At 35.0% G+C, this 72,089-nt stretch overlaps 1 protein-coding gene, 1 long non-coding RNA gene and 1 pseudogene across 6 annotated transcripts; all 3 read right to left on the bottom strand.

The window, feature by feature from the left end:
* Positions 1 to 2,455, bottom strand: part of LOC105165021 (transcription factor MAMYB-like) — a 6,125-nt pseudogene extending 3,670 nt beyond the window's left edge.
* Positions 2,456 to 31,258: 28,803 nt separating this feature from the next.
* On the bottom strand, positions 31,259 to 53,840 carry LOC105164531 (Man1-Src1p-carboxy-terminal domain protein). Of its 5 annotated transcripts, none has more exons than XR_002287348.2 (11): positions 53,563 to 53,840; positions 47,188 to 47,315; positions 47,003 to 47,074; positions 46,723 to 46,868; positions 46,503 to 46,617; positions 46,339 to 46,419; positions 36,006 to 36,140; positions 34,923 to 35,010; positions 33,344 to 33,413; positions 32,436 to 32,546; positions 31,259 to 31,771 (listed from the first exon to the last, which is right to left on the bottom strand). XR_002287348.2 is itself a non-coding variant. In XM_020695042.2 (11 exons), the coding sequence occupies exons 1-10, from the start codon at positions 53,804 to 53,806 to the stop codon at positions 31,767 to 31,769; spliced, it is 1,125 nt and encodes a 374-aa protein (XP_020550701.1). In that variant the 5' UTR covers positions 53,807 to 53,840; the 3' UTR covers positions 31,259 to 31,458; positions 31,729 to 31,766. The 5 variants fall into 5 exon arrangements, 4 of the variants coding, with proteins under 4 accessions (XP_020550701.1, XP_011081484.1, XP_088737155.1 ...); XM_020695042.2 differs by lacking the exon at positions 33,344 to 33,413 and having other exon boundaries at positions 31,259 to 31,458; positions 31,729 to 31,771; XM_011083182.3 differs by lacking the exon at positions 33,344 to 33,413.
* LOC148787704 (uncharacterized) lies at positions 39,487 to 46,325 on the bottom strand. Its single transcript, XR_016065704.1, has 4 exons — positions 42,783 to 46,325; positions 42,627 to 42,696; positions 39,660 to 39,721; positions 39,487 to 39,546 (listed from the first exon to the last, which is right to left on the bottom strand). It is a non-coding gene; the product is annotated as an uncharacterized LOC148787704 (long non-coding RNA).
* Positions 53,841 to 72,089: the final 18,249 nt, after the last annotated feature.

Genomic DNA, 72,089 nt, shown 5'->3' with positions numbered 1-72,089 from the left:
TACTAACCTTTCTCTCACAGCACCTAGTCATTCCCCAGTGTCTGCGTCCCCTCAACCTTCGCTTGAGTCATCTGATTCCAGCCTTGCTAATACAATACCCCTTAGGTGCTCTTCTCGAGTTGCATAATGTCCCTCATGGTTGAAAGATTTTATATGCTCTGCCCATGACCCTCATACATTCCATTCCCCTACACCTTCATATATGTCGTTCGTAGCATCTTTGTCGGTTTTGCAGGAACCCAAGTCTTTTTCTGAGGCTTTCCAACACAAGGAGTGGCGTGATGCTATGGATGCTAAGATAAAGGCGTTGGAACAAAATCAGACTTGAACTATCACCTCTTTGCCTTCTGGTAAAAGTGCAATCGATTGCAAGTGGGTGTTCAAGACCAAGCTACGAGCAGATGGGTCTATGGAGAGGTATAAAGCGCGGTTGGTGGCTAAGGGGTTCAATCAGATCGAGGGAGTGGATTACACCGACAGTTTCTCTCCCGTTGCCAAGAATGTCACGGTTCGCATTTTTCTTGTAGTTGCTGCTTCTCGTGACTGGCCACTTGAGCAGCTGGACATTAACAACGCCTTTCTTCACGGCTACTTGGAGGAGGATATACATATGATTCCACCTGACGGATACTCTGTTGATTCTGGACTGGTTTGCAAAATTCCAGCGCTCTTTGTATGGTTTGAAGCAGGCCTCCCGCCAATGGAATGTTGAATTCACCAACAAGATCAAGGCCTACGGTTTTCTTCAATCTGCCCACGATCATTGCTTATTCGTTAAGGAAACAGCTTCAGGTCCAATGGCGTTGCTGGTTTATGTCGACGACATACTCATCACCGGTCCCTCTGTATTTGATTTCCAGCAAATTAAACAACATCTTCATGAGCTATTCACTATTAAGGACATTGGTACAGCTCATTACTTCCTTGATCTCGAAATTTCCCGCAACTCCAGCGGTCTTTTTGTGGCTCAGAACAAGTACGTGATGGATATCATACGGGATAGCGGCTTGTGTCAAGCTAAATCCGCAACCATACCACTTCCTCATGGATTGAAACTTATGGCTTCATCTGGTGCTTTACTCTCCAATCCTGATACATATCGACGCCTTGTCAGTCGCCTACTTTACTTAGGCTTTACTCGTCCTGATATCTCCCATTCGGTGCAGCAACTTAGCCAATTTCTAACTCGCTCCTGCGACGCTCATTAGAAGGCCGCACTGCATGTTGTCCGTTATCTGAAGGGATGTCCTTCCAAAGGACTCTTCTTTCCTTCTCGAAATTCCTTGGCATTGAGAGCATACTGTGATGCCGATTGGGCGACATGCCCTGACTCTAGACGATCACTGACTGGATTCTGTATTTTCTTGGGTAATGCCTTGGTTTCTTGGAAGACCAAAAAACAGTCTACGGTCTCTCGTTCCACGGTTGAAGCGGAGTATCGCAGCTTGGTTGCGACTGTTTGCGAGCTGCGTTGGTTGTCCTATATTCTACGTGATCTCTCTGTGCCGGTCATTCTTCCTATCGACCTCTTCTGCAAGAACAAAGCTGCGCTCCACGTTCTCGTGAATCCTGTCTTCCACGAGCGCACGAAGCACATCGAGTTGGACTGTCATTTGGTCTGTGATGCCTACAAGGAAGGCTTCATTTCACCTTCCTTTGTTCCTAGCTCCTTTCAGCTCGCTGACGTTTTCACAAAGGTTTTGCCCCTTAAATCTTTTTCTCTAATCATGTCCAAGTTGGGCCTTGCTCACTTCTCTCGTAGTCCATTGTGGGGGGGCTAATGAAGTATTGCTGCAACTAGCAACTCAATTGCAACAGTCACAGCACTCACACTCTGTAGATATTGAAGACAATGAAGATGTTGAACTAATTGATGCTGGATGAAATGAAAAGTCACACTCCACTGTCATGCTTTAGTTTCTGTTTATTGTGTAGATTGCTAACATGTACTTGACTCATTTATTCCTCTTGGCATTGGGCCACGTCATTGCCCAGTTGGTTAGTTGGTTAGGCATCCATTATATCAGTTCGCTATGTATATAATCTGGAAGTTATCTTCACTCTGTTCAGTAACAATTTTACAGAGAAATTGAGTTTTCATCCATGGATTTCATTCACCTCCTTTGCTGGTATTTTTTTTTTCTGCAAATCTCACACTTTCCTTAAGAGGCGAGCCGAGGCCAACACGGATATCCCCAGCAGTGAGAGAAGGAGGAGCAAAGGGGCCGAGAAGAAGGGAAAAGGAAAGCCATAAAAGGAGGGATTTAAGGGGTTCGAAATTAAAAACAAGGCAAGAGAGAAAATGAGAAGGGAAAAAGAGAGAAATGAAAAGGGTGGGCTTGCGGAGAGAAGAGAAGAAGGACGAGGAAGGGTGCTCGGGATCTGAGGGTTAAGGCGAATGCTTGGATTGGAAGAGGAATCTTGGCCTGCTCTCAAATTCATCTAAGAATTCCATGCTTCAAAGCTTGAACCCTTTCACACACAGTCAGCATCTGTGGAAATTTTATCTACTATCATCATATTTTACACACACTGGCAAATGGGGGTGCGGGAGTTACTTCGACATAGATATTTATGTTTGAATATCTTTCGGAAGCAATTTATTTTGTACCAGTTTATTAAAAAAATGCATTCGTGATTTTTAAAATTTTATAATTTTAATCTAGATTGTACGTATGTATTTTTTATTATTATTTGATCTTTATTGTGCGTATAAAAAAATATTATCATCACATGATACGTAGATAAATAGGAGATAAAAATCAACATTTTGTGCATAAAATTATTATTATTATATTTTAGATTTAAGAGCTAATTTCTTTTATTCTTTAAAGGAGTTTCCACTTTTTATTTTTTTGAGTGAAAAATTGAATTTCATAAACATGGAACTAGGAAAAGTCAAAATCTGTCGAGGGAATATTAGCGAGACCCTCGGCATGAGCCAAGGCACGACTTGCAAGAGTGCTTGCAGCCTTATTGTCAACTTTTCTGACTAAATTAAACGGCCAATCAGTAAGCAAAAATAAACTCTTGATGTTAGCTATTTAGACTTGAGTTTGACGAGCAGGTTCGCACTATCCCCCTTACGTAGGACATCTTGGCAGCCACGCACCATATCCAATCTCACTCTTTCCCTGCAGCGAAGGTCTCTCCAAGCTCCCCGAGTTACTGGTTGAGATAAATCGGGAAAAATCTAGAGATCCTTTGTGATAATAGGAATATTCAAAAAACCCCCTATGAAAATTAAAGTATCAAATACTCCTTCTGTGATATAAAAGAAAGTTCAAAAAACCACCTCCGTACAAAATTTGGGCCACAAGCGCTTTGACTGCGATTTTCCTATGAAAGTACCTTTTTTTTTTATTTTTTACATTTTTGTCCTTCTCTCACATTTAATATATATAATATTATATATATTTAAAAATAAAATATTATTTTTATAATAATTATTTAATTAAAATATTTATATATTTTTATTAAATAAAATATTATTTTATATAATAATTATTTAAGTATTTATAAAATATTAATTTAATTAAATTATATAGAAAAAAGGCAACGGCGACATCTTCGTCACTGCCGCTGCTAAAGACGAGAGCGCGGTCGTCGCCCTCACTGCGACGCGATCGCCCATGCAACGAGGGCGACCGCGTTGCCCTCCTCTTCTGGGAATACCAAGAAAGTCACATCCAACGATTGGACGATGAACTTTCATGAGAAGAGCGAAAGTGTAGGAAGAACACAGTATACAAGGAGAAAAATGGAAGTGAAGGGGTAAATCCCAACATTGAAATATGCCACTCGCTGAAGGAACTTCATTCTAGGATTTGCACATAGACCATTATTGCGAGAACGAAGAACTTGATTCAGTCGATTTGTTAAGTTTATTGGGGCTGCTCCTCTGAATGCATCTCTCTTAGTAACGCAATATACTGATCTCCAATCTTTGTTGTGCATTTTGTAACCAGTGACAACATCTTCAATAACAGAACCGTATATCCCAGATCTAGGCGACCGGCGTCACCCAAATGGACGGTGGGGGGAGAAAAAGTGGGGGAGTTGGAGGCTAGAGGGGTGGGGGCAAAGCAGGTGGGGGGTGGGGGAAGAACAGGGCGGGGTGGGGAAGAAGATGGAGATGGAGGGAGATAGGGAGGCGGGGCGGGGGGGGGGGGGGGTGTTATAATTATTATTTTGAATTTTTTTTATAAATTATAATTATATATATTATAAATATATTTTACTAGTTATACATTATATATATTATAAATTAAAATAATTATATATCAATAGGCCTAATTTGATCAGTTGACTAAAACGGGTATTTTAGTCATTGTTTCTAAAAAATAGGCTCAAATTGATTAGGGGGCGGTATGATTATTTATTCATAGCATAAGGGTAATTTTTTATATTAAAAGTTTCATTTGGGGGATTTTTGATATTTTGATTTATCGTAGGGATCAATGGATTTAAACAGAGACAAATCTATGCAAAAGTCATGCAAAGCATTCCACCCCCTACCTCCTTTCCGTCTTCAACGTAGCACCATTGGAATTTACTTTGATTCTACTCGAAGGTGGCTTCATCCATCTCAAAGAAGAAGTTGATGCAACAGAAGCGCGGGAATGAAGCCGAGCATTCAAGAAACCATTCAAATATGTCAAGGCAAATGCAACGATTTGGTAAGGAGCCAGATGTTCATTGTTGATGACATGAGTATTCATCTAAAACCAAATTGACCAAGCATTAGTAAGAAACAAGGCGATATCATGGTCATCAACTTGCTTCCTAATGAAAAGCATGGAAGATTAGACAGTTCCCAAATTTGTCTAGAAACTGAGTAAGTAACAATAACACGGATAACATCCTCAGAACCCGCTTCACATAGAAAACACACGTCAGGAATGCCAGGATCATGCGAGCCATATTACTTTTGGGGAGGGGGGGGGGGGATAGGGCTAGTCCCAGGTTTGTCTTGAAGTTGGCAGGACAAGTCTTAGGTCAACCCCTAGCCGCCCCATACCTCCCCATTGTCGTCCTTATTAGTGTGACCTCATATTGCATAAAATGAATTAACTTAATAACAAGACAAAAAAATTAAATAGTTTTTATTTATATCTGAACATAATACATTCCTCGATATGTTACAAATTACTTTATAGTTCAATCAATGTTATTAAAACTGAATTGAACCGGCCGGTTCAATAGGCTCACCTAGGAATAGGTATTTTTTTAGTCCAATTATGACATAAAAACCACTTGCAAAAAAATCGGTGCAGCCCGACCAAAATCAGTGAACCAATGGACCCTTTTAACCGCCATTTTGGCGTCAACAAAATTGAAGTGCAAAGAGTTTCTATGTCCTTACACATAGAGGATGGTGAAAAGTTTTAAGGCCATATCCAAAGTGCCATGACTGAAACTTGAGGGGCTCGGGAAGCCATGTCAAATCATACTTTTCAATCAAAAATAAAATATTGGGTAGACGAGAAAGAAGGAAGGTTCCGACACAAATATAAAATGCTTTTTAGGGTATTGGAAGACTATTTTTTCATGTTTTTTTTATCTTTTATTAATTCTTGAACCTTTTTTAATTGAGCCCTAAATTAAGTTTGCTTCTTTGGTGAAATGCCTAAAATTATTTTTCGACTTTGTGGTTGCATGTTCACAGTGTAAATACTAATCAATTTTGTGAAAGAATGATAGAAAAATTAATTATTGATGATTGAATATTAATTGAATGAAATTATAGATCGACTTGATGTTAATTGGTGCAGTAGTTTTGACTACTTCTATTTAATTATTTATGTATTCAGTCAATATTAATTTTCAGACTATGCACTTGTTTTGTTGAATTGGATTGTATAATAATTTTAAATTTATTTTTATTTTTCTCTTCTTTTAATTCAGTTAAATTATATATAATATTTTGATATGCTAGAAAGGATCTAGGTCAATCAATTTTTTTCAATTTGATTTGGCCGACCAAATCAGTGACCTAGTGACTGTATAATTTAATTAATTTAATTTCAAAACATTGAGTTCAATTTTGTTAAAAGTCCAACCTTCCAAATGAGAAAATGGAGGTGCTATATATACAAGTAGTCGATGAAAGGCAAGTAGTGGCTCATTACAGTCTTATCCCTTATCTCATTACATGATGCTAAATATGATAGCTTCATGCGATTGTCTTGTCTATTCCTTAGATGTTTCCTTCGAGTCAACCTCTTCTTCTACTAAAGTCGTAGGTTAAATGGTTGGTCAAGTAGTTTTAGAGGATATAGGGGAGAAATGCTCCTTGACCCCAAGTCTTGTTGTCGTGTGATTGATGTAGATGTTTGTGGTGTTGTCTTAAGTATGAACAAATTTCTCTATCTTGAATAGAAATATACTTCTTCTCCCCCCGTAGAGTTTATTCTTCCATCTCGTCAAAGTAGGACCAATCATCCTCCTTCCCGTTTCTTCACCGCATACTTTCTGTACATCTCTTCAGGATCACTCTTCCTTCTCATCGTTTATTAGTTGAAATTATTAGGAGTTCCAGGATTTGTCACTCAACTATTTTTTCATGTTTTTTCATGGGTTTCCTCAATTATCTTTAGAGGCTTTCCACAATCTGTTCTTTCATAGAAAAAGGTTTTGAATGATTCATTATTCTTCTTTTATCGCTTGAAGTGGGTGTAAGTTTCTCCAGCGGGTGTACATCTTCTCGTGGTCTTTGGAAAGACAAGTCGGTATATATTCAAGATGTTGGGTGGGGCTGATAGGAGTGCATTGCATTATAATTTCAAGTAGTATTTTGATACTTTTGAAACTAAAATACTCCTAATCAAGTATCATATTGCAACATTAGATCATAATGGATTGATGGAATGAAAAAGGGAGAAAGAAGCCAAAATCAACAACCTAACAGACCAAAATGATGAGTTAGGCGTGCCCACGCCTAAACCTGCGGGAATGCGGCTGAAAAAGGAAAGTCCAAGAAACGAAAACTTGAAAAGATTTGAAGCGCTTGGGATACCTTTTGCTGATTGGAAGCTATCTTTGTTGGAAGAACCTCTTTAGAACATTAGTTTTATTTCCTTAGGACTCTTAGTTTTATTAGAAATCTACCTTTTTTAGTTCTAATAGGATTATGCAACCAATTAGTATAAATAAGTGATGTAATCTACCATATGAACAACTTTGAATCCTTGGATCTTTCATTCTCTGCTTTTCTTCTATAATATTTCTTTTTTCTCTTTATGTATTCTCTCGTTAGCATGCTAGGCTAGATCTTTTAATTTCAGTTAAAGATTTGGTGAATGCTTAACTCCAATGGGTTGTGACATCTAATATATGCTTTCTACTTTCATTCATATTTGTGTTTGTGTTATTATCTGTGCTTTTATTACAAATAATCTGATTTGTGAATGATAGGACCCATTGTTCATTGTCAAGAATATTTGCTAGCCAATTGAACTTGCAAATCTGTAAGAGTTTGTCTAGTTCAATAACTAGTGGTAACGCAACATAGCTGATTATGTTGTAGGCAATGCACAATTTAATTTAAATAAATTCTCATAGGAATTTATTGGTTAGAATTGGGTCTTTCTAGTTCTTAATATTATTGGTAAATTAAATTTTGAGAACGTTCCCAAGGTTGTTCACTGATTAAGGATTTAGTCAACCGACGTTTCTTGACTATCAATAAGGTAAGAAAATATTAGGTTGTTAGGTTATACCAATAATCATAATCAATTTATCTATCATGAATGATTGTCATCTTTGCATCTATGATCAACCGTGGATTGAGCTTGATCCTATCTTTAACTGGAATATTTTTCTCACATCTACTCGCTCTTTATGATCTCATTATATATATAATAAAATAATAATAAAAATAAAATAAAATTATCATTATTTTTAGATTAATTAATAAAAATCACTAAATTTCGACATAAATTTATAAGTAATAAAATAGATTGCATAATGCATAGTATGTATCTTGGTATAAATATAAAATTTAGAAATAGATAAAAAAAAATCATGACTGAATTACTTGTCAGTTTAAAAAAAGTATAACACAATACAAATATTTATTAAAATATAACATAAAATTTATATGTGCCATATTAATTAATAGTTTTAATTATAAAAAATATTATAATTTTTAAACATGATAATGATTCACCTATTTTTCTTGTGTTATATGTTGATGGCATGCTTATCACTACTCCTAGTCTTCATCTCATTAATTGCTGACAAAAAGATCTTTCTAAAACTTTTGAAATGAAAAACAAAGATCCTTGGAATGAACATCTCTAGAGACAGAGATAAATCCACTATCCTTTTAAACCAAAAATCTTACATTCAATCAATTTTAAAGAAATACTTTATGGATAAGTCCAAAACCACTGCTATACCCCTTGCAGCCCATTTTCAACTTTGCAAAGATCAAAGCCCCAAAACTGAGAGTGAAAAACAAAAAATGGAAAAGATACCATAGTCTAATGTTATTGGGTTTATTATGTTTCTCATGGTATGTACTAGACCAGACATTGTATATGCTATTAGTTGTCTAAGTAGATACGTGTCAAATCCCGGCCCTCCTCAGGGAGACTCTAAAATGGTTACTTAGATACTTGCATGGTTCTGAAAGTATTGGCATTACTTTTTTCAAAATTTCTGAAGATATTAAGCTTGTTGGGTACATAGATTCTAATTACGCAAACGATAAGGATAGCAGATGATCTACAACTTCATATGTGTTTACACTTTGTGGCTCGTGCATAAGTTGGAAATTCCAGCTTCAACATATAGTTGCATCATCTACTACAGAGGCTGAGTATATTGCTACTGCTGAAGCCTTTAAAGAGGCAATTTGGCTTGATAGTCTAATAAAAGAAATAGGTTTCCTTAAAAACAAACTCATAGTTTTTTCTGATAGTCAATCCTCCATTCAACTATGTAAAACTCCAGTGTTCCACGATAGAACTAAGCACATAGATATTAGATACCACTTTATTAGGGATATTATAGGAAAGGAAGTCATAAAATTGAAAAAAATCAAATCTGAAGAAAATCCAGCATATATGGGTACTAAAAGTTTACCTATAGAATAATTCATCACTTGTCTGAAAATCTTAAATCTGTATTAAAACCCATTCTACTAACACATACTCTGTCAGAAATCCTTTTCTAAATTGCAAGTACACCCAAGGCATATTTCTGGTCATGATGATATTCCAGATCCAAAAAACTCCGGACCTTGCTCCCTTAATGGGTCTTGTCCAAGGTGGAGTGTCTTAAAATTTGTGGCCTAATGACCCATCAAAATGGAAGGCCCACTTGGAAGCCCACAAACTTAGCCGAGCCATTGGGGCCCCACACCCTAAACCCGACCCACCACCTGACCCGACCCATGGTATTACCTATTTATTGCTAACCCTGATAACTTCTCTCTCATTTTTTTGCCCTCTTCTCTTTCGCCGCCTGCCTCTCTCTGATTCTCTCCCGTCTGCTTCTCTTGCCTTGTTCCACCACCGTGAATACCGGTGGCTTTCCAAAGCCAAGACAATGGCTTTTGGAAAGCCACCCTTGCCTTACCTTTCCACCGATCCTCCACCCCCTTTAAAAGGAGGCTTGGCCTTCGGCTTGAAAACAACCTGGTTCATTTTTCTTGAGTCTTTCATCCTCTTCCCTTTCCTTCTCCTAAAGTTCTCTGTGAACTAGTGGTGGGTCGGTGACCGATTGTGTGGATCTCTGTGATCTCAAAGTTGAGGTGTTGTTGAGGTATCGTGGTGGTGCAACTGCGGGTCGGTTTTGCTTGTTTGGGTGCGGTGTCTAGTGACCGTGTTCCCTATTGTTTGGATTTGGCTTTTCTGAGCTGTTTCATCCACATACTGTTATTCTTTATTCTTTCATATTATTATTATTATTTGTGATTTGTAATATTGGAACTGTAATTATTTTAAAGAGTTTCGTACTCCATTTCTGTAATAGTTGATATGCTATTTTGTCAAAAGAATTACCACGAAGGTGGTCTCTTCCACCCTACAAGCTTCAATGTATAAATCTAAACATTTATGTTCATCACACATAAGAGTAATTAGTTAGTCCTTGACTACTTCTTATTGTATATTGTAATCTTTCTAATGTATCTACTAATGACATTGTAATAGTCATTATATGTATATATTGATTAGTTCATTTAATAATCTATTAATATATATAAGAATTATGCATAAATTTAACACTTATTAAAATTTAAGAGAATCATAACTGATCAAATTATACTTATTATTGTTCTTTGTATTTCTTTTGTTATGCAATATTTATGTAGTTATCATAAATTTATCAAGGTTCTTTTGTACGTCAAATAAATTATTTTTTTTAGAAGCAAAGTAACTAACTAATAATTATTAAGTTGAAGTCCTTATAAAACGACATTAAATTCTACAAATATATTAGCAAGCAAAAAAATAGTGTTTCATTTAATAATCAAAGTATATTAATTACCACAAATGCATGCCATAACTCCTCCATTGTTAAAGTTGTACCATACTCAATATTAATACATAATTACCAATTATTAGCATAATAATATGGTTAAGTGGTGTGTATATCTATTTAGTGTATAAATAGAAATTTATTTGACATGATAAATTCTTGAAGGTAAGTGAAAATTTTGAACGATAGAAATTATGGGGTTAAAAGAAATAAATTGTAAAAATAAAGGAAAATATGTAGAGCCTTAATATTATATATATAGATATAGAAGAATTACATACTATATATATACACACACGACACAACAAAAGACATCACCATTTTCAATATAATATTATAATATATAATACTCATACATATAGATATACACCACTTCCATACATATATATATATATGCATAGACACTTTCATATATATATACATATATAGAAAAATATCAGCAAAAAGAAGAGTGCAGAATTCAGATTTTAAAAAAAAAGAAAAAGAAAAAGAAAAAGAGAGGAGTGAGCCAGTGGAGAGGCGTATAAAAACACCTAGTTGTCTCTATTCTTCCTTTAGAAAAAAGAACACTCCATCTTGTTTAGTTATTGTCTGAATTTCATGGAAAAATAAGATATAAGATAAATCTAAAGAAAGCAAACCAATTAAGTTGGAAGAAAAACAGCAGAAAATAATTTGTTCGATCAACCTCAGTAAATTGTAATTATCTTGAGATACAGGTCCAAATTTAGTGATTCTTGCTTCTATGAAAACACTAGGATGTCTACTAAAACTTTGTAGTTTTTGACCAGAAGCTGATTCCATCGTTTTAATGGGTAAACGTAACAAAATATTCTGTTGCTCCGTGTCTGTAGGAAATCAGATAAAATGTGTTTAAAACCTTGTAACTTGAGTTATATTGGTTTAATTCGCATGAATTTTCCTTAAAATGAAACTAGACACATAGAAGTTTATATTTTGAAAATATTGTGATTGGAAGAGTATATAATTTTTTAGATAATTTTAAAATAGTAGATTTGAATCTGTTGTAGTTTAAACTAGCTCGTAATAAAACTTAAACAACTAATTATATATAAATCCAATTGGTATGATTATTATTGTAAATGAAACTAGAGACAAATACGAATATGTTATGTATTAATGGCACTTTTATCAATTGCATTTTTGTCTGAGAAAATTTATAAGTTGGAACAGAGATTCGGTCAAGGGAAAATCAAGTAGATAACAAAGAGATATTTTAATAAAATTAACTCCTATGATTTAAAATACAACTCACACACCATTGGAAGGCTTATTATGACTAGTTATTGTACTCCACTTTTGAAAGTTAGTGATTATAATTAAAGTTATGATTTAACTAGGGAGTAACATTCATACTATGAAGATTACATATTCAGTGGCGGTAAGGGTAATTTTTAAAAATACTAGTACTAATTTTAATATATCAAGATATATATTGATGGAAATATAATCGACTCTACTTTATATAGAAGAAAACAGAATAAATATCCGAATTTTGTAGAGAGAGATATTTAAGGATTAGTGAGAAGTGTACAAATATGATTTAGTGCTTTATGAAGAAACTACAAAATTATCGATTCATTGATTATCCATTTTATAGTTCATTATAGGACACGAGAACAACATTCAACACCCAAAACATTATTCTACTATGTAAATAGTTGGGGAAAGTGAGGTAAGTATAGTTAAACGAATCTATATATATATATATATATATATATGCATCTACTTGTCTATTTGTGATTGATCACAAACTGTGTGCTCATGATGATGAGATATGTGCTATGATGATATAAATGTAATATGAGAAAGATGAATATACAACTAGGTACTATGGCGCAAAGGATACCAGGGTATCTCAGGCAGCAGGGGATATCCTGTGTTGAAGGTTACATAGTGGGGTGGTGTAGAGGTACCAGGTTTGGTATGATATCCTGTGCTGGGATTGCTAGGCCAATATGGGAATATCACATATGATAGGTATCCTGTGCCGGCAGTTACATGATATTGATTGAGAGGATTAAAGTTGGCAGAACCATTGAATATGATCCAATTAGGCTAAGTAAAGCCCAAAGAAACTAATTAATAGTTAATAAAATTAAACTTCAGTGATGTATAAATCATGTCGTGGGTGGTGCTTGATTCTGATATTGGCTTCGCTTGATTATTGGCATTATTACTTCGTGATTCATGAAATGGTGTGATAAGCATCAATTGATTGGTATTATTGAAATTGCAACCTTGTGATTATAAAAAGAATACTGATTGATTGTGGTCATGGAATGAAATTGGATTTATGTTATACGTGCCTATATGTGTATATACATATAAACTAATCAGCTAATACTTACTGAATTGGCAACTCATCAATTTGCCATGTAGTTTTTTTTCAGGAGATAGAAAGCAATAACTCATCTAGTTAGATTGTAAGTCAGCTGCCAACTTTATAGGTGGCTCAGCAGTGCCATCCAAAGTCGGGAGCTATAGTTATATGGAGACAAGAATATTAAATTACGAATGAATTAGTGTATTATATTCTGTAATAGGTAGAAACTCTAATGAAGTATGTAATTCGCTTGAGGTGTTTGTCAAATATTGACTTTATTAGTTATCTTATCGAAATAAATATGATTTTGTTAGGGTAATTAAATGTGATTACAAAGGGGGTGCCACATTTGGGTGGTATCAGAGCAGGTCTATATTTATAGGGTTATAGGTTGATTTTGAGATATGTCTAACGATTAAATTATATAATGTAGGATGGTTTCTCATGATACACATTTTAACCCAGTAGCTAGTAAAGAAGAGATGGTAGAGTCAATAGAGGTTTCTATTGCACCCGCAAACATGGGTGGAGGTAGAATAGGTGGAGAGGATGTTGGTGTTGATGCTCTAAATGCTTTCGGTGGTGCTACAGCAACCAGATTACCACCAGATTATGCACAAATTTTACAAATGGCTTTTCAGGCTCAAGCACAGTTTTTTGCACAAGCACATGCACCCGCTCCAGCTGCAGCACAAGTAGTCCGTACAATTCACTGCAACAATGAGAGAATTAGGAAAATAGGAGCTACTGAGTGTGAAGGTACTTTAGACACAAAGGTTGCTAAGAGATGGTGGAAAAAGACTGAGGATGTAATGAAGCTGATAAGTTGTACTTTAGAAAACCGACTTAAGTATGTCGTTTCCTTATTCACTAGTGATGCCTTAATTTGGTCGAGATCAATAAACAGAGCATTTTAGCCACAAGATATAACTTGGCTAAAATTCAAAAAACAATTGACGATAAATATAGACTTAGGATGTATCGAGATAGGAAAAAGATAGAGTTTTTAAACCCAGTTCAAGGGGATGATCAACGGTGGCAAAATATGAGCTTCATTTTGTTGATCAGCAAAGTATGCACCAGAAGCAGTAGCGACACAGGAGGATCGTTGTTATCGGTTTGAATAAGACTTACGACTTGAGATTAAGAGGGGTCTTGCAATTTTAATTTCAAATTTCAAAATCCTTGTCGAGTCAACGTTCGGACAGAAGAAGCAGTGACAAAGGATAAAAAGAATGGAGAGTTGAAGAGGAAGTCCACATATATAAGAGAAGAATCAAGCAGGCTAACTAAGAGAGCAATGATCGTTCATTTTCTGATGGAGGTGGAAGTTTCTCATGAAGTGGGTTCACTTTTCGAGGAAATGGTGGATCAAGATTCAGTGGACCAGTGGGTTTCAATAGAGGTGCAGCAGAATGTAGTACATTTAGAATGCATCGTATTGGATCAAGTAGGGAAGCTGGGCAAAGTAGTGGCAGAGGCGTAGCTTTTGTACAGAGTTGTTTTACCTGTGGAAGGCGATATTCAGGACCATATAGGAGACGAAATGATATAGCTAAAACTTGTTATAATTGTGGAGGCAGCGAACACATAGTTAGGGATTGTTCTAGCCATACTACAGGTGTAAGTGAAGGTGTAGCCCGATGGACTAAACATCAAAGTAGTTGAGAGAGGCAGAGGCACTAATAATAGGAATGGTAATCGTATTATAAGTGGGAGTACTAGTGGAGCTAGAACACAAGCAACTCTGGGACATACTCAGGCAAGAATCTATCACATGACTAGGGAGGAAGCTCTAGCCTCAAATGATGTGATATCAGGTACAATCTTAATATTTGATGTTGAGGCTTATGCATTGATGGATCCTGGATCTACACATTCATACATATTATCGAAACTTGCATCTAAACTACAAGGTGAATATACTCCTTTGGGATATAATTTGATGGTTTGATTACCTGTGGGAGGAGGTGTGATGGTGAACAATGTTAGGAGAGGAATCTTAGTAAAGATTGGAGAAATAAACTTACTTGTAGACTTAGTAGTGATGGAATTGAGAGAGTTTGATGTAATTTTGGGAATGGATTGGTTAGCACAAAATAAAGTATTACTTGATTGTTATAGAAAAGAAGTAGTACTTGAATCTTCTGGTAAACCAAGTATTTGTGGGTGATAGACAAGTGATGTCAATTTGTGTAATATCAGCCATAGAGGCCAGACGATTGATGTTGGATGGGTGTGAAGCATATTTGGCTAATGTAATAGATACGAGAATGGATAGACCAACGTTGCAAAAAATTCCTAAAGTGAGAGATTTTCCTGAAGTGTTCCCTGATAAGTTACCAGGTTTACCACCACGGAGAGAAGTGGATATTACTATAGAAACTTTTCCAGGAGTTGCTCCAATCTCTATTGCACCCTATAGAATGGCTCCGATAGAATTAAGAGAGCTAAAGAAGCGAATAGAAGAATTGTTGAAGAAAGAATTTATCCGACCGAGTACTTCACCGTGGGGACACCAATGTTGTTTGTGAAAAAGAAGGATGGCAATATGAGATTTTATCGACTATAGCCAACTGAATAGAGTCACAGTGAAAAAAAAATACGCATTACCTAGAATTGATGATTTGCTAGATCAGTTGAAGGGGGCTACAATCTTTTCAAAGATCGATCTGAGATTTGGCTATTGGCAATTAAGAACAGCATAGAAGGATATACCTAAAATATTTTTCTGCACTCCATATGGTCATTATGAGTTTCTAGTGATGCCATTCGAATTAACAAATGCACCGACCGCATTCATGGGATTGATGAATAAGACTTTTAAAAAGTTGGTTTGTTCGAGGAATAGGGAGGAGCATGAACAACATTTGAGGATAATGTTGCAGACCTTGAAAGAAAGGAACCATATACTAAGTTATGTAAGTCCGGGTTTTGGGTGAATCATGTAGTTTTCCTCAAACATGTGATATCTGGAGATGGGATAATGGCTGACCCTACAAAAGTTAAGGCCATTATGGAATGGAGAACACTGAAGATCGTGACTGAAATTCGGAGTTTCTTAGGACTAGTTGGGTGCTATAAGAGACTTGTTGAGGGTTTCTCTATAATTGCTAGTTCTTTGACAAAGCTATTAAGGAAAGAGGTAGCATTCCACTAGATGGAGCAATGTCAAAGAAGTTTCGAGGAGTTAAAGAAAAGATTGACATCAACTCCAGTTTTAGTTCTACCATCTGGCATTGGTGGATACGTGGTATACATGGATGCATTGAAACAAGATTTGGGATGTGTACCAATGCAAAATGAAAAGATAATAGCATATGCATCTCGCCAATTAAGGACCCACGGGTTAAATTACCCTACTCATGAATTAGAGTTGGTTGCCATTGTGCATGCACTGAAGATCTGGAGACACTATTTGTATGGAGAAATATTTCAGATTCTCACTGATCACAAAAGTTTGAAATATATATTGACACAGAAAGAGTTAAAACTTGAGGCAAAGGAGGTGGATAGAATTGTTAAAGGATTATAACTATACTATTGATTATCATCCTGGAAAGTCTAATGTAGTAGCAGATGCCTTGAGTAGGAAGAGTTCAACCAAGCTAGCTAATTTGGAAAGTTATAATGCAACGTTGTTATTAGAAATGAAACCAATGAATGTGAAATTAGAGGTTGATCATCTAGCGGGATTGTTAGCACCTTTGCAAGTTAATTGTGGATAAAAGTAGAGAAGCACATGCTCGAGATTCTTTCTTATTCCGAAAGTTAGAGAAAATAAAACACAGTAAGAAACCCAATTTTTCAATAAGAACTGATGGAAGTATGGTGAATGGAGGGCAAATTTGAACTCCTGATGTGGAGGGTTTACGAGAGGAGATCATGTAGGAAGCCCATAATGCACTGTATGTGATTCATCCAGGTACTATAAAACTATATCTAAATATAAGACCATATTATTGTTGGTCGCCTATGAAAAAGGATGTGGCAGAATTTTTGTCCAAGAGCCTAACTTGTCAGCATGTGAAAGCTGAACATCAAGCACCAGTAGGAAGGCTACGACCTTTAACTATACCTGAGTGGAAATGGGAAAAGATCACCATGGATTTTGTCATTAGGTTGCCTCGTACGTTCAGAAAACATGATGCTATTTGGTTAGTTATGGATAGATTGACAAATCAGCTCATTTCTAGCCTATACAACAAAGTGAATTCTATGGATAAATAAGCCGAGTTGTACGTTTCAGAAATTGCAAAATTGCACGGCGTGCCTATTTTGATAGTATCGGATAGAGATCCTCAATTTACATCGCATTTTGGGGAAGCTTACAAAAGGCATAGGTACAAAGTTAAATTTTAGTACAACATTTCATCCTCAAACTAACGGACAATCAGAAAGAACAATTTAGACATTGGAGGATATGTTGTGAACTTGTATAATTGAATTTAGAGGAAATTGGGATGATCATCTGCCATTGATGGAATTTGCATATAATAATAGCTTTCATTGTAGCATTGGTATGGCACCATATGAAGATTTATATGGGAGAAGATGTTGAAGTCCAGTTTGTTGGGATATTAAAGAACTGAGATAACTTTAAGGTCCTGAACTAGTACAAGAAATGATAGACAGGATACAGATAGTCAAGAAATATCTGAAAGCAGCACAAGATCGACAGAAAAGCTAATACGATAAACATCAAAGAGAGATAGAGTATGAGTTAAGAGAAAAAGTTCTTCTAAAGTTATCTCCATTTAAGGGAATTGTAAGATTTGGTAAACAAGGGAAGCTGAATCCGAGGTATTTGGCTATACGAAATTAATGAGCGAGTTGGACCACTAGCTATTGTTTGAAGTTACCAGTAGAATTATAACATATTCATGATGTATTTCATGTTTCTATGCTACATCGGTATCGGATGTTATCCTGGTCATATTTTATGTGAACCAGAGATAGAAATTTCAAAAAACTTAACGTATATAGAAGAACCAATAGAGATTCTGGATAGGACGATAAAGAAATTGAAAAATAAAGAGATACCAAAAGTGAAGGTAAAGTGGAGTCATTTCTCTCGAAAGGAAGCAGCTTGGGAGGTTGAGGAGGACATGAAAGTGAAGTGCCCACTATTTTCTTGAATGGGTAAGATCATCAAATTTCGAGGATGAAAATATTGTTAGGAGGGAAGAATTATAACATCCTCAAATCTTAATACATAATTATAAATTATTAGCACAATAATATGGATAAGTGGTGTGATGGTGTATATATATTTGGTGTCTGAATAGAAATTTATTTGGCATGATAAATTCTTGAATGTAAGTGAAAATTTTGAATAATAGAATTTGTGGGGTTAAAAAGGATAAATTGTAAAAATAAAGGGGAATAAGTAAACCTTAATATAATATATATATATACACCCACTTGCATACATATATATATATAGGCACTTATATATATATACACACACACAATTATAAACAAAAAAGAAGGTGTAGAACCCACATCAAAAAAAGAAAAAGAAAAAGAGAGGAGTGAGGCAGTGTAGAAGTGTATAAAAACACCTTGTTGTCTCTAATCTTTTTTTAGCAAAAGAATATTCTAGCATCTCTTTGAAGGATCTCTCCGCAGTTGAATTTCATAAGTATCTTGTTTAGTTATTGGCTGAATTTCCTGGAAAAATAAGATATAAGATGAATATAAATAAAGCAAACCGATTAAGTTGGAAGAAAAGCAGAAGAAAACAATCTGTTTGATACCCAAATTACAGTGTTTCCTTTAGGACAATCAAATTTTGGTGTGTATTTGAACTCTTTGATCAGCGCCTTGCAACAACTCGTGAAGGTGCTTCTGGACAGCTGATTTGGTGCAAATGGAAGATGGGTGTGTATTCAACTCCATTATTTGCCTCTTCTATTGTCCCTGAACACGGCCCTGAACACTGTGTTTAGGTTGTGTTCGCTAATGCTTTGAATGTCAAGTTCCAAAACAAGGTGAGAGTCCTCGGAATAATTGCTTTCCCGCTTTAGCTGTGATTGCAACTTTCAGACTCTCACATTTGTTTGGTTGTATGTGCAAACATTATTCTATGTTAATTGGAGGTTAAGAATTTTGAAGCAGAGAGTAAAAATTTTAAAGGAGACAAAGAAAAGATATTTTTTTCATGTCATTTGCGTACATACTCTACAATTATTCCTAAATACGGATATTACATTTTCTGCATGGCACGCTACCATTTCTGTCATTTTTTGTTTGGCCCATGAATTACTTCTTTTTTCTCTCTTGATTAGATTTTTTCCTCTCAGCACAAGTAACATAATATTTTTCTATAGATACTCATGTTATGGCCAATTACAGGCTTGATCTTCACATAGTGACTCAAGCATAGCAAAAGATGGTGCTGTCAATACCTTCGAGAAATTTGTATCTGGTTCACCAATTCTAGATTCAGGACGCTAGCGAAACACGTAATCACAGGTAAGAAAGTAACCTGTGTTCCTTGTGCTACCGCCATACTCTTCCAAGAGTTTGAATTTTATGATAACTTGCAGATGAGACTGTCAAAGAAGGTCTAGATTTCTTGTTTCGAAACTGTATACTAACTACTTTTGGTTGACAAAATGTATATTGACATAAGTATCCTTTAACATATCTATTTTTCATACAAAATGACCATGTATTCAAAATTTTCTATTCTTTTCATGCACATGCAAGATTAATGAAAATTAGTTAAAACATATCAGTTGTGATAAATTATTTAGTTTATTCACTTCTCTTTCATTTAAGTATATATAAATAATAAAAAATTAAAATATGCCAATAAAGTTGAGAAAAAACTTTGTTTAATAAAACCTTTTCGTATGTTTGTAATGAGGTCAACTAGTGTTTGGTTAAATAATTTTTCTGTTATGTGTTCAGTCATTTCAACATTTAAAGTTCATTTCATGTCTTTGGGAAAAGAAGACTTCAGAAACTGTTGTAGCTTTAATACATCAATTGTCTGATACATCGTATCTTGATCAACGTCTTGCAACAACTCGTGAAGGTGCTTCCGGAAAGGGGATTTGGTGAAAGGAAGATAGGTGTGTATTCAACTCCATTTTTCGCGCCTTCTGTTTTTACCCTGAAAACTGTCTCAGTGTTGTGGCCACCGATGCTTTGAATGTCATGTTCCAAAACAAAGTGAGAGCCCTCGGAATAATTACTTTGTGGCTTTAGATGTGATTACAACTTTTATACTCACGTTTGTTTTGGTTGTGCATTATTCTATGTGGATTGATTGGAGGTTAAGAATTTTTAAGTAGAGTAAAATTTTCTGCTGCTCCCGTTTCTTACTTACTTTGTTTACGTAGCTCAGTGAACAGAAATTTTCCATGAAGGAAGGTTTCATCTTGGTACACATACAGCACGCCTGCACGCACTGTCACTGCTGCATTCTGATGGTTGCTGGAAATAGTTCGGTTTCCAAACAATGCCAAAATTTTCAGGTATGTGACAAGTAGGGTTTTCCTTATTTTTAGTGTTCATAGTAAATCCTCTCCATGTGTATTTTATTCTCCTAAATACTATTCTATTTCTAGTTTTGGTGATTGAGTGGTGCTGTCGAGCTTTAATGTTATTTGTCATATATATATTAATTAAAAGTAAATTTTAACAGAAAAACCTAAAAGAGTAAATTTAATAATTAATTAAATATATATCAGGTCATATATATATATATAGATATATATATTCCCACCAACTCGCTATCTATTTACTGCGGTCATATCTATGCAAAAAGAGATATTGTATGAGATTACATCAAAATGATGAAACTGTTAATGTTACTCTTTATCAGCAGAATTGGGATTAATATGCTTGGATGTTGTATAGATGTTAACCCTTATCTAGCATTGATTGTGTTGTTTCTTAGAGTTTATGCTAGAATCTTTTCATTGACAGTTTGGAGAGTTTCATCTCCATGGGCTTTGCCATTTGGTCAGTCTTAGTTGGATTCCTACCTGGAAGTCTCTTCCAAACAGTGATAAGTCAATATTAGGAGTGAAGGTAAGAGGCTAATGACATCTTGAAAAAGTGGCCTTGCCTTTTGTAACTCATTCTGATAGATGCCTTATCAATTAAAATTCATGTAAATTGAAAATTAATTTGAATCTTGTGGTATACACTATGCCTGCGGGATTGGACTGAGCTTGAAGTTCCTCGATTTTACCACCTTCTGACGACAGCCTTGTAGCCACATAATAAGACTTGACAGGGAATGAAAACAGTTGTTGCGCTGAGGAGGGTAACCTCCCAGTGCCGGTCAACATGGATTCACTTTACATGGCAAGAACATGAATTCACTTTACACGGTGAGAACATTCTATAATTAAACTCCTTTCTGTTATTGGAGAATGTGTCCTTGATTTATATGATCCTGCTGTAAAAGATGCAATAAATGCCACTAGATCATTTTTCCTTCTCAATTCATCATTCTCAAGGAGTATAATCACCTCGTGGTGCTCACTAAATTAAAAGATTCGTCAGCTAATTTTTTCTTACTTTTTAAATTCGTCAAGTATAAACAATTTAAATTTTTAAAATTGAAAGATTAATTTTTTATTTTTATTTATAATTAAATTTTATTACCAAAAGGCATAAGGGGTGTCAAAGCAGTACAATAAGATCCTGTATATATTTTTATTACTTACACTAGTTTTTAAATTTAATTATTTAGTTATTTACTAATTTTTATTGAATTTGTATATAAAAATTAATAATTAAGTTATTTAATTAATATTAATAAAAATTAGTTGTTATGTTATAAGTGTAAAGTAAAAAATATAAATTTTTAAAATGAACACTCGTGCAGGAACATCCACTTTGAATTTTAAAGAGAAGGTTCGAAAACATATTTATTCTGACTCAGATGGAGAAATGCACTGGAGCACCGATGTGTATCATGCACCCGAATTTACATACGGGAATGTTCATCTATTACCAAAAATAAGTCATTTATGGATATTATTAGGGGGGCCGTGCAGATCCAGTCCAGTATCACTTTCGCTCCACAAGGATCAAGATCAAATGAGTGCGCAATCTAGGAGGAATGTCTTTATGCGGTGCTAACGATTTAATAACTATCTTTGTAGCTCCAGAATGTTTCAGTTTATGCTCCTACCTATTATCTGGATATACCAAGAAAGATGTACGGTCTAATGAGGCTACTATGAAATATTTACTCATGGGTGGGGCAAGCTCGAACTTTTCCAGACATTTGTAATTCGTGGTCTAATTAGACAACATCTTGCTTCGAACATAGGAGTTGCTAACAGTAAAATTCAAGAAAAGCCCAAGCTTATCGTCAAATGTCTCTTCTATTACGAAGACCGCCTGGTCGCGAAGCTTATCCAGGGGATGTTTTTTATTTGCATTCACGCCTTTTGAAAAGAGCCGCTAAATTAAGTTCTAGTTTAGGTGAAGGAAGTATGACCGCCTTACCAATAGTTGAAACTCAATCAGGAGATGTTTCGGTTTATATTCCTACTATTGATGGTAGAGGTGAAATTTCAGCGTCTGAATCTCGATTAATTGAATCTCTCGCTCCAGGTATTATTGCCCAGCGTTACGTATACAAGTTAATATATTCAAGATAATTGCGTATTTACAAAATACTGTCTCAATTCATCCTATTTCATCATATCTGGGATGTGATAATGTTCTGAAGGATGAACCGGATATGGAGAGTTCCAATAAGATTTCATTCTTGAACAAAAATTTATTTTTGATTTATTTCATCTATTCCATGACTGGAACAGGGGAGGATACACGCTACACCATGATTTTGAATCAGAAGAGAGATTTCAAGAAATGGCAGATCTATTCACTCTATATTGTTCGTCTATCTACGTCCAATCTACGGTAAAAGAGAAGGTTCCATTGGAACAATTATTTATTTCAGTTCAGGGGTCCTCGTCTCTTTTTTTTTAAAAAAAAAACCTTAGAGCATATATTAACTCATATTTCTTTTTCGACCGTTTCAATTCTAATTATAATTAATTTGATAACTTTTTTAGTCGATGAAATCGTAAAACTCTATGATTCATCCGAAAAGGGCATGATAACGACTTTTTTCTGTATAACAGGATTATTAATTACTCGTTGGATTTATTCGGGACATTTTCCACTAAGCGATTTATATGAATCATTAATCTTTCTTTTATGGAGTTTTTAATAGAAAAAACCAAAAAAAGGTATGTTGCTGCCATTTTGAAAGGATTAAGAAGCACCGAAGTAATGTCTAAACCCAATGATTTAAAATAAGGATAAAGGATCTAAGAACAAGGAAAGTTTTTGATAGAAAAAAACAAAAAAAGGTATGTTGCTGCCATTTTGAAAGGATTAAGAAGCACCAAAGTAATGTCTAAACCCAATGATTTAAAATAAGGATAAAGGATCTAAGAACAAAGAAACACCATTTAATTGTCTCGATAATCTCAATAACTGGATCAGACTAAAGAATTCAAATAGAATTTTAAACGAGACAAACAAAAGGGGGTAAAGACCACTCAATAAATGAAATTGACTAAAGATTTTTCCTTTCAGCTATTTGAGAGTTATCTAACTTGAGTTATGGATCCGGCTCTACCCAAACTTTTCTGGTTCGCCCCAACATTCCCACTTGTCCGACTGTTGCTGAGCAGTTTTTGGATATCAAACGGACCTCGCCAGAAGGTAATTTTAATGTGGCCGATTTTCCCTCTTTTCTGGGGTGTTAATTTACCTACTAAAATATCACCCGTCTCTACCCAAGATCCCAACATCACAATTCCATTTTTGTCTAAATTGCGAAGTAAATGGGCTTCTAAATGTGGTATTTCCTTAGTGATCCTTTCAGGGCCTTGGCTTGTCACATGGGTCTGAATCTCATATTTCCGTATGTTAAAAGAAGTATAAATATCTTCATATACAAAACATCACTAATGAGTACTGCATCTTCAAAATTGTAACCTTCCCATGGCATATAAGCTACTAATACGTTTTTCTCCAAAGCAAGTTCTCCACCGACCGTAGCAGCACCATCTGCTAAAATTTGTCCCTTTTTAATGCATTTACCCTGTTGAACCTGGGGTTTTTGATGCATACAAGAATTTTTGTTGGAACGTTGATACATAACTAATGGAATGTTTAGAGTATCTCCATTCCCTGAGAAAAGGATCTTGTCAGTATCTATATAAACGATCTTTCCCCCACATTCAGCTAGCGCAAGAGCCCCTGAATCTAGAGCCGCCTGTCGTTCCAACCCAGTTCCAACAATGCATTTCTCGGACCGAGAAAGCGGAACTGCCTGACGTTGCATATTAGAACTCATTAAAACCCTATTCGCATCATTATGTTCAATAAAATGAATGAGGGAAGCTCCAATAGAAAAATATTGGAAGGGAAAAATACTTCAAAGATGAACCCGTTCCCATGCAATAGTCAGGAATTCTTGACGGTATCGAGCTTGCTATGTTATAAGTGTAAAGTAAAAAATATAAATTTTTAAAATTAACACCTTTATAATGAAAATACTAAATTATTTTATTTTTATATATCATGAAATATTTATAAGAATGATAACAAGATCCCATACTTTTTTTTAACTTTTTTTGGTATTGAATCTGTATATAAATATACATTTAATTGTAATACTATGTTATTTAATTAATATATTATAAAAATTAGATTATCACACTTGTCCACACTTCTTTCGTTACAGATCAATTCGAGTGTATATGAGGCATTGTCTTGAGGAACATCAGACACTCCTTTCGTTCCAAATGAATTCGGGTGTATTGCAGGCACTGTCTTGAGGAGCATCGAAAATTTCAAAGGTGCACTTGACAAGACTTGGAGCACAGTTGAGAGAGTCGGGAAGAGAGTGTAGAGCCAGGCACAAACTCCGACTTCAGTGAGCAACAGTCGGGAAGAGAGTGTAGAGTGAGGCACAGACTTCCGACTTCAGCAGACTACATTGAGAAGAGAGTGTAGAGAAAGGGACATTGAGGAAGAGAGTGTAGACGAGTACACAGACTTCCAGCTTGAAGCGATCAGGCAGTGTATCTGAGATACTGTTTGTTGAGAGCTACCTGCCACCTTAGGAAGAGAGTGCAGAGAGAGAGGTGTAGACTTCCGTTCAAGTTTAGTGTTGAATGAGTGCATCAGACACATTATATTTTGTGGAGGAGGAGCTTAGCATCGCTTGTGAGCAGATCTTGTGTTGTGCAGAAGAGGCACTTCACGATTGGAGCGCTCGAAAGAGCAGGAGGTCGGTCTGGTGTCGCGAGATACTGAGAGAGAGTATTGGGCACCGCATACACCTCATTTCTTCGTGTATGTGTTGACGAGGACGTCAGCAGATCGAGAGAAGGATAGTATCATGGGTCGCACCTTGGGCTAGACGGTCGGCCGTGACTTGTGGAGGACGTGCAGGCGGTTAGGGGATGCTGGCCAGCACACAGGTGTGCAAATAGTTTTCGAGCAGAGACTCTTATCGATTGGGGATCGCAATATTGTTCGTATGGGAACTTCCTCAACATGTGGGGATGCTGTCCGCCAAGTATGAAGTCATTTGAGGACGTTTGGCCATGGAGATATAAGAGAGATGATCGAGCGCCACCATATGCGCGAGCAGGAGAGAAATGTGTGAAGCAGAGTGCTTTATCCATGGAGATTTGAAATACTGTTTCATGGGCACCTCCAAGATGTTTCAGGAGTAGAAGATTCTGTTTCGGTAGGGAACGACGATGACGTTTAGGGTCTGCCAGTGCAAAGGCGGGACTGTAGTTTCAGAGTACTGTGGAGACAATTCCTCAGCCATGGATGATCGGATGAGGCTGAAACTCTATCGATATGATGTGGAAGTCGTAGGTTACGCTATAGTTCAAGCAGGACGTGATTCGGGCGTGGTCGAAAGAGATGTTGAAAAAGTGCACGACAGCAGTAGCTTGAGAAGACGTCTGCACTAAATGAGCATCTCTTGGAGGCATGATGGGGTCTTCAAGAGCCTGCTCTAGACAGCTCTAGAGGAGCACTAGAGCCCCCGAAGGGCTTGGAAACCTGATGGGCAACATAGGGCCAGGATGGCCTATGTTTGGCCCCGATACGACCTAGAGGCTCCGTGTGACGCGCAAGGTTGCCCTGCGGGCTGCGAGATGTCAGGGGCAACACCTCTCGTGCGAATGGGTGACCGAGGGAAGCATTCCCAGACCTCGTGATCTAACTCATGGAATGCGCTATCGAGTTCCAGTCGTCCATGGGGGTCCGTTGGCTAAAGATAGGCAGTCGTGTGACGACGCCCCACTGTGGGCATATTGTGAAGCCTAAGCCGAAAGGCAAGAAGGCATGTTGGGCATGCTGTGCGAGATAATGACAAGATGTCGGCATATCGATTGGGCCTCGGACTTATGATGCGGTCCTACTCGGGCGAGTCATGGAAGGCGGTCATGACGAGGGCGAGCGTCTAGGATGCACCGAGTGAGTGTTGGGAATGAGATGGGCGTTGCGGGCACACGAGGAGCGCCCTAATGCCGAGGCAGGGCGAGGATGCTCCTTGCCATGAGCAATGCTTCGGCAGGTTCTGAGATTTGTGCGAGACGCTAAGGCACGACTGCCGAGAGCCTCAGCGAGTACGGGCATTCTGGATAAGCGAGCGCAAGGGCACACGGTGCAGCGCTGGGAGGCGTTCAGATGTCGCGCTAGCGAGTTTCAGTCTCGAGGACACGCGACGGACTACCGCTACACTCTGATATGTGCGAAGGCTGGTCGAAGGTTAGGCATAACCTGAGATGCCGTACAGGCGAAAAATATGAGAATTACATTGCTCTGCGAACACACGATGGACTGTCGCTACACTTGATATGTGCGAAGGCAGGTTAGGCGTGACTGAGACGCCGCACAGGCGAAAAATATATGAGAATTACATTCCACTGTCAGAAAGAAGAGCACGCTTGTGACATCAATTCATCATTTTCAAGGAGTATAATCACCTCGTGGTGCTTATCAATTTTTATTTTTTCTTATTTCAGTTCAGGGGTCCTCGAGGTGATTAGCTGACGAATCTTTTAATTTAGTGAGCACCACGAGGTGATTATACTCCTTGATAATGATGAATTGAGAATGATCCAGTGGCATTTATTGCATCTTTTACAGCAAGATCATATAAATCAAGGACACATTCTCCAATAACAGAAAGGAGTTTAATTATCCAAAAGCAATATTTAAAAATTTTATCTGCTATTGAGGAATTAATCCATTATGTGAAAAAGAATATTTACACCCAGAATCGAAAGACTCTTTAAAATTTAATTATTGAAATTATGTCAAGCCATTCAATAAAACCTTTCTCTAATGATTAAATATTTTAATTTTGAGAAGAGTAAATTACATACAAATTCAATAATAAGAATAAAATTAATGAGGTCCTGTTCATTCCCATAAATATATTTCGACAACCTCTCTATCTTTTGGTAATAGAAATCTACTTATAAATAAAAATGAAAAAATTAAAGAATTATTTTATATTTTATACAAGTGTGATAATCTAATTTTTATAATATATTAATTAAATAACTTAGTATTACAATTAGATGTATAATTTTATATACAGATTTAATACAAAAAAAAGTCAAAATAAAGTCAATATTTTATAAATATTGCATTATATATAAAAATAAAATAATTTAGTATTTTCATTATAAAGATGTGTTAATTTTAAAAATTTATATTTTTTACTTTACACTTATAACATAGCAACTAATTTTTATTAATATTAATTAAATAATTTAATTATTAATTTTTATATACAAATTCAATAAAAAATTAGTAAATAACTAAATAATTTAAATTTAAAAACTAGTGTAAGTAATAAAAATATATACAGGATCTTATTGTACTGCTTTGACGCCCCAGATGCCTTTTGGTAATAAAATTTTAATTATAAATAAAAATAAAAAATTAATCTTTCAATTTTAAAAATTTAAATTATTTATACTTGATAATTTTTTTTTATTTAACTGTTTTATCAATTTATTAATTAAAGTTAATATTTTCATTTTTGAGTAATTTACATACAGATTCAATAAGAACATTAATAAAATAATTTTAGATTTAGTAAAAATGATATAGAAATATATGAGGCTGTATTACTCATTCCCATAAATTTACTTTGACACTCCTATTTTTTTATAATAAAAATAATTTATGCAAGTGTGATAATCTAATCTTCATTTAGTATTTCAATTAAGATGTGTAATTTCATATACCGATGCAGTAAAAACACTTGGATCATATTATTCATTCTTATAAATATTACTTTCATACTCCTTTCTACCTTTTCGGAATAAAAATTTAGCTATAAATAAAAATAAAAAAAATTAATCTTTTAAAATTAAAAATAGATGATTTTTAATTAATTTATAAGTGGTACCTATTAATATCAATTAAATATGTAATTTAATATAAAATTTATTAAAACCCGATCAAACCGGTGAAAGCCGGCCAATCCGATCAAAAAGCTAAGTTATGTTTAAAAAAAAAAAAAAGAGAGAGGAGAGAGAGAGAGAGAAAGAAAAATGGTGATGAACAACCAATCAAACTAGTGGCTAATAGCGAAATTGCGGCATCAAGTGGGTTGGAAGTGAAGGAGGAAAGAAAGTTGGTGGCGGTAGATGAAAGGAAAAAGGAGGTGGAGGGTGGGGAGCGGGGAAAAAGAGGGAAAGAAGAGGTCGAAAAGATGGAAAGGGATGTGGAAGTGAGGGGAAGAAGAAGAAAAGGGGGTGGTCGAGGTGAAGAAAGAAAGGGGGTAGGGGTAGGCGGAGGATTGGAAGAGGATATTGGGTTGGTGGGGATATATATATCTATATATATGACCTAATATATATTTAATTGATTATTAAATTTACTTTTTTAGGTTTTTTGTTAAAATTTTAAATTATTATTATTATTTAATTGAATGAAATTTAATTTAAAAATATATTGATATATAGTATGTGTGTATGTGTGTTCTAATTTAGGTTTATCGATTTTTTCACTCCCGTCCAATCGATCGAACCAGTGACCCAGTAACTTAATTGGTTCAATGATCGAACCTGTTAATATCGATTAAATAAAAATTTAATTAAATAATTTAAATTTATAACCTAATATAAATACTTTTTCATATGTATATCTTCAACGCCCCCTCTACCTTTTGACAATAAATATTTAATTATAAATAAAAATAAAATATTTAAATAATTTATACAAATGTGATAGTTTTTAAACCTAAATACATTAATTGAAAATTTTAGCATTTTTATTATTTAGTGTAATTTTATATATAAATTCAATAAGAAATTAATAATTTTAAATAAAAAAAAAGGTTTTCCATAGATATTGCTCAACATACCTTCTACCTTTTGATAATAAAAATTTAATCTTTTAACTTTAAAAATTTAAAATAATGTATAGATAATTTGTTAATTTATATCTGTAAATAGTAGACATTGACTCCCACCCTACCTTTTGGTAATAAAAATTAAGTATAAATAAAAAATTAATCTTTCATTATAGATAAGAAAAACATAAAAAAAAATTAACCTTTAATTATTATAAAAAAAATTAATATTTCATTGGCACCCACCTTATTTTAAATTGATAACATATACAAATGAAACAAAAAAACTAATAAAATAATTGAAATTAATCTCATATTTATCCCCTGCCTTTTGATAATAAAGTAATCTTTCAATTTATTTTAGTTTTATACAATCAAAATAATTTTTTAATTTAAATTTATAACTTAGTTATTAATATACTAATTAATTATTATAATTTTTAGAAATTATAACCTAATAGCTAATTTTTAATATTAAAAAACATATATGGATTGGTTATAAATATTGCTTCGACGTCGTCCCCCTTTCGGTAACAAAAATTTTAATACTCAATTAAATAATTTAATATTCAATTATTAAAAGAAGTGCTTAATAAATTTGATTTCGTATACAAATTCAATGAAAAAATTGTTTTGGTCTTACTGTTTATTTTCATCAATATTACTTTTAACATTTTCTCTATCTTTTAGCAATAAAAATTTACAAAAATATTAAATGATTCATTTAAAAAATTTAAAATAATTTAATTTAAAATTAAATAGAAGAATCCTAATAGTTGGCTTTGGAATAGTATATATTCCTGTTATTATTGATTCAATTTTCTTTTGGCTCCATAAATGGCTTGGTAATACCCTCATTCTGTTCTAATTTCTATTGGGGTAATCTCCTCTTAAGCTCCTAGTAATTTACATTTAACTGTTAATGGGATACAAAAATGTAATTATCAAAATTCTTTCCACCCCTAAAACTTGGACTTGGGAGCCTCGTGGACATTTTTCTGTTATAAGTGCTTGTAATTAATTCATTCTTTTCTACTAATCCGGAAAGACATCTACCACGGCACTTGATCTGGAAAACCAAAACATCACCCAGACCTATGTTCATTGCATGGACGATTGCACATTACAAACTACCTACAGCAACTCTTCTGCTTCAAAAGTTCAAAATACAATTCCCACTTGAAGAAAACACAATGCATATTTCCACTTCATGTCCCTTATTTCAAAACTTCCAAATTTATGTTCTACAACTCTGTCGACTTAAAACTGAAAAATTACCCACTATTTCACAGTCTGAAAACTCAAAAATTCAAGTCATCATTGCTACTTAATTCTATCTCGTTTATATGGAAAGCTAGAAACGAAGCCATTTCGGAAAACCATACTATAACTCAAACTATGTTATGGCACAACATCAAATCGATAACCCATCAATATGTACAGCGGAATACAACAGAAGAGTTACAGGAACAATTGATCACAATCCCATGGATTCCGCCACCATCCAATTATGTCAAGTACAACATTGATGGCTCTTCATGCAGCAGCCCAGGTAGATCAGGCTGTGGGGGTATAATAAGAAATAATTTGGGTCATTTCGTCTTAGCTTTTCATACAAACATGGGATACAATACCAACAATATGGCCGAATTCTTTTTCTCGATGGGCATTGCGTAGTGGAACTCATTTAGCTTTAGCCAATGGTATTAAAATCTTTTAATTAGAAACGACTCTCAAGTTGTATATTACACAATTGTCAGAAAATTGCTGCAGCACAAAAAATTCATCTCGTTACTGCAGACTTCTTCCTGGAAGAGCTTGACTAGCTTCCAGTGTTCATCTCCAGTCTTGCTAACAAAAGGTAATCAAGTGGTGGACCTACCAGCTAAAAGGGCAAAGGTAACTGATTTTCATACTACTACCTATTACTACAGCCCAGACTTCTTGACACCAATTTTGGATGCAGAGTTATGTAATAAATTTGTGCGTATTGTCTCCCGATTGACTGTACAAAAAACAAATTAGTATAAATAAAAAAATTGTTTTTGAGTTCAATAAAAGAAACGAAACTTCTGTTTTTCTGACGTACAATTCTTGGGTCAAACAAGCATACGACACAGATCTTTCAATTTCCCACATCTCCAACGTACAGTAACAACAGTGAAAGCCGCAAACCCAGATTGTTTTGGGCTAAAATACTTGTGCTGACCGAGAACTCCCAGTGTATCTGAAGAGAGGTTCCATGTATTTAAAGCTCCAAGTAGGAACAAGCGTTTCGATGTGAAGAAAACTGGAACCTCACATGGAAACAAGGATTTGAATGAAAGAACATGCAGCTGAAGCAGCATGCTAAACCTAATACGGTTGAGCGCCAAAATGTACTGAACCAGTAGACAGTAAAATGCAACAGCAATCTGCTGGCTTAGCACAATTCTTGACGAAATACAGAAATCATACACCACAATACTATTTATACTAAAAAGAGCTTCAACTATACCTAAATAGCCGTCTTGGAAAAAGTTAACAGCACCATCTTCAGGCTGCATAGCAATTAAATAGAGTAAATCATTATCAACCTTCTATGAGTCTTGAAAGAATACACACTCGCTAGCACAAGAACCAAACTCAGTGAAATTAAAGATGTAGTTGCAAATCCTAATACAAAATCCATGATTGTTTCTTCTTCTTCAATTGGACACCAAACTAGGTTGACAACAGAGGAGGATTGCTGACTATGCGGCCTCCAATCCTTTCATGATCAGACATTCAGAATAACTACAGAAATTATGGCAACGCAGCATCATGCTCAATAGAAGCAACAGTGCAGTCATAGTTACGCAGCAGCTACAGAAATATAATTAACTGGACAAGGTGATGAATCAACATAGGGACACACACATGTTTTAGAAACTAACCTTTTTGATACACAATATCCATGTATATGTCAGACACATCAAAACTACACTGAATATATATCCTAGTTATTTCTTCATTTGACTGTCTTCAACAACTAGAACAGGTCTACTGAGACTTGAGGGTTGCACTTCTATAATCATCATAGCAACCAGTATTTTGCATAAAAAGATGAAACTTGCTATGCTTCATAATATAGGAAAGAGACCAAAAATAGTTATGGGTAAAAAATCTCCAAGGATTAATTATGCAAGAACTTCATGTATCAACACCAAGAAATTGAAGGCTCACCAGCAAGCATCTTGCTTTGGAAGTTATAAGATGAATTCAAGGGCTCCTTCAACTTTTGTGCACTTCCATCACTTTTCTTTCTCTTTCCAGCAGAGCTTAGAGAACCTTCAACTGGGGAGGGGAGGGGGAGACAGAAGAGCATTGTCAAACATCAAGAGGAATTTGGTATATTTCACAAGTACAGAACAGTCGAAAAAGATCGAAACGGTTTTTATAGTCATGTGGGGCTTATTCTCTAATAGCCCTACTACAAGGTTAAATTCATCTACTCATGGTGGAAATCTATAGCTTGGGATAAAATTCACAGATTTTTCAAGACAAACTTCTCACAAATACTCCACAAAATTAATCTTTAACCATTAGAAAAATGACAAGTTTTCGGTATCTTCTTTCAAAAGTACACCCGGCTTAGAGCTTTTTCCAACTTCAAAATGACAATGATAGGACAAGATCCTAATTCTAAGAAAGTTAAAAAAAATTATAATTTCAAACTACTAAACTACATTAAACTTGAGCTCAAGCAAAGCCATCTTTAAAATGTTTCTTTCGATCAAAGTCAAAAATGAAAATCCTAAAAACATACTCAAGACAAAAGAATTATGAAATATTACCTAATCGAACTTCACCTTTTCATCGACACTCTGTCTTTACAATTTTTGACCAAGTGCCTTGTTCACTTTATGCAATAATTGGTAAACAATAAATAATAGGTAACCCAATAAAATAACAGTCAGTTCAGTTGATACTTATTAAAGAATTTGATCAGTCTTTGAGCAAGCAGGCACTTGCACATCCAAATGATTGGTGTCTTTATGTGTGAATTGGCATGAGTTTTCCCTGACTAGACTCTGTTGACATTCATTTCAATTGGACAATATATTTCATGAACCCGCTCTAATGGTACTTACGTGGCATTGATTGGGAAGTTTAATGGTGGTAAAACACAGATGGGTGCTGCACAATTGCTAAAAGAATGCCCTGACATGTTGAATTTCTGTGAGAACCTCAGATTGACTATTTCTCATAACAATATTTACACACTAAAGTTTAATATCCACACAATTTGAATTGGTAGAAGACATTATTAAAACAGCGGAGAGCACAAGACAAACAGACACATAGAAGAGAGAATGAGAAAGGACAGAAACCAAGTTAGCTTAGTTTCATTAAGGGAGTACAATCCAGCTACAGCGTGTCCTTCCACTTTAACTCTTGCTTTACATTGGAACGTCTTCTGCTGTTCTTTCCTTGCATTCATTTAAAGAGAGGGAATAATTCAACGGTATCGGGACAAAGTAGAAAAACAAATGAGGAAACTGGAGAAAGGTTGGAATTGCAGCCTGCATTATCTATAAAGACAAACAGATCTAGAGAGCCACTTGCATAGAGCTAAGTGAAAACCATATACAAAGTACAGGAAAGGCTAGACAGGAAGTGAACAGAAGATGATCATTGGTTGAAAAACATGCCAATAGATAGTTTGTGCATGACCATTGGCTCAAAGATGATCATTGACTGACTGTCTTAAGTGCTTTCAACAGCTACTGATAAGGCACAATCAGTATTTTTCAACTAAATTGAAGTGAGCTAGAAGATGTATTATTATATTTTTTTGATAAAAATGAAGAGAAACAACAGCCATTTGAAGGGCAGACTAGCGAAGCACTACACAACTTAGGGATTGAAACTTCATTAAAAGAGAGTGCTCTAAGGATGTTTGTTCTAAACCAGACTTAATTCTCAGATTAAGACAAAAGAGGAGAATGGAAGAAAGAGTACATGCATAAGCTTCTGTAAATGTGCTATGATACATGTACAATGTACTCAACACTCCGAATAAAATTAACTGCTGAAACTATAATCATAGGGTGCGTTACTTTTTATCAGCTTAATTATATGAATATTATCCGTTGAAATAGGTACATTTTTTTACCACACCTAGGAACATATTATGGTGGAAATATGTTGTGGTTTACATATATATAGACATATATATAGACATAGATATACATACATAGATATATAAGCATTTGATTGTTTATATGAAAGTGTTTAGGCATAAATAAGGCTGAGTTCAACCACGTAGCAAAGCATGCTATCCAATCCTAATTCAACAATGCGGGGAAGGAGCCTGCAGATTAGGAAATGCTATAGGTTTATGACATGATAAGAGTTTTGATAGAATAAGGAGATAATAGCCTCTCCAGTACCTCAGGGGTTAGGATGTGGTATGAATTATGTGCAAAACCATAACAAATGTGTATTTTATGTTATATAAATATATTTATGTACATGACTACGAGATGTCTCACAATCATGACAATTATGCAATTAGTTTCATGTCTCATGCCTATTTAAATTCTCTTCCATTCCCAGACGGTACATATTTGCCAAAAAATATCATAATTGCCTTAAAATAATTCTTTCAAGTACTGTTCAACATGAGTAATACTAGTAAGATGCATTATGTTAAGAAAATATTTGTACCTTGCCACTCCCACACCACTTTAGATTCACCCTTTACTAACTTCGGGTACTGATCTATGCGAGAATCTTCTTGAACCAATTCCTCGACCTACAGAAGAACGAAAAAGCAGCAAAAACAGAAAACTCATGTTTGATTGTTAAATTAAAGCAATAATTTATGTGCCTGTTGTGCACAGAGCGTCATGGATAAGGTGACTGTAAAATCAGAAAAAATTGAAAAAAATAACTGAAAACAGAAAATAATCAGAAAGGTAGAATTTTCTTGACCCGAATTATACGGAACTTTGCAAATGTATAAGCTCCATTTAGATTCTATCCTAACAAGTAGAAGAAACTGGAAAACCTACTTTAGTACACATGCATATTTGCGACAACAATATCTAGATGGTAAATGTCAGGCATATTCTTCTACTATAGCTCAAATTAACTTTGTAGAAATAATAAAAGCAAATAACTACTACTACTACAACTACTACAGACCTTAGCATGAAACTTGCGGACCAAGTTGACCTTCTGATTAAGAAGTAAACATGGTAGCAGAGCATTTATCAGACTATGAAAGGAAATACAACTTTCAAATTGCGTTCCAATCATTTGAATGTAGATATGATTTTTCCTGAATTTCTTTTTCTTTTTTTTTCCAGAACCAGATTTCCTCCCAAAGCTATAAATCCTCTTCCCCAAAAAGAGCAGGAAGACACAAGCAATAACAATCGACACTAAGGATGAGGAAAAAATAATTGTACATTTTTTCTAGTGACTAAAAATGAAATAACAACATTATCCTAACAGAGAAATGATTTGAAACACAAAAAAATATGGCATAAAAATTACAACAGATTAGACATAACATCTTCACTATACAGTCTGTACTTGTTCTAACTCTTATGATATCTTTGAGCAAAACACGCTTGGACAAAACCTGCTTTTATAGCCAAGATGTTGTGTTGGTAAAACATAATAAATTTGGTAAAACCAGTTGTACAGGCTAACATTTACACTAGACAACAAAATATATCTAACGGAAAAAAAGGTTTTAGTGTTTGAAAACAGAGCCACAATTTATCCAGCAGATGTCAGTACCTTTCTCCACAGAAACGGATCCTTTCTTTCCTTGGGTGAGAGAAGATGATCTCGCAACCAGGGGGCAACCACCCAGGTTTCGCCCTCACCTTCACTCCTAGATACCAGTGGCTTCTCTTCAAGTATATCACAAACCTAAAGCAGTTACCAGTTAAAAAGTATGTATTATTCATGGAAAAATGGAACAGCCATTGAGGCTCAGTCAATGAACTCACTAGATTCAGATCAGCACAATGAATAACATCAAAGACAATTAAAGATGCAGCTTCAGCCTAATGCATTTCTGTCAAAGTCAATAGACATGAACTATGATTCATTCTACACAGACAAACATAAATATATATATATATATCATTTTCGGTTTCTCAAATCAGTAATTAAACATTCATATTCGTGACAGTTCATTCTGATACAAATGGTCAACATTTCTGTCGAGAGGCCACTGTCGAATTCATAGACAAGGTGAAGAAACTAAAAAGATAAGGAGATAATATCAACCTAAAGAAAGCCTCATAGTTACAGCTAATCAAGGATACATCTGACTGATGTAAGCCATATGCAAAGTTGAGAAATCTACTAGGATGCTCTAGCCACCTTAGCAGCTCCAAGTTCCAAGAGACTCGCAAAGGCAATTGGGTGCTTCCTGCTTTAAAGGCCCCTTCCCTTTGGACAGCTTTCAAAGGCATGATACCTTACTAAGGCATTCATTCAAAGCCCAAGAATTACGCCATTAATAGGAATTGAAGGTGAACATCAATATCCTGGCAACTAGCAGCATGGTTAAACATATTCTGCCACATGACACGGGAAGTCAACTAGGCTTCCCCAACTTCAATGAAGTCAACTTCCCATTAAACCATAAAGGTGTCCTTTTTTCCTTCATTGGATAAGTACGTAAAAGAAATATCTTAACCTTTCCTGAGCCTAAGCTGGTACGAACCACCATCACTTGAAATGGTTACAAATAGGCACTGGAATCTTTGGTTGGTTCTTAAAAGATACAATCCACTTTTTGTTTTTTCTCCTATATATACGGGACTTCACAATATATTTGAATTCTATCCATAGTTGTTACAGGCACAAAGAACGCCATTGGCGCATAAGAATGTGCACCATGCATTGAGGCTTTTCTTAATTGGGCATGATAGAGCAGTCTGCAATAAGCCATTTGCTTTATTTACACCTTCTGTCTCAAACCATATCTGATTCTGTGAGTATAAAGAATTATCCAGTTAAGCTTTGCTTGCACCTTTTGTTTCAATTAGTTTATGTCGATTATAGCTTCTATCAGCGTATGTAATTATCTTGATTTGCTGTATTATTATTTGACTTGTAAAGTCAAACCCTAGATATTATTCATGAATGTCTAAAATCCAGATAACAAAACAAGAATGGGAAGCCAACGTATCCTCTTTGTTATCTTGAATTTTCTTTGGGTACCATTATAATGAAAATCACACTTTTTGTGCTTCACCTCAACAAGATCTGTGCTTCACTCTGCACTTAAATCCAAGGAAGTCTTGGCACCTTCACTTACATTTGGCATTTAACAACTGTGACTTCCATTACGTGTAAGACATCTTCAGGATAGCAAATGGAATAAAAATCATGTTCTCATAGTTTAAGTGATACTCATGATCTTTATTCCCAAAATCATGGGTTGGTTCCGCAAATAAACAAACCACTAGATAAATTTAAAGCTTCTAAGCTTCCAAAACTTTTAACAAAAAGAAAGGATGAGATGTTGCAGCAATCTAAATAAGAAAAGATTAATGTTAAAACAGTGCCCTCTCCTGAGGTTTGGTCTAATTACACATAGATCCTAAGGTATAGAAAACTAGATCTAGTACTCCTATCATTTGCTAGTATCTAACAAAAAAACCCAAAGGTGTCGATGCGGTTTCTTGTAGCTGGGTGTTTACTATCAAATACCAAACTGATGACACTATTTACAGATATAAGGCTCATTTGGTTGCTCAGAGCTTTACCCACACATCCGCGATTGATTACTTCGAAACATTTTCATCAGTTGCCTGTCTTAACTCTTAATTCTATTCGGGTCATTTTTTGTCCTTGGAAGTTAACCAGAGTTGGCCAATGTACCAGACCAAGGTATGTTGCTCTGAACCTCCTCATGTCCAAATTGAAGAAGGCAATTTATAGCTTTAAGCAAAGTCGTTGAGCTTGGTTTGAAAAATTCAGTCGAGTTATTAATAAGTTTGGATTTTCTCGATGCCAGGCAGATCATTCAATTTCTGTGTAAAGTAGCAGTCCGGTATGGTTAGTGTATGTTGATGACATCTGCATCTGGCGACAATATTGGAGGCATAGAAGACACCAAGGCATACCTACAAACACACTTTGTCACTAAGGATTGGGAACAACCAAGGTACTTCTTGGGCATTGAAATTGCTCATAGCAAGCATGGAATATCTGTGTCCCAACGAAAGTATGCTTGTAATCTCCTTCAAGAAGTCAGTTATTGGTACTAAGCGTGTGGACACACCCATGGATTCACTCCTGATTATAGGAAGGATGGCAGTGACTATTTGGAAGATAAGACCAAATACCGACGACTTATAAGAAAGTTGATCAATTTGACTGTGACTAGACCTAACATCATCTCTTGTTAGTCTAGTTAGTCCGTTTATGTATAAGTTAAGACTTATTCATTGGGAAGCTGCTCTCAGGATTTTGAAGTACATAAAAAGGGTTCCTCGTAAAGGCTTGTTGTTAGAAAGACAGGACATGTCAAGATAGAAAGCCTACTCTCATGCAAACTATGTTAGGTCTAAAGATGACTAGAAATCTACTTCTGTGTACTGCACTAAATGTTGGCGGATATCTTGTAACTTGGTGCCAGCAAGAAACAAACTAGAGTAGCTAGTAGCTAGCTCGAGTATAGCCATGGCTCACACTGTTAGTGAAGTTTTACAATTGAAAATTTTGGTGGGAGATCATATCGCTAGAATTCAGTTTTTCATGACAGAACAAAGCACATTAAAGTCGATCATGGTTTATGAGGCGGTTATGAGTCAGAAAATTTCCATTCCGTAGACTCCTCCGAGTAGAGAGCAGACCTTTTTACTAAAGCTTTATGAGCAAAGCAATTCAAGGCCTTGCATTACAAGCTAGGCATGATTGACATCAATGCTCCAACTTGAGGGGGAGTTCTAAGATTAGTAGATTATTTGTGTATATCTTCTCTATCTCTTAGGGATAAGTAAGTTGGTTTTGTAGTTATTCCAAAAATCCTCTCATCCTATATATATAGAGATTGGGTCATTCAACAAATACACAAGCATACTATTTCTTCCTTAACAAAGATGTTTCTTCAGCTTTATTACTTTAAATGAAGGCCTTAGATTACGCATTGTTACGGGAACATGGTTGCGCATAGAGATGAGATCATGAAAATTGCTTCATTGTGATTGTAACAGACTTACAAATATGATGCATGCTTCCAACTAGAATGTCTCATTTTACAGGCAGTGGTATCAGACCGGTTCACATATGTGGATGCTTGTAGAGAATTAGTTCACTAAAACACACGATGAAAAAAATACTTAATTAGAAGTAAAATATACAGATTCTAAAAGTTACTAAATTATGATCAAGGAAAATAAGCTTCTTAGTGGAGGCACCAAAGTAAACCTTGTGTATAGATATGTATGCTTGGGCTCCATCCTTTGAGGGTGACAAGGGATTAATTTTGACTGCAATTGGGTCATGTATGGGATTTTTAAGTTTAAACAAGAAATACAACACACATAACACATATAGATAAAGAGTAAATTCCTATGTTTTAAAAGGTCAGTGACTTAGGGTTTGCAATCAAAGTAGAATGACAATCAGGAACAAACTTCAAAATTTCATAAAATTAAATTCACACACTATGAAAGATCACAAAAATATTGGACTTTAGAATTTCGACTAATAATTCCATGCCTTAGGCCTAACCACAGTATTAGATTCTAAAAGAATTTTATTCATATACTATTATTGAAAGGTCGCTTTAAATTTTACATATATCTAAAGTTGTCGTAGCGTTTCCCAGACACTAATATATTAATGATCCTAATTCTAGAATGATTGATGAAACTGTTAACTACAGTAACCTAATTGTCTCACCAAATCACAAGTATTTTGAGCTTCTATTAACTTATAATGAACTTAAGAGAACTTTTGCACTCAGTAAAAGAAGTCCTTTCACTTTAAGAGAAGTAATTACAGCAGTTGGATTAGTAAATCGGTTAATTAATTTATTAGGCTTATTAATTTACTGAAGCAGTCCCCGTGGACTACTAGTCCAGTCCGATTAAATAAATAATTAAATGATTGGATGAATTAACTGTGTCTTTAATTAGTCCAACTCCAATTGCATTTAATTAAGGTAAGTGTGAGAGAAGCGCAAGTTTACTGAAAGGAGAAAGAACTTCTAGTACGTCATGATGTACATGCGGGCAACATATATATACAAGTGTATTTCTAACAATCCATAAAATCAAGCTAATTTGCATCAGCTTATGAGTCAGCATATATAAACCTACCACATTTACAGCAAGAAATCTTTGAAAAAGAGGAAACTAGAACACTTCTAAATTTGGAAACTATGTAATCAAATCCCTTTATTTCAATCCTAACATAACATATTTATAGCTTCACAACACTCTCCCTCAAGCTGAGGAATAGATGTTTTTCATTCCCTTGAATATAAGATCATGGAATCTTGAACTGATGAGTCCCTTGTTAGAGTATCTGCTAATTGTTCTTGTGGAACATAGGAAATACCAATTTTTCTTTAATGAAATGTCTGTCAACTTCAATATGTTCTGTCCTTGCATAAGATTATGAGCAATATCAACAGCTAGCTTTTTGTCACGGTAGAGTTTCATAGGACTATCCCACTTGATTCTCAAATGATCTCTGAATAATATTCAACCAAATTAGTAAGCAAAATTACTTAGCAATTACCCTATTTCCGAATTCTGACTGTGCTAATGATCTTGCCACTACTTTCTTTGTCCTGCTCCTCCATATCACTAGGTTCCCTCCAAAAAAAGTACATTTTCTATCAAGTAGGGAACCAACATAGTCAGCATCGGTATAAACTTCTTGAGTAAGAATATTATTCCTTTTGATGAAAATTGACTAATCATGACTACCGAGTATTTTATGTAAATGGCCTACTGGGTCCTACACTAAATGAAAGGCAATTCAGGGAAAGGAATTTTGTTCAAAAGGAGTAATATTCTTACACTAGAGGCTTACACTAATGCTACTAAGTTGGTTCCCTAGTAGATAGAAGATTAACTACATGATATTGTACTTTTCTTGGAGGTAACCTAGTGACATGGAGAATCAAGAAACACGATGTGGTGGGAAGGTCTATACCCGATGCTAACTATGTTGGTTCCCTAGTAGACACAAGATCAACTACACGATATTGTAGTTTTCTTTGAGGTAACCTAGTGACATGGAGAAGACAGAATGTGGTGGGAAGGTCATGTGCAGAATCAGAATTTAGGGCTATTGCTCAGGATTGTGCAAACTACTTTGGCTTAAAATTATTGTAGATAATTTGAGAATCAAGTGGGAGTCCTTTGAAGCTCTATTGTAACAAGTACGCTATGGATATTGCTCATAATCATGCACAATACAGAAGGACAAAACATAGAAATTGATAGACATTTTCATCAAAGAAAATTTGAAGGAAGGATTAATATGTATGTCCTATGTTCCATTAGAACATCAATTAGCCGATATACGAGCAAAAGGGTTAAGGGGTTCAAGATTCCATGATCTTATATTCATCTTGGTAATTGAAAACATCTATTCCTTAGGTTGAGGAAGAGTGTTGTTAGGTTGAGGGGGAGGTTGTGTAGCTGTAAATATGTTAGGACTGAAATCAAATGATTTAATTACATAATTCCCAAATTTAAGATTGATTTCTTTTCCTCCGTTTCAAAAATTTCTTGTTGTAGATGCAGTAGATGTACATATGGTGACTCCTAGGCTAACTAGCTTAGTTTGAGACCTACATTCATATATATATGGTGCCCTCTTGTACATAATTATACACAAGAAATAAGAAATACTTCTTTCAATAAGCTCCTTTTTCTCTCACAAATTCTTCTTTAGTCTGTTTAGGGCCTTTTTGGATTTGGGATTGTGATGCTAAAGAAGGTATTACAAGGTTTCACTACCCCTGATTACCACCCTATTCCTTCAACCAAAAGAAAAATACATTTTAAATGAAGGAAAAGCTATGAAAGCAATGAGGCACCTTATGGCACATTTCTGCCAACTATAAAGGATAAGTTTCAATTAAAGCCTCTTCCACGCACATAGCACATATATGTGCCTGTAGAATTGCATCATCGTCAAGGAGTAGGAGGTGAACTAATAGGATCCAAAATCTAAGGCAATCCATCCACAATGGACATGATAAAACATTCAAGACCATATTAAAAGATGTTTTTAATGTTTAGAAATGGAAGTTAGGGAAACAAGTTTGTCCATGGATAATTGTAACTTTGAAGATGAGCATCTTAACTTAATCAAGCAACATCTACAACAAAGGAGCGTGAGACGCAAATATTTGATCTTCGTAGGTGTTACCTGATATGGTACATTTTAGATTGTCTACTCTTTCGTTGTAACTATGAAATCTCTTGTTCTTCCTTCATGACTTCGATAGACAAAATAGAGCAATAATGAATTCTCTTTTGAACAGAAACTCAAATTAAAAAAGTAAAGAATTCGAAGTTAATGTACCATTTAGAAACCCTCCCAAGTGCGACTTAACCTTCTTCCTTCCTATCGGCAACTCTCACACTCGACAGTGACGTCAATAATAGCATCATCGGTGGTGGCAACAGTGGCAGTTGAAGTTTTAGGTATGTATCTTCATATTTCAGTTGAGCCTTTTTCTTAGTTTAAGAACTTTTTTATATCTGGAACAACACATTTTCATTCTTTAAACTTTTTCATTATCATGTAATTATTATTTTTACTTGTTTTTTCAGATTGAAATATTATTTAATACTACCTAAGTAGCAAGAAATAATGTCATCCTCTCCTTCAAGCCGAAAGGACACCGGATGGAATTATGAATCTTTGCGAGATCGAAAAAATTCCAATAATATTCAATGCAATTTTTGTAGGAGGATTTTAAGAGGAGCAATTACTGGATTTAAACAACATCTTGTTGGGGGCTTTCAAAATGTGCTTATATGTGCTAAATGTACAGATCATGTGAAGGAACAAATAAGACACTACATGAAAAAGAAGCATGAAGTGATCAAATGAATGTATTCCCCACTTTGGTGCCATTGCTGAAGAAGAAATTGGTAAGCAGAACAACAAAATATTATGGGTTGTAAATGCAATACCTCGAGTTGTGTTGAAAGCTAGTTTGCAACAACAACTATGCAACCAAAGAAGTCAGCACAAATTGGCATGATACTTCACAAAAGAAGCTAATGACGTTGGCTAAGAAGAAATTGAGGGAGAATGTGGTTTAAACAATTTGCTGGACTCCCGTGCAATGAAAACCTTGGGCCTACAATCAAAGCCGTTGGACCGTATGACTCTGATATGAAGCCTCCTTCTTACGATGAAGTTAAGGGTCAAGTATTTGGAAAAAAAAGTTGGAGCATGCCATCAATGTCTTGAAAGCATTGGAAGAGGATCAAGCAAAGTATGGTTGTTGGTTGATGCACATGGGTGGACCAAAACAAAAGCACAGATCATTGGTCAACAACACTAAAGGAACCAAGTTTGTTGAATATATTCATGCATAGTCTTATTATCCTGAGACGGGTGAGAATTATTTGAATTACTCGATAAATTTGTGCAACGGATTGGAGAAAAGAATGTTATTGAAGTCATCACATCACACACAGGGCAAGTGCAAATGTCTTGGCCATTGAGATTTTTTATTTAGAGTTATACCTTATAGTACTCGTAAATTTTCTAATTGGACTGCGTTTCAAATGTAAATAACTAATGTTTGAGAGTACTATATGTATGTATATTTTAACTAAAATTTGCAAAAAAATAATTATTAATTTTATGCAGCTCCATACCAAAAGAAGAAATAGGCTGGAGCAAAAGTGTTTAAATAACTTAGTTTATATGAAGTATAATAGAGCTTTGAGGCGGTTGTACAATGCCCATAATACCATTAATCCAATTGCCTTAGATGAGATGAAGGCAATGAATGATCACTAGGAAGATTGAATGTCAGTGATGATGATAAAGAGAATGCTCGTGTGTTTGAAAATGATGATTTAACTTGTGGGATGTTGAATTGATGAAGATGCCTATGCTTTCGACCTCGGTATTCGAAAGAATTAAGACATAGTTGTTAAAGGCGCACGGCGCATCATGGCGCAAAGGTCCCCTAGAGCCATAGCGCATGGCACATGGCACGGCGCACCTCTTTTTTAAGCACAGCACGTATTTACAAAAATAAATTATATATTTGTACATTAATATCTTTTAACATCAATAATGCAAAAACAATTAAATATTGTTAAAAGATTGATTAGGAGTTATATGTATAGTTACCTTACTTGTAGTTGCTATTTTTGGTAGATCAATCAATCATATCCATAAATATTGGTACAAGATTGATTAGAAAATTTGTGTGTAATTAAATTATTTATAGTTCATAGTTTTAGTAGATAGTTTAATCATATCCATAATATTGTTTAAAGATTGATTAGAAGATTTGTATATTTGTAGTTTATATATTTGGTGGATAATCAATCATATCCATAAATATTGTTAGAAGATCAATTAGGAGATTTGTGTATATTTACCTTATTTGTAGTTTTTTTTTGGTAGACAACCAATCATATCCATACCATATTTATAAGTCTTCCCTAATCCTAACACTATATACTTATTTATTAAACAAAAAGGCCTTGAGAAACCCTACTCGCACTAGCCCTAAGCGAACTGTCGCCCTCGCCCATCTCCATCCACCAACTTCCGCCAGTCTCCACACTAGCCACCTCCTTATCAATCTTAGAATAGAATAATATTCGAATTTAGAATTGTGATAAAGAAATCGAAATTCTATATCGCTATATAAATCGTTATGTTCTATAATATTCAATATTTATTGGAATTTTCAGCCCAGCCCTAAAAATGCCTGAGCTTGCAGAAAGGGGTGCCACACAGAAAGACGCAGCTAAGGCGCGCCATGGCAATGCACAGAGCCATTTTCTTGAGAATGCGCAGGGCTTGCGCCTCACGTGCACATGCCCTGTGGCGCACGCCTTTTGGCGCCTTTTACAACTATAAATGAAACACTACATCAAAACATCTTCATCCAAGGCAACCAAAAACGCCTCTACGTCCTTTAATCCACTAAACATTGTCTTCATCAATAAGATGAACAGAAAGAAGTCAATTAATTTAAATGATATAAATTAAAAAGATCTTGATTGCTAATGATCGAGCATTTATAGAGATAATAAAGAGAATGATGATGCTGACACGACGACGAGATAGGGGTCGGATTGGAATTGAAGTGATGGATATTTTATGTTTGGTTTCATTTTTATAATGATTATGTAGGATTAGTTTAATGGTCTTGGATATTTTTAACTCTTTTTTTTCTTTCCTAAGACTTGCTGTTTTGCATATTATCTTTATGGTATGATAATTAAAATAATTTTTAGTGTTTATATTTAATTGTTTGTGCATTATTGATGTATGAAATATATAATTTATTTGTGTACATGTGTGTTCGTGTGTGTTGTGCTTTAAAAGGGGCGTTCTGCGCCATGGCTCCAAAGACCCTTGCACCATGGTGCGCCGTGCACGTTTAACAACTATAGCAGCTCCTAACTAAGAAAGAATAACCGAAACTTAGCAGTGAAACTTAGCAGCAAAACATCAACTTGGTTGGAAGTACCTAGAGATTCATTTTTGCTTAGCCTCGTGATGCATTGGAATTGGAAGAAAATGCCAAAATATGATTTCAATTTTTCACTTTAACAATTGTTTGTGATGGAGGCTGTACCTTAGGCTGTTCGAAATTTCCTGCTTCCTGACTTTATTTTCTATATGCAAGATATATACTACCTCCATTATTAACTCTAGCATTTGATTCATATTAATATGGAAAAAGCAACTTTGTGTTGAAAAAATGACAAAAGTTACTAGTAAGAGGCTAAAATGGAACTCCAGCACAACATGAGAACAAAGAATGAAAATGCATATTACTATTGCAGGGATAGAGACTCCTTCTGAAAAAACTATAACAAATCCTGTCCAAGTAAATTAGTGAAAACATATCCACAAAGTAATGAAGTACCTCATGGTAAATCTGCTCAGCTCTGACAGACAAATGATGTCTTCGATAGGCCCTGGATGCTATCAATATGCACCCCATAAACTGCAAACATCAATATAGTTACAAGTTTTAACATGTAGGCATTGCAAGATAAGTTCTTAGAGCTGCATCTTATAGTGAAATACCAATACACAAGCTGGCAATAAAAGTGAAGCATGCTCGACGATCCACTGTCGGGCAGCACAGGATAGTGGTTTATAATGGTTCACAAGCAACTCTGTGCACTTGAATTCTTCAACACTAGAAAAGGGTTGCATACAAAAATCAAACCAGAAGGCTGGAGAAGTTAAATGAATATTGGAAAAATTGTTATATTTCATTAATTAGATACTAAAACCAGCTTACCCCTGATTATCTCTTCTTCTGTCCAATAAATTACTAATGGTCTCTATAGCTCTTTGCTTTGCAGGCATGTAAATGGCCTCATCAAGGGCATGATTATCCCTCATCTTGTATTCATCCAAGTAATTTCTCAGCTCATCCTCTGAAACCTAAAAGAGAAGAATTAAAAAATTACAATGCAGATAGTGTTCGAGATTTCATTGGTCAAAGAGGTGTTTATTCCTTGCAGGGATAAATTTTTTAAATCAATTGACGAACTGTGAAAGAATCAAGTATCACAAACCCAGCTTTTTCCAGTTCCAGTGCACAGAAGTTGAGCATATGCTTCACATAGGCGAACTTCTACCCATTTTGACTGCAAAGTGTTAGTTATTACCAGTGTTAGACTTCAATGACTCAAATTCAAGGCGTTACTGGTAAATCTACACATCAAAAAGAATAGGAATGTAGAGGACAACTAGTACGCACAAGCTTTTTAGATGCTATATTAACATCCCCATCCTCAAGGCATAACCTCCCATGCTTTTGATAGCCATGATCACATTCCAACTTCCCATCATAACATATGCCATTTGTGGGACAGGGTTCACAGTAGTCTGAAGCAACAGCACCAATTAAAGAAAGGCAGATTGCAAGAGAAATATTGGAATATGGCTGACTTCTAAACAACAGAATAATTTACTAAATCAAGTGCTTTCTTTCGGAAAAGTATATTCATCAAAATTCTTCCAAGGAATGATTGAATGCCAATTAGAGAATCGTATAACAGCAAAAACCCTCAGAGCCTCCCAGCTTCAAAAACTGCTTTTGGACACAAATCACAAAACTCAGGCATAGGGTACCCATAAATTTATAGAAATGACAGTTTATATAATAGCATGTTTTTTACAAAAGAACATATTAAAATTCCATAATGTGAATTTACAAGCAGATAACCACTGGCAGCATAAAGAAATTTCAGAACTATTAGGTAACAATGGCAACCAGCAGGTTCACCAAATTATTTTGCACTTTTAAGTGAAGAATATACTTTCTGCACTGATTTATTCAGGAAATCAGAATTGCATTGGTTGGTAGAATAATTTACTACTGCTCCTAGTTTGCATCTTCATCTGCAGCTCCAACAAGTAACACACTTCTGTGCTCAGTTACACTTATCAATGGTTTCTAGATGGGTTCCTAATGCAGAAAATGAAGAATTAAAAATGAATAAAGGATTATTATAGAATAATTCAGCTTCAAGGATGTCTGGTGTAAATCCAGCTTTTAGCTCTTTACATGCCTTTCCTATTCTTTTATCAAGGGAATTTGAGAATTCTATAATTGCAGAGTATTTGTTTCAAATGCTATTAAGTTGTAGAGTGTTACTCTAAGCACCATTATTGTTTCAAAGTTGTGTTAGGATTCTATGTTGAGTCCCATAAGATTAATCTCAGGGTCCAAATAAAAGTGCTGGTTGGAAAGGAGCTACATCAAAGCATATAATGATAAAGATTTCAGTACAAATTGATACACTGTGCTTCCCACATATACGAGTTCTATTGTCATGGTATGTGATCCCTGAATTGACCTCTTAGAGTGATCCTAGACAACATTGACAATTCTTCGCCTTTCCCCTTTCAATTTTTGGCAAGACTACAGTCCCAAAAACTAAAGTGGGAATGGTCCCCGAAAATCATTATGTATAAATCCCAAAGTCCTTGGCCTAACTAGCTTGCCATTTCGTATAGGTGTTACTCGCTTCTTAGGGTGAGGTGTCTGACTTGTCCAGAGGTGGCTAGGGCAAACCAAGAATCAGAGGCAGAAGTACCAATCACCATCAGTTTATTATAACTATGAGACACACAGCTCTATGTCAAGAGAAGTGGCGGAGTTTGCAATGCAATTTCAACATTCATCAGAAGTTTACATAAACATTAGCTAGTGGGTACACTTTAAAGATGATCTAGTTACTATACTATTTCAAATGAGAGAAGCAATAATAACTGCACTAGGAAATCTCAGGAGCCGCTGGTGAGATAGAGATACCAAAGATGCAGGCAAGAAGTATCTGAACCGCTAAGCAAATATATTTTTTAAGTGTTCCCCCCTTCCACCAATAAGGGTCAAAACTGAGGTGCATAATCATCCTAAAGGCGGTCATTCAACTGTACTCTCCCTCCCTTCAACTGCATGAGCACCTATACTAATATCCCTTTTGTCCAAAGCAATAGAAGCAACACAATGACCTGAGTGCCAAATAATGGTCAGTGCTTCCACATGAGATGAAAATATGGTGAGATCTTACAAAAGTCAAGCAGAAGATATATTTGGCATCTGGGAGAACTTATAAGAATGACGGCCAGTCTAAATGTACCCAATTATTGTGATACACATACATGATGCAGGAATAAAAGTAATGAACAAAGAGGAGGATCATATAATATATAGCAACTGAATTAAAATGTTGTGGGAATGACATAAATTGCATTTGCCACATTACTTCACAATAATCAAACCACCGCAAATGAATGTGAAACAACTCAAAACATGTTTAAAGATAATTAATTCTGGAATCATATTTTCCTCAATTTTCAAATGTTTTGACTGCCAAGCTTCTTTTTATTGATTGTGAGCCCATCAAACAACTGCATCCCACCAAACAATAACAATCACCAACATAAATTAATTTAAAAAATAGAAAATTGTTTTATATTTATGTCAAATAACATTATCTATTTTTAAATTAATGTATTTAGTTGCATCATGAATGTCTATAATTGGTTTGAATTTGGGCAGTAGATGAAAATGTGATATCCAAACATTTCCAAATCATATCTCCACCTACCCCTACTCACTTTTCACTTTTACAAAATTAAATCATACAATCATACGATCACGTCAACTAATCCAAACCCATTTTGATTTCCAGATGAAGACAACAGCAAAAACAAAAAAAGGCCAACTCTGAAACTATGAAAATTTAATTGCAATAGAAAAAGTAACAAGCTGCTAATGATTGAAGACAAACATGGTTGCAGGTGGTGGAACTTCTTGCATATTAAACATATTATTAGATATAAAAGTGAAACACAAAGTTGTGCCGTCTGGCAACAACATCAGATCCCAAAAGCATGAACTAATGCACATGAACACTAATCATCAGAAAGGACATAAATACTGGAAATATTATAGGGCATTACTGATGAGAAGCTCAACTATTAACATGAGGATGTTGACTGCTAACAACTACCAAGCTGCAGATGCTCATATATAAGATACCAGGAGCAATAAACAAGAAACCAACCAATTGATAGCATTCAATTTTTAATACAATGGCTCGGGGAGGCAAGATGAAATTTTCAAGGTCTTTCAACCATTAAAAGTATCGCTGGTGGAGCCTAGCCTATTCTATCTTCATCAATCTGATAACTTGCAATAAACTACTAAGAGATGGTTGTAACTAGCTAACTTTAGAGTCTGGGATCTGTTGATGGCATGGCAACCAATTATTAGGAATGATTGCAAGGTAAAAATAGGTGATCTAAAATTAGCTAAATCCTGGACCCCCAGCTTAAGGCTAAAATTAATGTCTAAGACAACAAGAATTTCAGGCCAAATAATTATGTCCTTCGTCATTTCATAGTCTTCGCATTAACTCTCATGAATTTTCATTAAGTTTACGATTCAAGAGTTTTAGGTAACTTTATTATAAGATAGCAGGAAATTTTGGTTTTCCTTATCCCATTCAGATTTACTCACTATTCAGGTTCTGTTTCAGAACTTTGTCACTATGATTAAACTTAAAAGTGGCATATTAACGTAATCCTCTTCCTTGTAGATGAAACATCCAAAGACTACACATTCTATAAGTCGATAGGTAATCAGTATCAGAAGTTGGTACTAGTTTGTGTGGGATTGCTTCAACCATTGTGCAGCTAGGTGGTTACTTTGTCTTTCGTCCTCACTTCTTCTCTCTGCTTTCCTATATTCCACATCTCTGTGTCTATCTGCAAATTCTTTCACATTTAGATTTTTATAGTAACAATGCTCCCCATAAAGCTGCTAAAGGAACCCAAACCTTAAATTCTATTGCATAGCCACTCTAACATCCTTTCTTCACTAAGACTCCTCTTGTATATTGTTCACAAGCACAGCACTTGACCATCCTACAGATTCCTGAAGATTCATTTTAATTAAAGTCCTATCTGAATATGAACTGCTAGGGAAGCCCTTTTCAATGATATAAGCCAAAACCTACCAATCCTCACCTTCCTGTCCTACATTTTTTGGTAACATGGCAAAAAATCATGACCTGTTAGTATATGTAATCACAGGATGTATTGGTGGCAATAAGTTAAAAGATAATGTGTATGTGGATTTGCTCCCCCTCCGTGATTCAATGAGAATAGATAAGAGGCTCGTGGGATTCACATGAGGGGGCACGGATGGCTATATTTCTGGGAGTGAACTCCGGGCAAATATGCAGCACAGGGATAAGGAATCTGCTAGTATATATTTCAAATCAACCTTATAAGCTACATTAATTGCATCTTTAGGGCTGCCAATGCTTTCATTAAATATCAGCAACTACTATTGGAAAGAAAAAGTTTAAAGCTCCCACTTCCACGGATTAAGATCAAAATTATTAATTATCCAGTCCATCATGTAATTGGAAAATTCTTTACTTGTTCCGACTGATACTTCTTTGACAGAGGAACCAAAGATTTTTTTTACTAGCTGTAGTAAATAATCCTCCATTAGCAAATTTAAACAGTAAAAGAAAATGAGGATAAAGGTGTAGCGGGCTGTCTGACCTTTTATCCAGATAATATTTCTTTAGATCCTTTTTCTGGCTAAATAGCACAGAAAGACTATCTTGGTGTTATTAATTGATTAGTCAGTGAAAGGTTTTATTAGGAGAGGTTAAATCTAAGAAGTAATGTACAAAGAATTTATGATACTTATAGCAAACACCAAGCTTTGATCATGGGCTGAAATGAGGTGCTATGTCTTAAATACTTGTGCATCCAATTGATAACTCAGGCCCTTCAAAAATTGATGCACTTAATTTAACATGGGAGTTGGGACCACCCAAGAAGCATGTAACTTCTCCAATTTGGGAACACAATCAAATATCCATGCCATGACAAAATTATTATCTATATCTATATGTTTGTGTATTGAAAAATGGTTGGAAACAAACGCCACGAAAATTGAGCACAAACAGACTTCTGTAATAAATAGCCCTGTAAAGTCCAAACAAACCACACATCAAAGTAAAACATCATAATAGCAGTAGGTTGTGTATGGCTTTGAACATTAATTCCTTTGAACGCTAATTGCAGTTAACTCTACCACAAACTCTATCTAGGTTTAAGCATCCTGGATCAATTCAAGTACCAGTGGAAAGATACTGCATATTTGCTTATTCTGAACATGGAGGCACTAAGGTGATGCCTTGAAAGCTATTGAGAAGTTCAAGAAAGACAGGAGCGCAGGGAAGACAAAGCAATAAGAAAAACAAATATCATATCCAGATTCCAACTTTTTGGAAGCAACAGTTACATCTCTAGAGGCATCATGCTTTGACTGCTCAATAAAGGATATTTTGTACAGAAATTTTGAAGCTTTCGTATCTGTTGCCCAAGATGCAAAATTGAGGACTCAACTATCTAATCAAACAAATTCTTCCCAACTGTTTCTAATGAAGGAACAAGAACAGATTCAACAACCATTTCCACAATACCTCTCCAATACATAAAGCATGAAACGCTCGAGTAGTTACATGAATGGAGGAAGGACACTGGATGTTGCTAACTTGTGTGATAGCATAAATTCCTAAAACGCTTCTTTTGATAGTCCAAATTCATTGGTAAAACTTGAAAGAGAAACTCCCTTTCAGATGCTCAGTGAAAAAAACAGCAAGCATTTTGGTTGGCAAGTCATCTAACCTGTACAAAAGTAGTATAAAAGAACAAAGAAACTTGAGTTAAAAGTTAAGCAACGTAACCAACCCCAGTTTTCTTATGTGGATCAGTAAGACAGAATTCAAGTTGCTGATTTTGAAGTGTATTGGAGGCAGAAACTAGGAAGTTGCTTTCCCGTTGAAGTTGTGTCAAAAACTTCAAATGGCAATGCTACCTAAGCTCAAACGTACCCTTCTTGTGGATGGTTATAAGAGAAGCACCTTTACTTGTGCGCTAGGGTACTGCATGAGTACAGCCAGGTCTGGCTTTTTAGACTTGAACTTGAGCCAAAATACAAATACATAGGGAGTAAGCTATCTAGTTTTCAATTATTTCATTGCATCTATGTAGCAATTTGATAGCTACATGTCTAATTGAATATCCCCCTCATTGTTCAACTCCTTTCTCATTCTTTTTTATTTTCTAGGTTGCAGAGGTGCACATCTATATAAATGTCTGAGAGATTGAAAATGATAAAAACCAAGTTATTGCATTTTACATCTAGCAAACGGCCATATAAACCAGCATCAATTTTATCCTCCAGCTATAGAATAAGGTTACCCCATTAATTTTACCATTACTGGAGCATAAAATAACACTAGGTCAGTTCTGAATTTCTCCTAAAAACTATTCAATTAAATTTATGACCAGTAAGAACTGAAGGTGGAAGTATTTGCCATTAATCAAATAAATCTGCTAAAAAGGTTATACCTTATTGAGTTAAAGAACGGAGAAAATCGTGTAGACAGTATTAACAATGCAATGGAGTTTCTTCATTGCATAAACACATGATCCACAATGTACTTAGCAAATATACGTCAGGCCTTAACCCATAAATTCTGGATGAAATACGTATAGTGCAAGTGATTGAGAGGAAAGAAATGATAACTTTTACCGGGGAGGGAATCATCGAGGTCAGAACTAGTAGAGTTGCAGAAGGGTGTAGGCGGCTGATTGAGATAGGTGGCCATGAAGTTACAAACCACTGCCACAGCAGCGGCGATGGAAACAACGGTTATCAAGCGGGTGAAGTCGGCTCTAGAGGATGGTAGAGCATTGAAGGATGGTTCCGCAGGAAACAGAGCATAGGAGGAAGAGGAGGGTTTAGGCCTTCTCTTCCTCTTAGTGTCGGAAGCCATTGGAAATTAAGAGAAGAATATTATTCATTGCTTCTTTTATTTCTTTGTGGGGTTAAATCTATTTTGACTATATATAAAAATAACAAAAATCTTCCTATAAAATTTATAATATCAAAAATTACTCTCATATTACGAATAAGGCAAAATTGCAAAATTGGTCCCGTAAGTATGGGGGGTGGCAGAATTGGGACCGTAAGTACAGGACTGGCAATTTTAGTCCTATAAGTATTGATTTTTTGGCAATTTTGGTCCTTCCGACCAAAATTGCCGAAAAACGCGGCGGAGAGATTTGGGGCTTAGGGTTACGACGTCCACGTGCGCAACTTAAACACGTAGGAGCTTGCGTGGCCAATGACGTGGCATTAGGTGGGAAAAAGAGCTCCTCTTTCCGCTTTTTTCACCGGATGTAAGAGCTCTCTCTCTCTCTCTCATTTTTGCTGCTGCAAATGAAGTTGCAGGTGAAGAAAAACAGCAAAAATGTCTTTGCTGTGTCGAGAAGCAAGAAAATAAAATCAAAAAATCGAGTTTCATTTCAATATCTCTCAGATAAAAATGGGGAAGATACAGTGATTATATTTGAAGGTAGTTACTAACAAACCCAACGACTAGCTGCTAATCAACTAATAAAATCTCACTTCTACAAGAATTGTGTTAGGAGAAACACGATTGCTCCTTACTAATAAAAGTGTTAGTGCAAGTTGTAAAACGACAACTTTCCTCTGTGAAATAGCAACTTTCTTCGACAGAGACTAGACTTCCGGGCTCTGTCATCACCTTCTTCCTTCAGCTTTCTTCTTCAATCCTGGTGCTTTTCATCCCTGTCTTCATGATGTACCATATTTGGATTGAGGAAACAAGTGTAGATTCCAAGGCATTAGGAGTTCACCGGATTGTTTGGTTAGCAAGATTGTTGATCACGTACGACTTAGGAGTTTAGGGGATAATTTGGCACTAAGCCTTCAGTCTTTTGTGTTATATAGCAGGCACTGAGCAGGTGCTTTCCATGCCATCTTCTAGAATCCCCACTGGTGACTGATGGGGCCAAGTGAAGCGAATCTCAGGTAGTGCCTAGAGATGGGGCACCGAAAGAAAACATGTTAATAGCTCTTTACTAAGTGCTGAACAGAAAGCCAATCGCTCCTTATCTGTAGTGGACAATCTCTCAAGAACCTCCAACCAAATCAACTGCTGTTTTTCTCATCGCTGAGCAAAATAGGAGCATCACCTCCTCATCGCTGTCATCTCCAATGGCCTCATTCTTTATCCGCTCTAGATGTGGGTCAACAGCATCATTGACATCCTTCAGGTATGCATGCAAGAATGATAAAGAAGACATTTTTGCTGTTCTTTTTCACCTGCAACTTCATTTGCAGCAGCAAAAATGAGAGAGAGAGAGAGAGAGAGATCTTACATACGATGAAAAAAGCGGGAAGAGGAGCTCTTTTTCCCGCCTAAAGCCATGTCATTCGCCACGCAAGCTCCTACGTGTTTAAGTTGCGCACGTGGACGTCGGAACCCTAAGCCCCAAAATCTCTCCGCCGCGTTTTTGGGCAATTTTGGTCGGAAGGACCAAAATTGCCAAAAAATCAATACTTACAGGATTAAAATTGCCAGTCCTGTACTTACGGTCCCAATTCTGCCACCCCCCCATACTTACAGGACCAATTTTGCAATTTTGCCTACGAATAAATAATCACATCATCCCCATATCAATTTGAGTAATATATATAATAATAATTTATAAAAAAATTAAAATAATAATTATAATCCCCACCCGAACTCCCCCATCCCCATTTTCTTCCCCCGCCCTCTTCTTCCCCCCACCCCAACTCCTCCCCCCTTCTCTTCTCTCCCCTCACCGCCCATCTAGACGATCGGCGTCGCCCTCGTTGGATGGGCGACCACGTCGCCTTCGCAAATGATAGGCGACAGTCGTCGCCCAGGGGTAAGGAGGGTGCGGCGCCCTCCTCTTTACTTCACTGCCGCCGCTATATTTTCTTTTATATAATTTAACTAAACTAATATTTTATTATATAAATAATTATTATATAAAATAATATTTTATTACTAATAAATATATATAATGTTATATATATTAAATGTGATAGAAGTGCAAAAATATCCAAAAAAAATATATTTTCATAGAAAAATCACAGTCAAAGCGCGTGCGACCCAAATTTTGTACGAATGGGGTTTTTAGAACTTTATTTTATATCACATGGGGGTATTTGATACTTTAATTTTCATAAGGAATTTTTTTAACATTCCTATTATCACATGGGGTCTCTGAATTTTTTCATTTTTTTTATGGGTAAATATTATTTTTTGTTCCCCCGACTATACCACTTGTCAAAAGTCGTTTCTCGTATTTTTCCGGCAGTTAATCATTTAAGCCTCCTTTTTTTTAGTATTAGATATGAATTCTAATTTATCATATTCAATTTCTTGTTTACTTGCAAAATGCTCAACTCGTTATTTAAATCCACGCCGTAATTATTGGTGATTGTGTTGTCATTTAAAATCCGCCCAACTTCTCTAGTTAAAATTAATATGTGCCCACCATTTGTTGATAACATTTCTTCTCCCAATTTTGTTCTCAAATATCCTTAATCTCCACTTTTGCACATAATAACCAATTGACCACCTTCTCAAAAGAATCTACGATTATGGCGTCCTGTTAACTGCAGTGAGCTCATCACCATTGATGCTACAAGTCAAGAACTTGAACTGGAGAAGAGAAACGCAGGAAGAAAACGGAGCACTTGCCAGCGTAGGAAAGACTGCTTCATTGTTCTAGAAGTTGTGTTTCTGGCTTTGACGTTTTTCTTTTCTGTCTTTTGAGAATTAGTTGTTTCTTTTCTCTCTCCTTTCTAGAGTTAGTTTAGTTAGGTTATTAGCCTCTAATTAGTTACTTTCTACTATTTAAAAAGGGGCTTCTCCTTGCTCTGGCAAAACAAACGATTGTCCTCTTCCTTCCATCAAGAAATACAGAGCTGTGTTCCTCTTCTTTTATCTCTGATTTGAACATGGTACCAAAGCCACAATCTAGTGGTGTAATTTTCGTCTTCTCTCTTCGTTGAAAAATCAAGAATCATTACTTCTTTTTCTTTTCTTTCTTGACAAATATTTCCCATGAGATGGCTGGGAAAAGCACTCAAGGAAGTATGACTTCTACTTAAGAATAGAAAACACTGATATGACCTAAAAAACTAAAACTATATGGAGGTGAAAATCCCGGAATGAGCTTAGTTTCAGTCCTTTTGGATGGGAGTAATTTCTTGACATGGAGTCGATCAATCAAACTGGTATTCAGTGCTAAATAAAAGCCCGGATTCATTGATGGTACTTACACAAAGCCTGAAAAAAACAAAAGTGAAATGGAACAGTGGGAGAGGGTGGATCACATAGTCGTTTCTTGGCTATGAAACTCCATAACGAAAGACATAGCTGAAGCTTTCTTATACACCAATTCGACTCAGGATTTGTGGGAACAACTAGAGGCAAGATTCGGAGAGAGCAATGGGCCCATGTTGTATGACATACAAAAGAGAATTGCCTCTCTTTCTCAAGATGATATGACAATTTCCACTTACTTTACTAAACTCAAGAAACTATGGGATGAATTAGTCCATCTGAATCCTTTACCCCAATGTTCATGCGGATCAAGCAAGAAAATAGCATAAATGAACACATCAAGCCAGCTGATTCAATTTTTGATGGGACTGGAAGAATGCTATAACCACATAAGGAGTCAAATCCTTTTAATGGAGCCCTTACCCACAATAGGAAAGGCTTACTCTATGCTGCTACGCATTGAAAAACAACGGACAATTCACATTGGGACTGCCCATGATAGAGCTATGAATGTCAAGTCCTTTAGCATGAGAAGACAATTGAATAATGAAATAAGATAAAAGGAAAAGGGACCAGTGGACAAAAGATCACAGCACTGTGATCACTGCAAAAAAAATGGGCACACCAGAGACACCTATTTTCAATTGAAGGGATATCCAGATTGGTATAAGTCTCTCTTGGAACAAAGGAAAATAGAAAAGAACAATCCAGATAGGGCATACAATGCAGATGCTGAAGAAAAGTTGCAAGGACCTATAGCTGACATGGGATCTAATTTTTCAGACTTGATCAGAATGGAGATAACAAAGCCAATACAAGAACATGACTTTACACGAGAGCATACTACAAACTTGGCAAATTTGGAAGATTTTGCAGGCAATATATAAACCAACACAAATGTGTATATATATATATATATTCTGCAAAGCCCTGGATCATTGATAGTGGTGCGTCCGCTCACATGTGTTGTGATTTGAACATATTAAGAGATATAAGACAACTCAAAACACCTACCTATATAAAATTACTAGATGGAACAAAAAAGAAAGTGACGTACAAAAGCAATATCCAACTGTGGGTATTGATCTCAATGAAGTATTGTATGTCCCTAGCCTTAAACATAATCTCCTGTCTGTCAGTAGAATATGTCATGATAATCCACTTAGGGTGTCATTCACAAAGAATAAATGTTTTTTGCAGGACCTTCATACAATGAACACAATGGCTCTAGGTAGACTAGTTAGGAGATTGTATGTCCTTTATAGAGACACCTGCAGTACCTCTTCACTCCTTAATCAGTCAAGCAAGGAACCTGACCTGCACTGCATGAAAGCCTCTTCCCAAGGGATAGATCCTTGGCATAGGAGACTAGGACACACCTCTGTTGATGTAATGAAGCATAGTCCATTCATAAATAAACTGGATTCGCTATTACATGGTTTTTCAGGAGTTGATAACTTCTCCAAAATGACAAGCCATAAGATAAATTGATTGCGAGGAATCTTGAAAGGACCCAAGAATAGTGAAGTCCAACCTACCTTGGGTCCTTGAGGACAAAATAAGTGGTACGTTGCTGTTGTTGTAAAAGTAGCGCCATTTAAGCTCCAAACAATCCGATCCTCCCCATTGTGGATGACAGGCAGAAGGTGAATTATCGCCACAAATTTATTAGTGAGTGGTGGCCGGCTCCATTGCCCATTTGCAATGACCGAGTGTAGGAGTGTAACCGGGGGAATGTTTTTAACGGTCGGGCTAGTAGGAAAGTGATGAATCAATGGCCCCAATTGATGCCAAGGGTCCTGCCAAAGGAAAAATAAATCCCCATTACCAACTCGAAAGTCGATATAAGGTAATAGCCATGGTAGGAGAGCAAGAATTTGCCGCCACCCCCACGACCCCTTGTTGTCACTGACTGTCCAGATAGTGTTAGCTCCAAACCGAGTATGGAATAACCAATCAACCCAGATGTAGTCTTGTTGTCGCACAATAATCTTCCATAAATACTTGCGCATGAGAGCTCGATTTAGGGCTAAAATATCCCTAAGGCCGAGGCTCCCCTCCTCCACTGGCCTACAAATAAGTGTCCAAGAAACCTTCGGGTAGCCCGTTCCTGTGGTACCCTTCCAAAGAAAGGTACACAATCATTTATCAATCTTACAAATCACCGTCTTTAGTAAGATAAATGCCGCTACCCAATAGGTCTGAAACGACATCAGTATGGATTTGATGAGTTGCAGCCTACTAGCAAATGTTAACCAAATCCCTTCCAATCCTCGAAATCGATTATCAATTTTTTTTCAAGAATGGAGTGTAGTCCCTAATCATGATACGAGAGGAAATAAGGGGGATGCCGAGGTAACGAATAGGTAACTCTCCCTTTTGGAATGATAGGAAGCAGAGTGTCCTGTCGCTGAGTCCGTGTGCTGCCTTGGAGATAATAATGTGGCTCTTTTGTGGGTCGGCACATAATCCGAAAAGCATTGCAAACCTATCTAAACCCTTTTTAAACAGCTCAATAGACGATTCATCGGCCCTACGAAAGAGAATAAAGTCATCAGCGAAGTAAAGTTGAAATAGGCCTATAGCCTCACACTTTCAATGAAAGGAGAACCCGCCATCCTGATCGATAAGTTGTTGTATAATCATCTGTAACACCTCCATAACAAGGACAAATAAATAAGGGGACATAACGTCCACTTGGTGCAACCCTCGCGCCCCCTTGAATTAGTCGTGTGCTATGCCATTGAGACAGACTGAATAAACAAGCGTGGTGACACACTCTTCTATCCAATTGATAAAGGTCACCGAAAATCCAAACAGATGCAGCACAGCCAATAAGAAGTCCCATTCTACTGTATTGTATCCCTTTCGTAAGTCCAGCTTCAGTGCACATCTCGGTGGAAGGTGTTGTTGCTTATAGCTAATAAAAAGCTCCTAGGCTAGCAGAATATTGTCACTGATCGACTTGCCTGGCACAAATGCGTTCTGCGAGGGATTAATTAAATCATTTTTTCCTTTTATACAAACTTGCAGTTATTATTACGCTTAGCAAATTTACCACACAAATTTTTTGGTCTAAACCAACGTTTGGGTCAAGTTTCGTTGAATTCTGAGAACGTTCAAAATTTAGTTGTTTTGCACAATTTTATTAAAGCAAGTTTATTTCACTTTTATACAAACTTGAAGTTATTATTACGCTTAGAAAATTTACCACACAAATTCTTGGGTCTAAACTAACGTCAAATTTCGTCGAATTCTGATAACGTTCAAAATGTAGTTGTTTTGCACGGTTTTATTAAAGTAAGTTTGTTTCCCTTTTATACAAACTTGCAGTTATTATTACACTTAGCAAATTTACCACATAAATTCAAGGGTCTAGACCAACGTCTGGGTCAAGTTTCGTCGAATTCTGAGAACGTTCAAAATTTAGCTGTTCTGCACGGTTTTATTAAAGCAAGTTTGTTTTCCTTTTATACAAACTTGCAGTTATTACTATGCTTAGCAAATTTACCACATATATTCTTGGTTATATACCAATGACTGGGTCAAGTTTCGTCGAATTCTGATAACGTTCAAAATTTAGCTGTTTTGCACGTTTATTAAAGCAAGTTTGTTTTCCTTATATACAAACTTGCAGTTATTATTATGCTTAGCAAATTTACCACACAAATTCTTGGGTTTAGACCAACGTCTGGGTCAAGTTTCGTCAAATTCTGAGAATGTTCAAAATCGTTCAAAATTTAGTTGTTTTGCACGGTTTTATTTAAAGCAAGTTTGTTTTCTTTTTTATACAAATTTATAGTTATTATTATGCTTAGTAAATTTACCACACAAATTCTTGGGCCTAGACCAACGTTTGGGTCAAGTTTCGTCGAATTCTGGGAACGCTCAAAATTTAGTTGTTTTGCACGGTTTTACTAAAGTAAGTTTGTTTCCCTTTTATACAAACTTGTAGTTATTATTACGCTTAGAAAATTTTCCACACAAATTCTTGGGTCTAGGCCAACGTTTGGTTCAAGTTTCTTCGAATTTTGAGAACGTTCAGTGTTTAGCTGTTTTGCACGGTTTTAATAAAGCAAGTTTGTTTCCCTTTTATACAAACTTGTAATTATTAATACGCTTAGCAAATTTACAAAACAAATTCTTGGGTCTAGACCAACGCTTAGGTCAAGTTTCGTAGAATATTGAGAACATGCAAAATTTAGCTGTTCTGCACAGTTTTATTAAAACAAGTTTGTTTCTCTTTTATACAAACTTGTAGTTATTATTATGCTTAGAAAATTTACCACATAAATTCTTGGGTCTAGACCAACGTTTGGGTCAAGTTTTGTCGAATTCTGAGAACGATCAAAATTTAGCTGTTTTGCATGGTTTTATTAAAGCAAGTTTGTTCCCTTTTATACAAACTTGTAGTTATTATTACGCTTAACAAATTTACCACACAAATTCTTGGGTCTAGACCAGCGTTTGGGTCAAGTTTTGTCGAATTCTGATAATGTTCAAGATTTAGCCGTTTTATACGGTTTTATTAAAGCAAGTTTGTTTCCCTTTTATACAAACTTGTAGTATTAATTCGCCTAGAAAATTTACCACACAAATTCTGGTCTAGACCAACGTTTGTGTCAAGTTTTGTCGAATTCTGAGAACGTTCAAGATTTAGCCGTTTTATACGGTTTTATTAAAGCAAGTTTGTTTCCCTTTTATACAAACTTGTAGTATTAATTCGCTTAGAAAATTTACCACACAAATTCTTGGGTCTACACCAACGTTTGGGTCAAGTTTCATCGAATTCTGAGAACGTTCAAAATTTCGCTGTTTTGCACGGTTTTATTAAAGCAAATTTGTTTCCCTTTTGTACAAACTTGTAGTTATTATTATTACGCTTAACAAATTTACCACACAAATTCTTGGGTCTAAATCAACGTTTGGGTCAAGTTTCGTCGAATTCTAAGAACGTTCAAAATTTAGCTATTTTGCACGTTTTATTAAAGCAAGTTTGTTTCCCTTTTATACAAACTTGTAGTTATTATTACGTTTAGAGAATTTACCACACAAATTCTTGGGTATAAACCAACATTTGGGTCAAGTTTCATCGTATTCCGAGAACGTTCAAAGTTTAGTTGTTTTGCACGGTTTTACTAAAACAAATTTGTTTCCCTTTTGTACAAACATGTAGTTATTATTACGCTTAACAAATTTATCACACAAATTCTTGGGTCTAGACCAATATTTGGGTCAAGTTTCGTCTAATTCTGAGACTGTTCAAGATTTAGCTGTTTTGCACGATTTTATTAAAGTAAGTTTGTTTCCCTTTTATACAAACTTGTAATTATTATTACGCTTAGGAAATTTACCACACAAATTCTTGGGTCTAGGCCAACGTTTGGGTCAAGTTTCGTCAAATTCTGAGAACGTTCAAAATTTAGTTGTTTTGCACGGTTTTATTAATACAAGTTTGTTTCCTTTTCTATACAAACTTGTAGTTATTATTATACTTAATAAATTTAGCAAACAAATTTTTGGGTCTAGACCAACGTCTGGGTCAAGTTTCGTCGAATTTTGAGACCGTTCAAAATTTAACTGTTTTGCAGAGTTTTATTAAAGCAAGTTTGTTTCCATTTTATACAAACTTGTAGGTTTTATTTCGTTTAGCAAATTTACCACACAAATTCTTGGGGTCTAGACCAACGTTTGGGTAAAGTTTCGTAAAATTATGAGAACGTTCAAAATTTGGCTGTTTTGCATGGTTTTATTAAAGCAAGTTTTTTTTCACTTTTTACAAACTTGTAGCTATTATTACGTTTACCAAATTTACCACACAAATTCTTGGGTCTAGACCAACGTTTGGGTCAATTTTCGTCGAATTTTGAGAACGTTCCAAATTTAGCTGTTTTGCACAGTTTTATTAAAGCAAGTTTGTTTTCTTTTTTACACCAAGTTGTAGTTATTATTACATTTAACAAATTTACCACACAAATTCTTCGATTTAGACCAAAGTTTGGGTCAAGTTTCGTCGAATTCTGATAACGTTCAATATTTAGCTGTTTTGCATGGTTTTATTAAATCAAGTTTGTTTTCCTTTTATACAAACTTATAGATATTATTACGTTTAGCAAATTTACGACACAAATTCTTGGGCCTAGACCAACGTTTTGGTCAAGTTTTGTCGAATTCTAAGAACATTCAAAATTTAGCTGTTTTGCATTGTTTTATTAAAACAAGTTTGTTTCCCTTTTATACAAACTTGTAGTTATTATAACGCTTAGCAAATTTACCACACAAATTCTTGGATCTAGACCAACGTTTGGGTCAAGTTTTGTCGAATTTTGAGAACGTTCAAAATTTAGCTGTTTTACACGATTTTATTAAAGCAAGTTTATTTTCCTTTATTACAAACTAGTAGTTATTATTACGCTTAACAAATTTACCACACAAATTCTCGGATCTAGACCAACGTTTGGGTCAAGTTTCGTCGAATTCTGATAATGTTCAAAATTTAACTATTTTGCATAGTTTTATTAAAGCAAATTTATTTTCCTTTTATACAAACTTGTAGTTATTATTTCGCTTAGCAAATTTATCACACAAATTCTTCTGACTAGACCAACGTTTGGGTCAAGTTTCGTCGAATTCTGAGAACGTTCAAAATTTAGCTGTTTTGCACGGTTTTATTAAAGCAAGTTTATTTCCCTTTTATACAAACTTGTAGTTATTATTAAGCTTAGAAAATTTACCACACGAATTCTTGGGTCTAGACCAACCTTTGGGTAAAGTTTCGTAAAATTCTGATAACGTTCAAAATTTGGTTGTTTTGCACGGTTTTATTAAAGCAAGTTTTTTTTTCACTTTTTTACAAACTTGTAGCTATTATTACGCTTACCAAATTTACCACACAAATTCTTGGGTCTAGACAACCGTTTGGGTCAAGTTTCGTCGAATTTTGAGAACGTTCAAAATTTAGCGGTTTTGCACGGTTTTATTAAAACAAGTTTGTTTCTTTTTTTATACAAATTTGTAGTTATTATTATATTTAACAAATTTACCACATAAAGTTTTCGGTCTAGACCAACGTTTGGGTCAAGTTTCGTCGAATCCTGAGAATGTTCAAATTTTAACTATTTTGCACAGTTTTATTAAAGCAAATTTATTTTTCTTTTATACAAACTTGTAGTTATTATTTCGTTAGCAAATTTACCACGCAAATTCTTGGGTCTAGACCAACGTTTAGGTCAAGTTTCGCCGAATTCTAAGAACGTTCAATATTTAGCTGTTTTGCACAATTTTATTAAACCAAGATTGTTTCCCTTTTATACAAGCTTGTAGTTATTATTACCCTTAGCCAATCTACCAAACAAATATTTGGGTCTAGAGCAACGTTGGGTCAAGTTTCGTCGTATTCTAAAAACGTTCAAAATTTAGCTGTTTTGCACGGTTTTATTAAAGCAAGTTTGTTTATCTTTTATGAAAACTTATAGTTATTATGACGCTTAACAAATTTAGCACACAAATTCTTGGATCTAGACCAACATTTGGGTCAAGTTTCGTCGAATTCTGAGAACTGAGAACGTTCAAAATTTAGTTATTTTACACAATTTTATTAAAGCAAGTTTGTTTCGCCTTTCTACAAACTTGTAGTTATTGTTACGCTTGCCAAATTTACCACACAAATTCTTGGGTCTAGTCCAACGTTTGGGTCAAGTTTCGTCGATTTCTGAGAACGTTCAAAACTAAGCTGTTTTCCACAGTTTTATTAAAGTAAGTTTGTTTCCCTTTTATACAAACTTGTAGTTATTATTACGCTTAGATAATTTACCACACAAATTCTTGGGTCTAAACCAACGTTTGGGTCAAGTTTCGTCGAATTCTGAGAACGTTCAATATTTAGTTATTTTGCACGGTTTTATTATAGCAAGTTTATTTTCCTTTTATACAAACTTGTAATTATTATTAGGATTAGTAAATTTACCACACAAATTCTTAGGTCTAGACCAACGTTTGGGTCAAGTTTCGTCGAATTTTGAGAACGTTCAAAATTCAACTGTTTTGCAGAGTTTTATTAAAGCAAGTTTGTTTCCCTTTTGTACAAACTTGTAGTTGTTATTTCGCTTAGCAAATTTAGCACACAAATTCTTGGGTCTAGACCAACGTTTGGGTCAAGTTTCATAGAATTCTGAGAACGTTCAAAATTTAGCCGTTTTGCACGATTTTATTAAACCAAGGTTGTTTCCCTTATATACAAACTTGTAGTTATTATTACACTTAGCCAATTTACCACACAAATTTTTGGGTCTAGACCAACGTTTGGGTCAAGTTTGTCGTATTCTGAAAACGTTCAAAATTTAGCTGTTTTGCACGGTTTTATAAAAGCAATTTTGTTTATCTTTTACGCAAACTTATAGTTATTATGACGCTTAACAAATTTACCACACAAATTCTTGGATCTAGACCAACGTTTGGGTCAAGTTTCGTCATATTCTGAGAACTGAGAACGTTCAAAATTTAGTTGTTTTACACAATTTTATTAAAGGAAGTTTGTTCCCCTTTTATACAAACTTGTAGTTATTATTACGCTTACCAAATTTACCACACAAATTCTTGTGTCTAGTCCAACGTTTGGGTCAAATTTCGTCGAATTCTGAGAACGTTCAAAACTTAGCTGTTTTGCACAGTTTTATTAAAGTAAGTTTGTTCCCCTTTTATACAAACTTGTAGTTATTATTACGCTCAGATAATTTATCACACAAATTCTTGGGTCTAGACCAACGTTTGGGTCAAATTTCGTCGAATTCTGAGAACGTTCAAAATTTAGTTATTTTGCACGGTTTTATTATAGCAAATTTATTTCCCTTTTATACAAACTTGTAGTTATTATTACGATTAGCAAATTTACCACACAAATTCTTGGGTCTAGACCAATGTTTCGGTCAACTTTTGTCGAATTACGAGAACGTTCATAATTTAGCTGTTTTGCACAATTTTATTAAAGTAAGTTTGTTTCCCTTTTATACAAACTTGTAGTTATTGTTACGCTTAGTAAATTTACCACACAAATTCTTGGGTCAAGATCAACGTTTGGGTCAATTTTCATCGAATTCTCAGAACGTTCAAAATTTAGCTGTTTTGCACGGTTTTATTAAAGCAAGTTTGTTTTTCTTTTATACAAACTTGTAGTTATTATTACGCTTATTAAATTTACCAGACAAATATTTGGGTCTAGACCAACGTTTGGGTCAAGTCTTGTCGAATTCTAAGAACGTTCAAAATTTAGTTGTTTTGCATGGTTTTATAAAAGCAAGTTTGTTTATCTTTTATGCAAACTTATAGTTATTATGACGCTTAACAAATTTAGCACACAAATTCTTGGATCTAGACCAACATTTGGGTCAAGTTTCGTCGAATTCTGAAAACTGAGAACGTTCAAAATTTAGTTATTTTACACAATTTTATTAAAACAAGTTTGTTTCGCTTTTATACAAACTTGTAGTTATTGTTACGCTTGCCAAATTTACCACACAAATTCTTGGGTCTAGTCCAACGTTTGGGTCAAGTTTCGTCGAATTCTGAGAACGTTCAAAACTAAGCTGTTTTCCACAGTTTTATTAAAGTAAGTTTGTTTCCCTTTTATACAAACTTGTAGTTATTATTACGCTTAGATAATTTACCACACAAATTCTTGGGTCTAAACCAACGTTTGGGTCAAGTTTCGTCGAATTCTGAGAACGTTCAATATTTAGTTGTTTTGCACGATTTTATTATAGCAAGTTTATTTTCCTTTTATACAAACTTGTAATTATTATTAGGATTAGTAAATTTACCACACAAATTCTTAGGTCTAGACCAACGTTTGGGTCAAGTTTCGTCGAATTTTGAGAACGTTCAAAATTCAACTATTTTGCAGAGTTTTATTAAAGCAAGTTTGTTTCCCTTTTGTACAAACTTGTAGTTGTTATTTCGCTTAGCAAATTTAGCACACAAATTCTTGGGTCTAGACCAACGTTTGGGTCAAGTTTCATAGAATTCTGAGAACGTTCAAAATTTAGCCGTTTTGCACGATTTTATTAAACCAAGGTTGTTTCCCTTATATACAAACTTGTAGTTATTATTACACTTAGCCAATTTACCACACAAATTTTTGGGTCTAGACCAACGTTTGGGTCAAGTTTGTCGTATTCTGAAAACGTTCAAAATTTAGCTGTTTTGCACGGTTTTATAAAAGCAATTTTGTTTATTTTTTACGCAAACTTATAGTTATTATGACGCTTAACAAATTTACCACACAAATTCTTGGATCTAGACCAACGTTTGGGTCAAGTTTCGTCATATTCTGAGAACTGAGAACGTTCAAAATTGAGTTGTTTTACACAATTTTATTAAAGGAAGTTTGTTCCCCTTTTATACAAACTTGTAGTTATTATTACGCTTACCAAATTTACCACACAAATTCTTGTGTCTAGTCCAACGTTTGGGTCAAATTTCGTCGAATTCTGAGAACGTTCAAAACTTAGCTGTTTTGCACAGTTTTATTAAAGTAAGTTTGTTCCCCTTTTATACAAACTTGTAGTTATTATTACGCTCAGATAATTTATCACACAAATTCTTGGGTTTAGACCAACGTTTGGGTCAAATTTCGTCGAATTCTGAGAACGTTCAAAATTTAGTTATTTTGCACGGTTTTATTATAGCAAATTTATTTCCCTTTTATACAAACTTGTAGTTATTATTACGATTAGCAAATTTACCACACAAATTCTTGGGTCTAGACCAATGTTTCGGTCAACTTTTGTCGAATTACGAGAACGTTCATAATTTAGCTGTTTTGCACAATTTTATTAAAGTAAGTTTGTTTCCCTTTTATACAAACTTGTAGTTATTGTTACGCTTAGTAAATTTACCACACAAATTCTTGGGTCTAGATCAACGTTTGGGTCAATTTTCATCGAATTCTCAGAACGTTCAAAATTTAGCTGTTTTGCACGGTTTTATTAAAGCAAGTTTGTTTTTCTTTTATACAAACTTGTAGTTATTATTACGCTTATTAAATTTACCAGACAAATATTTGGGTCTAGACCAACGTTTGGGTCAAGTCTTGTCGAATTCTAAGAACGTTCAAAATTTAGTTGTTTTGCATGGTTTTATAAAAGCAAGTTTGTTTATCTTTTATGCAAACTTATAGTTATTATGACGCTTAACAAATTTAGCACACAAATTCTTGGATCTAGACCAACATTTGGGTCAAGTTTCGTCGAATTCTGAGAACTGAGAACGTTCAAAATTTAGTTATTTTACACAATTTTATTAAAACAAGTTTGTTTCGCTTTTATACAAACTTGTAGTTATTGTTACGCTTGCCAAATTTACCACACAAATTCTTGGGTCTAGTCCAACGTTTGGGTCAAGTTTCGTCGATTTCTGAGAACGTTCAAAACTAAGCTGTTTTCCACAGTTTTATTAAAGTAAGTTTGTTTCCCTTTTATACAAACTTGTAGTTATTATTACGCTTAGATAATTTACCACACAAATTCTTGGGTCTAAACCAACGTTTGGGTCAAGTTTCGTCGAATTCTGAGAACGTTCAATATTTAGTTGTTTTGCACGGTTTTATTATAGCAAGTTTATTTTCCTTTTATACAAACTTGTAATTATTATTAGGATTAGTAAATTTACCACACAAATTCTTAGGTCTAGACCAACGTTTGGGTCAAGTTTCGTCGAATTTTGAGAACGTTCAAAATTCAACTATTTTGCAGAGTTTTATTAAAGCAAGTTTGTTTCCCTTTTGTACAAACTTGTAGTTGTTATTTCGCTTAGCAAATTTAGCACACAAATTCTTGGGTCTAGACCAACGTTTGGGTCAAGTTTCATAGAATTCTGAGAACGTTCAAAATTTAGCCGTTTTGCACGATTTTATTAAACCAAGGTTGTTTCCCTTATATACAAACTTGTAGTTATTATTACACTTAGCCAATTTACCACACAAATTTTTGGGTCTAGACCAACGTTTGGGTCAAGTTTGTCGTATTCTGAAAACGTTCAAAATTTAGCTGTTTTGCACGGTTTTATAAAAGCAATTTTGTTTATCTTTTACGCAAACTTATAGTTATTATGACGCTTAACAAATTTACCACACAAATTCTTGGATCTAGACCAACGTTTGGGTCAAGTTTCGTCATATTCTGAGAACTGAGAACGTTCAAAATTTAGTTGTTTTACACAATTTTATTAAAGGAAGTTTGTTCCCCTTTTATACAAACTTGTAGTTATTATTACGCTTACCAAATTTACCACACAAATTCTTGTGTCTAGTCCAACGTTTGGGTCAAATTTCGTCGAATTCTGAGAACGTTCAAAACTTAGCTGTTTTGCACAGTTTTATTAAAGTAAGTTTGTTCCCCTTTTATACAAACTTGTAGTTATTATTACGCTCAGATAATTTATCACACAAATTCTTGGGTCTAGACCAACGTTTGGGTCAAATTTCGTCGAATTCTGAGAACGTTCAAAATTTAGTTATTTTGCACGGTTTTATTATAGCAAATTTATTTCCCTTTTATACAAACTTGTAGTTATTATTACGATTAGCAAATTTACCACACAAATTCTTGGGTCTAGACCAATGTTTCGGTCAACTTTTGTCGAATTACGAGAACGTTCATAATTTAGCTGTTTTGCACAATTTTATTAAAGTAAGTTTGTTTCCCTTTTATATAAACTTGTAGTTATTATTACGCTTAGTAAATTTACCACACAAATTCTTGGGTCTAGATCAACGTTTGGGATAATTTTAATCGTATTCTGAGAACGTTCAAGATTTAGCTGTTTTGCACGATTTTATTAAAGCAAGTTTGTTTTTCTTTTATACAAACTTGTAGTTATTATTACGCTTATTAAATTTACCAGATAATTTTTGGGTCTAGACCAACTTGGGTCAAGTTTTGTCGTATTCTGAAAACGTTCAAAATTTAGCTGTTTTGCACGGTTTTATAAAAGCAAGTTTGTTTATCTTTTATGCAAACTTATAGTTATTATGACGCTTAACAAATTTAGCACACAAATTCTTGGATCTAGACCAACATTTGGGTCAAGTTTCGTCGAATTCTGAGAACTGAGAACGTTCAAAATTTAGTTATTTTACACAATTTTATTAAAGCAAGTTTGTTTCGCTTTTATACAAACTTGTAGTTATTGTTACGCTTGCCAAATTTACCACACAAATTCTTGGGTCTAGTCCAACGTTTGGGTCAAGTTTCGTCGAATTCTGAGAACGTTCAAAACTAAGCTGTTTTGCACAGTTTTATTAAAGTAAGTTTGTTTCCCTTTTATACAAACTTGTAGTTATTATTACGCTTAGATAATTTACCACACAATTCTTGGGTCTATACCAACGTTTGGGTCAAGTTTCGTCGAATTCTGAGAGCGTTCAATATTTAGTTGTTTTGCACGTTTTTATTATAGCAAGTTTATTTTCTTTTTATACAAACTTGTAGTTATTATTACGATTAGTAAATTTACCACACAAATTCTTAGGTCTAGACCAACGTTTGGGTCAAGTTTCGTCGAATTTTGAGAACGTTCAAAATTTAACTGTTTTGCAGAGTTTTATTAAAGCAAGTTTGTTTCCCTTTTGTACAAACTTGTAGTTGTTATTTCGCTTAGCAAATTTAGCACACAAATTCTTGGGTCTAGACCAACGTTTGGGTCAAGTTTCGTAGAATTCTGAGAACGTTCATAATTTAGCCGTTTTGCACGATTTTTTTTAACCAAGGTTGTTTCCCTTTTATACAAACTTGTAGTTATTATTACGCTTAGCCAATTTACCACACAAATTTTTGGGTCTAGACCAACGTTTGGGTCAAGTTTTGTCGTACTCTGAAAACGTTCAAAATTTAGCTGTTTTGCACGGTTTTATAAAAGCAAGTTTGTTTATCTTTTATGCAAACTTATAGTTATTATGACGCTTAACAAATTTACCACACAAATTCTTGGATCTAGACCAACGTTTGGGTCAAGTTTCGTCATATTCTGAGAACTGAGAACGTTCAAAATTTAGTTGTTTTACACAATTTTATTAAAGGAAGTTTGTTCCCCTTTTATACAAACTTGAAGTTATTATTACGCTTACCAAATTTACCACACAAATTCTTGGGTCTAGTCCAACGTTTGGGTCAAATTTCGTCGAATTCTGAGAACATTCAAAACTTAGCTGTTTTGCACAGTTTTATTAAAGTAAGTTTGTTTCCCTTTTATACAAACTTGTAGTTATTATTACACTTAGATAATTTACCACACAAATTCTTGGGTCTAAACCAACGTTTGGGTCAAATTTCGTCGAATTTTGAGAACGTTCAAAATTTAGTTATTTTGCACGATTTTATTATAGCAAGTTTATTTTTCTTTTATACAAACTTGTAGTTATTATTACGACTAGCAAATTTACCACACAAATTCTTTGGTCTAGACCAATGTTTCGGTCAAATTTTGTCGAATTACGAGAACGTTCATAATTTAGCTGTTTTGCACAATTTTATTAAAGTAAGTTTGTTTCCCTTTTATACAAACTTGTAGTTATTGTTACGCTTAGTAAATTTACCACACAAATTCTTGGGTCTAGATCAACGTTTGGGTCAATTTTAATCGAATTCTCAGAACGTTCAAAATTTAGCTGTTTTGCACGGTTTTATTAAAGCAAGTTTGTTTTTCTTTTATACAAACTTGTAGTTATTATTACGCTTATTAAATTTACCAGACAAATATTTGGGTCTAGACCAACGTTTGGGTCAAGTCTTGTCGAATTCTAAGAACGTTCAAAATTTAGTTGTTTTGCATGGTTTTATTAAAGCAAGTTTGTTTACCTTTTATAAAAAGTTGTAGTTATTATTACGCTTACCAAATTACTACACAAATTCTTGGATCTAGGCCAATATTTGGGTCA

Source organism: Sesamum indicum, linkage group LG6 (genome assembly GCF_026168435.1).
Source record: "Sesamum indicum cultivar Baizhima isolate 11 linkage group LG6, ASM2616843v1, whole genome shotgun sequence".
NCBI lineage: Eukaryota > Viridiplantae > Streptophyta > Magnoliopsida > Lamiales > Pedaliaceae > Sesamum > Sesamum indicum.
Note: the sequence above shows the minus strand (reverse complement) of the source record. Positions and strands in the feature narration are given on the sequence as shown.

Bases quoted from the DNA above. Each gene is read 5' to 3' on its own strand.
- LOC105164531 (XM_011083182.3), bottom strand. From the start codon at position 53,806: ATGGCTTCCGACACTAAGAGGAAGAGAAGGCCTAAACCCTCCTCTTCC. The intron at 47,316-53,562 runs GTAAAAGTTATC...CTGTTGCTTCAG, and splicing joins CCTCGATGATTCCCTCCCCG to ACTACTGTGAACCCTGTCCC. The intron at 46,869-47,002 runs GTTTGTGATACT...CTTCTCTTTTAG, and splicing joins CTGGAACTGGAAAAAGCTGG to GTTTCAGAGGATGAGCTGAG.